This window comes from Protopterus annectens, chromosome 9.part0 (genome assembly GCF_019279795.1).
Source record: "Protopterus annectens isolate FY-2018-M chromosome 9.part0, PAN1.0, whole genome shotgun sequence".
Taxonomy (NCBI): Eukaryota; Metazoa; Chordata; order Ceratodontiformes; family Protopteridae; genus Protopterus; species Protopterus annectens.
The window spans coordinates 47,419,919-47,492,007 of NC_056743.1; the positions used below are offsets into that span (position 1 = coordinate 47,419,919).

The window sequence follows — 72,089 nt, forward strand, 5'->3', positions numbered from 1 at the left end:
CACAGACCACAAGACGTAAAATAAGGCACATTCCTCATAATGCGGTCACTTGAGAAGTACGAGTAACAAAGGGTTTTCTACCTATTATTTTTAGCTTTGCCCCTGTTTATTGAGCAAAGAAGTTGACAGCTGTGGCTGAGATGATATGCAGCAGCTCCTAGATTTTTGCAACTGCCTTAATGTTCTGAGAGCTACGCAAAAACACTGATGTGGTCCAATGTTCTCCATTATCAGCATTATACAAGCAGGGGGATGGTGGTAGGCAGCTAGAGAGAAGGTGGGGGGAAGGGTAGAGTACAGAGCGATGGAAGATTTCACCTATTTGAGGAAACAATAGGGGCATTGTTATAAGGAGCGAAGCATTGACAGGAAGATGAGAATGAATATTGGGTTAGGAGAAGATGGGACTAACAGTGTCATGGCAGTTTGGAGGGAAGGAAGTTTTTACAGCTGTAGACCTAGACTTGCATGCCTTTCTATTTCTGGTTCGCCCCTTTTTCATTCCGCATATCTATATGCAGATGCCATTATGAAATGTGCTGATAGGGAGCTCACCAGCATTCTGTCATCAGTTACTAGGGAAACAGATGCATTCTGTCATGAGTTACTAGGGAAACAGATGCATTCTGTCATGAGTTACTAGGGAAACAGATGGCTCTTCTGTCATGCTCACAGCAATGTTGGCATGGGGGAGTTGGCATAATGGTTAAAGTCCTCACATCACAGATACAGGGTTTGATATTAACCTTCAGTAATTATTTAGACATAAAATGGCCCTTTTGAGGGCAGTTAGCCTGGTATTCAACTATGAACACATGCCCAGTCACCTGGGTCTGTGACTTGAAAAAAATATCCTTTTCATAGGTAGATACTAAGCTATCAGTTTACAGACTATTACAAGCCTAGCCAATAATCAAGAGTCAGAATCAAACCCTGTACTTTGTATCTGTGAGGTTAAACCTTAAGCATTATGCCACCCCTCCTCCCTTTTTTACCTAAAAAATAAAAAAGTTCCATTGTTATGTTGTCTACTGCCCCAGATGCTGAATTACTGTGAACCTTTTATCTTCCCTAGTTGTACTTACATTTAGAGCATCAGCACTGTCATGCTGCTTGTATCATTGACATAACTTTATTCTGCAGACCACCAGCACAATATGATACGACACTTGGAAACACTGGTTACCCCCTTATAACCCACATACAAATCTTCCTGCTCAAGTTACAACTGTGTGGAATAAGTACACATATTATCCTTGCCATTACATCCTAGGGCCCCATGGCATTCTTACACATGTGCGTACACATACACACACACACACACACACACACACACACACACACACACATACACACTCTATGTCCCTGTGTGGTACATGACCCACCTTTATTCCTGTGCAGTATGCAGATCACATTTTGCTCCCATAGTGTATCCATCTCAGAGTAACCCACTTATGGCCACTTGTGCCAACTATTTCCACTTATGGTGTCCATTTCCCCAGGTGTGCAGTTTTCATCCAAAGGCAGCAGAGGCTGAACAAGTTCAGACTTGCTGAGAATGACATCTTGGTACAGCCACTCCAGAAACATGGGCAATGGTTGCTCAGGAGAGGAGCAACCAACTAGCCCCTAAAAAACAGTGTGTTGGAAACAGTTCTACACAATGTTAGTCCTGTGGGTGGGCGAAATCATGGCACACATCAATGTCACACAATATTAGTCCTGTGGGTGGGAGAAATCATGGCACACATCAATGTCATACAATGTTAGTCCTGTGGATGTGAGAAATCATGGCACACATCAATGTCACACAATGTTAGTCCTGTGGGTGGGAGAAATCACGGCACATGTCAATGTCACACAATGTTAGTCCTGTGGGTGGGAGAAATCTCGGCAAACATCAATGTCACACAATGATAGCCCTGTTGTTGTTGTGTCTTTCGGCTTTTCCCGGTTAGGGGTCGCCACAGTGGAACTCCGGTCCGCTAATGATTGGCAGTAGATTTTTCATGAACGCTGAGGTGCCAGCTCGACGTTCAACCTTCAACGAAGGCACGCCCGTTATGCATGTCTTTTGAACACCCACCCAACCATGGGGAGGACATGCAGACTCCACACAGAAGGCACTCCCCGCACCCCAGCCAAGAATCGAACTGGAGAAGCTCTTGCTGTGAGGCAACAATGCTCGGGTAGGAGAAATCACAGCACACATCAATGTCACACAATGGTAGTCCTGTGGGTGGGAGAAATCATGGCACACATCAATGTCACGCAATGTTAGCCCTGTGGGTGGGAGAAATCATGGCACACGATGTCACACAATGTTAGCCCTGTGGGTGGGAGAAATCACAACACACACATCAATGTCACACAGTGTTAGTCCTGTGGGTGGGAGAAATCACGGCACACATCAATGTCACACAATGTTAGTCCTGTGGGTGGGAGAAATCACAGCACAGATCACTGTCACGCACTGTTAGTCCTGTGGGTGGGAGAAATTATGGCACACATCAATGTCACACAATGTTAGTCCTGTGGGTGGGAGAAATCATGGCAGACATCAAAGTCATAAGCATGTAAATAATATCATATGAGGGGCCTCACAAAAGGTAAACCACATAGCAGCAGAAAGCATAGCAACAGGGAGGTGTTCCTCCATTCAGGTCAACACTCAGTGAAGAAGAACTATTTGTGGTATCATTGCATGATGAGGGTGAGGGGACTTGTATCATATCTGAAGGTGTTGAAATAGGTTCTGAGAGCAGCCATTTGCCACATGCTTATCATGGAGGCCAACCAGATAAGCACCTGTACAGTAAAAGGTAACTATGAGTGCAGCAAAGACAAAAAAGTTGCACTGACTACTGCCTTTAAGTTTCACAGGTACATCATGCATACAGACTCAGAGGACTGCCACCATAGATAAATGCTTCATGTTTGGCTGCAGGAATTCAGCTGTCAGCAGCATGTTCATCATGAGATATGAGAGCTTGTCGGCAGAGATGTCATGTATTTGTATCCACAAGGCACACCATTGCTATTGTGACATGTAGAAATGAGCCAGAGCAACAAGCTCTGGATAGCCCAACAACATTGGCACATAACAGGAGTCACAGTGCCAGGATACTAACAATGTATATCGCACTCCTGGGTAGGATGATACCCATTGGCCAAGATGACACTTGCAACCCCTCTGTTAACCACAATATAAGTACACTGCCAACCCAGTCTGGGAAGGGTCTTGCACATAAATGTTGACATAGCCGTAACTAGTGGAGGTCTAGCAGGGGTGAACAAATGCACTGCAACTAACATAGAGATACCAAGAGGATGGCAGGCTTGCAGTGCAACATGGCATCATTTACTGTTATAGTTGGCGCATGTCATATGATCAACTGTCAGCCTCAATCAACAGATGTTTAAATCTGTTATTTGGGCACAATTTGCAGGTAATCATATGGAAATAGAGATGGATGGCATTGTGACCTTTGAGAAACAAGGGCATTCAGGGCAATACCATCATTTCTATTGCTTCCTTCATGGTGGACAACATCCTTCCATGGTCACTTCCACTCAGATGTTAGCCAATACTGCCATCAGTGCCATGTACCCCATGTTTGCCTATGGCCACAGACATGTGTATACCAATAATGGACAGATTGGATGACCATCACAAGGTGCAAAGTTTGCACCTGGTGTGGTTGGGCTTCCACTATACCTTCAACACTGGCAGTGTTAGGCACAATGCATGGCCACTCAGAGAGTGCTGTTTCATGTGTGACCTCCATCCAGACCCTACTCCACCATATCTATTTCTTGGGGAACACCAAGGCCTCCATTGCCTTCACAATGCCATGGCCTTACTGCACAGTCCCTTAGTACCTCTCCCACATGTTTACACAACAGAGTCCCATAGTAGCACCCTTCTCAGTGTCACTCTTAATTGTCAGGCATCCTAGAGGTCTGTTTGATATTGCTACAAAGACCTGAGAAGAAGAGAAGACACTCTTAAAGGTTAATAGAATATTACATTAGTTTACAGGATAAACATGCGTCTCTGTACAAATAATAATGGTTGTGATATCCTCATCACCCCTCCTTTCTGGGTGGTGCATATGGGGGAATCTGATACACAGTGTGACTTGACCTTGTAGTAGCCAGCAGAACCATGAGACAATATTTATTTATTTATTATTTATTTAAATTTGTTGACCGGGAGTGTCCGACTGGACGTAGGTCCATTTTCAGGGGAGGCCCGGGGAGAAAATCTCCACAGTTAAAATAAACAGACAGTATATACATTGGATTACATAGTGAATAACAATTTACATAGCAATTACTTACAACATATTTACAGATGAAGAACATAGTACATCAGTAGACAACTAGAATCTTTATCTGTGAAGTGCATACCAGACATTAACAAATGTTACAAGAAGAAGAAGTTTGTGCTGTATAATAAATATTGGCTTATGAGCATCTGAGCTTGCTATAATCAAGGTAGTTAGTGGAGTGGAAAGAAAGGTAGTGGTTGGATGGGGTGGGTAATATTAGAGTGGGAGTTGCAAGGTCATAGCCAGCATGTTTTTAGATGCGCTTTTAGTAAAGTTTTGAAGTGGGTGCATGATGGTATGGAGGTAATTGTGGGTGGGAGTGAGTTCCATAATTTGGCTATGGTGCAAGAGAATAGTGCTTCACCAGCAGAGTTGTTGGCTTTAGTGATCTGCAAGTGATTTTTGCTGCTGGATCTTAGTGGTCTGGTGGTGCGATAGGGTTGGGGTAGATTCTGGAGGGATGGGACATTTAGTGGATGATTTACTAGTTTGTGGGCGAGTGAGAGTTGATACCACTGAAGGAGGTGAGGGAGTTCAAGCCAGCCCAGTTCAGCAAGTGAGAGACAGTGGTGACTACGGTAGGATGCTCCCGTGGTGAATTTGGCGATTTTGTTGTAGCAGGTCTCTAGCTTGTTTAGATCACATTGCCTTAGGTTGGTATATATTGGAGAGGCATAAAGTAGGGTGGAGATAAGGTGGGAATTTCCTAATAAAATCTTTGCTGCTTTGGTGAGAAATTGCTTATTTCTGTATAACGCTCCTAGTTTTTTGTGGACTTTTTTATAGTCATGGATATGTGAATGTCAAATTTTAGTTTATTGTCTATTTCCACTCCTAGCAATTTGGTGTGTTCAGTTGGGTATATAGTGTTGTTGTCTTTTGCCGTGATGTTAAAGTGAGAGTTGTTTTGAGTATGTTTGGTGGGTTGGAGGATGAGTAGTTTAGTTTTGTTTGGGTTGAGTATTAATCGGGCATCGAATAACCATGTTTCAACAGAGGAAAAGGCTTCCTGTGTGACTTTTTGCAGTTTTGGTAGGGACTGGGCTGAGCAGATGATGGTCGAGTCATCTGCATATTGTATGAGTGTGCCATGTTTGGTGGCAGATGCTAGATTATTGGTGTAAACAGAGAAGAGTAGGGGTCCAAGGATGGATCCTTGGGGAATCCCTATGGAGACAGGTAGTTGGGGAGATATGTCATTCTGCCATACAATGGATTGTTGGTGGTCAGACAGGTAACTCTGAAACCAGTTGGTGACCGATTGTGAGAAGGATAGGTTATTGAGGACAGAGATAAGTTGTTTGTGTGGGACCATGTCAAATGCTTTAGATAGGTCTAGGAAAGTAGCAGAGGAGAGATAGCCATTGTTTTTATGTTGAAGGATAGTGTTAGTAAAGGAGAGTAAGGCAGTGGTGGTGCCATGGTTTGGTCGGAAACCATGCTGAGTACTGGAAAGGAGGTTGTTAGTAAGGAGGTAGTCTGAGACCTGAGAGTGTATGCATCTCTCTAGTATTTTGGAGAGTGGAGAGAGAATAGCTATGGGGCGGTAATACTGCAGGCATCATCTACATCATGTGATACCACACTGTCACCCTGTTCATTTCAGGCCTGCAGAAGGGAGCTACATGCTGCTGTTTTGCCTGTGCTGCAGAATAATGAGTAGAACACCATGTACACAGGTATGATTGATGCAGCTGTGGCTGGTTGTCCACTGCCATATGTGTTGCTGTTGGGGGATGCAGTAGTTGTAGTCACCTTGGGTCCCTGCTGAAGGGTTCCAATGAAGTGATCTGCACTGCATGTGTCACTATATCATATCACATAGTATGCAACATTCACTCTATCATATCATTCAGCATGTGACAACCACTGTATCATATCATGCAGCATGCAACAGCCACTGTATCATATCACACAGCATGCAACAGCCACTGTATCATATCATGCAGCATGTGACAACCACTGTATCATATCATGCAGCATGTGACAACCACTGTATCATATCACACAGCATGTGGCAGCCACTGTATCATATCACACAGCATGCGACAGCCACTGTACCAAATCATGCAACATGCAACAAATATCTAAAAGGCTATTGTGATAGCACATCACATCCCCCTCAGTTTCCAAAACAGGTCAAGGCAGTAGAACATGCACTTGCAGCATGGAATTCACTGCCTCAAGATATCTGAAAACAATAGAAATTAAGTAAATTCAAAATGGAGCTATTTTAGTTTCTTCATAAATTAGTACCAGGGGAATGTTTTGACAATGGCTAATTTAGGCCTACAGCGATTGTCTCGTTATTTCTATTTTTTTTCAAAAATCTTTATTGTATTTTATGAATAAAGCACAAATAACATCAATATAGACATTTGTCTTCAGTGAAAATGGCAGAATGAACCAGTGATTGCTAATACCCACGACACTATGTTATTTTAAACTGCACTAGTACAGTTGTTTGATACAGGTTGTATGTGTGTAAATATTGCTTTCAATTCCCTTTCTTAATCTCTTCTACCTCTATACTGCTATGTGTTGCTCTCTCTAAGCTGTAGACTGTGTCTGTCATCGGCATTTAACTGCATCTCACTGTCACTGCATTGTTGTTCCACAAATAAAATGTCACACTTGTAATTGTACAAATAACAGTCATACCGCATCACTGTCTCTGATATTTATCTTCACAAAGTCACACCGTTGGACTTCTGCAAATGAACTGTCATGCTCTGGGAATTGTACAAATAACAAGGACAATGATCTGTGGGTCAACCCACCCACTTGGTCAAAAAAGGTAATAAATACATGCATAAATATAGCAGGACTTCAGAAGGCCAAACATGGACTCCACCACATACCTGGTTTTAGTATAGGAAATGTTACTACTGTTTGGCCATATCTTGTGGGTTACATATAGGCATTATCAGCCAGGACTGCAGATGATACCCTCCATTACCTGTAACAAATTACCACCTAAGGAAACACTGGGGGTTAATGTTGTGTATTGAAGTTAGCTCAGTCATGTGTTGTGACATAACCTGAGGATGGATAGAATAAAACAAAAGTAGCCATTTTATTGACCAGATATAATGAAAGAAATAACAAGTTTGTGTGTTTCTACTTCAGAATGTCAGTGAGCTGTCCCCCATCTGGATTCAATAGTGCATTCATTTATTCCATCTCCTCTTGTGGAAGTACCAAGCACAGGGTATGATATCAGTTGTATCAATGCTTTACAGTTAAATAGTTCACAACATCAGTGTACCAGCCACAGGCTGGTAGTTTAGTAAAGAGGTTCAATGAAACACTGAAATCAGTGTTAATAAAAGTAACTGTTGCAGATGGTAAGAAATGGAACCAGTTGTTGTAGTACTCACTGTCTGCCACAGGAGAGGTGCCATGAGCTTCCTCTCTGTTTACCCCCATTTAAACTCTTAATTGTCAGGCAGCTCCGAGGCCTGCTTTCTATTGCTACGGAAAAAGAGAAGACACCACTTAAAGTTTAATAGAATATTACATTAGTTTACAGGATAAACTAAAGGTGGTCATTCTCACAGTAAAGGTGCATGAACTTCCAGATTCTTCCATCTTTTCTGGTATTTAAAGCCTATGTTCGCAGGGGGTTGTGCATGTTTTTACCAGGCTGAGGAGTGGTGATTCATCACTCTGATGTAGCAAAAATTCCCTGAGGCTCCAACAGCAGAATACGTTTTTTCTTACATTTATTTCATTGAATTCCACTCCCTAACGGCAGATCGCTCACCTGTCCCTGATTTTCACAGACATCCCTGATTTTGACTCAAATTTTAGCTCTGTCCCTCTTAATCCCTCTTAAAACTAGTGACTTTTGGAGGAAAGGTGTTGAATTACACAATGAATAATGACAATAATTAAGAGTTATAGACTTCTTTTACTTAGAAAATGTGTATTAATTCATATGCTCTGATTCTGTCAATGTTTCAAGTTAATAGCACTAATATTTTGTGTCCCTGATTTTTCTGAATTTGCCCCTGATTCTGTTGAAATTTGTCCCTGATTGGTTGAGAGCTATGCCTAACACTTAGAGTTGTGCTATACTGCTAATCTACAACATTTTGCATTTTTATAAAGCTTTTTTTTACTGTTTCACTGCATTATTGTAGTTTTATACTGTTTTAACTGCATTTTCATTGCTAAGTACTGGTTCATTACTGTAACAGAATTTTTACTGAATTACTTAACTGTAAACTACGTTTTTCATACTAAAAGTTGTATTTCTGTTTGTGAGTGCTCTATCAGTGCTTTTCTGTGCATTTTCTGGGAGTTTTCTCAGTTCTAGTGAAGTAGCATAGTTTGGATACAGGTTTGCTGCATCCAGGCTTGGTTGTTTTGCTTGTGGAGTTTCCTGGCAGCCATCTTGTGCTGGTAGGGGCCTGCCTTCTCTGTTAGTGAGAGTAATAGGACTGCCTGACCTTCTCTAGCATGAGTGATTGGTTGAAAGTGCAGGGGCTAGCAGGATTGGGTAATAATCTGAGCTTCTAGATTCTTCCATCTTTTCTGGTCTTTAAACCCTGTGTTTGCATGGGGCTGTGCTTGTTTGCACGTCATGCGCCGCCTCTGTTCTGATTTAACCCATTGCAGGGTATTCCAGCTTCAAATTTTCCCTTACTGGCACTCACTCGATCCTGAGGTAGTGAAGCTTCTTTACAGCCTCTGTACAAATACAAGCTACTAGTACCCATCTGAGATCTTTCCACCTTATCCCCCCTTAGCTCATTCTCCTCACCAATTTTGACAAATATGGACGAACAGTTTCCTATAGCTTCTCCTGCTAATCTGGTTGATATGGGCATCCTGAGACAGTGTAGCAACTGTCTCATGTAAACGGACAACCCTCTTTTACTACCAGCTATGAAATCAATTTGTGAGAGATGCAATTACATTAAAAACCTGGAGTCTATGCTCTCTCCCTCACAAGCCAGTATACCAGGCACTGAGAAGGTTGTCTGCACAAACATCACACTTCAAACATCACCCACACCAACATAACACACACCCACATACGCAGAGGTTCTTAATAAAAACATACCCAAACAAAAGAGACCTCCAAGACAAAAACACATGGAAACTCCACAGTCAACCACACACAGTCCACATGCCTGTGACTCACAGACATTAAGACTTAACCACAAATCCAATATAGTAATCATAGGAGACTCCATTTTGAGACACACAGATGTGTCCCTCACCAGGCTGGATAAGGAGAAAGTCACGGTAAGTTGTTTGTCAGGTGCCAGAATCTGCCACATCACCCATGCAGTCAAGTTCCTCAACAAGTACTGCTATGACTCTGTCATAGTACATGTTAGGGTGAATGACTTCAGATGTACCTCTCTGGACTATATGAAGAGAGACATGATCGAGCTCACCAAACATGTGTTCCAGGCAGGTATGTCCCTAGCCTTAAGCAGCATTCTACTGTCACCCAGAATGATGTTTCAATACAAACAGAAAATGATCGATTTTAACAACTGGCTTAATTTCTGGTGTCACTCTAAGGGAATTCAGTACCTGACAGCCTGGGAAGACATGATTGACAGACCACAATGCTTTGTCAGAGATCACCTGCATCTGTCTCCCTTGGGCTTCAGGCTCCTGGCAAAGGCTCTTGCCTCCCCCATAGTGCCTTTTTTTAGGCAATGTCTTGAGGTCAAATATACCAACATTAGAATGTCATTAAAGGCAATTTAAAGGTCATGCTGCTGAACACCAGGAGTCTCAACATAAAACTGCACTCATTGCAAGCATTCTTAACCCTGGAAGATGCTGACATTTGTGCAGTCACAGAAACCTGGTTTAAGGCTGCTGAGAGTACCCCAGCCTTACATGGTTACTCATCCTATCATACACACAGACCCCAAACTGAGGGCAGCAAAGCCAAAGGAGGTGGTGTTTCAATATATATTAAAGACATACACACCTTCAGACTGGTCAAACAGTATGATGCATTGGAGGTGCTCCAGGTGCAGTTAATGGTTGACAAGACCCCTACTCAAGTAATAGTTAGCTACAGGCCCCCAACATTGACTCAGGATGCTCACACCTCATATCTGGACCTCCTCGGATCTATTAAGACTCAACCCTGAACACTGATCATGGGCAATTTTAACTACCCAACCATTGATAGGAAGAACTACTTGAGCCAGAACACAAATGCTCAAAGATTTCATGACTTCATCAATGCCAGTGCCTTAGACCAGCTGGTTGACACCCTCACAAGAAGTGACATCATCTTGGACTGGTACTAACATAGGAAACCACTGCAGCATTCCTGCAGTGTCATGATCCCTGATAAGATCAGACCACAAAGCGGTCACCTTCGATATCACCATCTTCCCTGACCCCCCCCCCCCACCTCAGCTTGGGTTAAATAAAAAAAAAACTTCTCCAAAGCTGATTACAACCTCCTGAGGGAAGGTCTAAACAGCTTCACAGCCCCATCCCCAACAGTAGGAACTGGCACTAATGTCCAAACCTACACCAAAGTACTATACAACCATTTATTTAAATGCATGGATTCAGCAATACCTGACAGGACAAAATCCTCCTCCTCCTCAAGGAAGAATAACCCTGTCTGGTGAACATCGGCTATAAATAAACTCTATAACAAAAGGAAAAAACTGCTGTCCAGGACCAAGAAGGAAAAGGTGCCAAATTGGAAGCAATCTCTCCTTGGCCTAAACAGGCATATAAGGGTATTAGTGAAGTCCTTCAAAGCTAATTTCCTGTCCAAATTGGCCACATCTACTAAAGACAATCATAAGGCCTTCTTCACATACATCCACAATCTAAGAAGAAACACCCAAATCTGCTCAGAATTGATGGTCAAGGACAACACATGACAAATGCGTGGATATAGCCAATCTGCTGGAAAACAGGTTCAGTGCAAATGTCAGTTTTCTGCCCCCCATCACTAATCCAGGATATCCCCAGCACCTGCCCCCCACCCCTTCTCTCTAGGGAACAAGTCATTACCAACTCACAAAGGCTAAAAACACAGCTTTCATGGGACCCGATAACATCCCAGGCTGCATCCTGCATCAACTCAGGTAGGAACTCGCAGCACCATTAGGCACCCTATTCAACCTATACCTGTGTACTGGCTTCATCTCTGCCGAGTGGATAGAACTCACTGAGTCAAAATAGGGGAAGCTATCTGAAGTAGTAGGCCTGTAATGACTGGTGTACCCCAGGGATCAGTCTTGGGGCCCTTGCTGTTTGGGATATACTTTTCTGAGGTGCAAGCCAAAACCAGGGGTCTATGGCTGACCAAGGTTGCAGATGACTGGAAGCTCGGCACTGTTATCAACTCCCCTAGTGATGTAGACATACTACAATAGAGTCTGACCCAGAAAAATGACTGGTGCCAGAAACAAGGTCTCTCCCTTTGGGAGAGTGATGTCTCCACAAATTATCACATTAATAACAATGTCCTAAGCATGTAAGCAGTTGTGAGGGACCTGGGCATCCAAGTTGACAGCAATCTAACTTTTGACCATCATGTTGCCTCCATTGCTTTCTACATGGCTCACCTCATTAGTAAGAGTATTTCTTCTAGAAACAAGGAAGTCATAACTTCTGTATTCCTCCCTTATCAGGTCCATCATTGAGTATAACGCCTCTTTCGGCATGTACCTCCCAAAGCACATGCAGCAGCTGAAGAGACCACAGAGGTTCCTGACCAGGAGAATCAAGGGCTTCACAAATCTATCCTACAATTATGAGTTAAATGTCTTCTCCCTCTACTCCATCTCATACAGACTCCTCAGAGGTGATCTATGTCTGACATACAGATCAATCTCGCACCCCACCTTAATGAATTGCTGCATATCCGCAAGCCAAACTCCACTTGTGTGACCTGCATGCAAAACCTCAACTTGGTCTGCGACATTAATAGGACTTGCTGTTGGGACAGATTTGTGTCCCACAGACTCCCCCATCCGTGGAACAGACTCCCTCTCCATGTCAAGCCGAGTACCTCGTTATCCCTCTTTAAGAGGAACCCGGAGACTGGATGGGAAACAGAAAATACACCCCTGGGATTCCACCTGTGTCCCTGCTGGACAGGGGCATTGGGTGCTGACTTGTGGGAACATGAGATAATTTATTGGCTAGACTTATAATGACCTCAGGGCCAGTAGCCTAGTAACTTGCTATGATCCTATACAGGAAACCCAAGGGATACAACAATGAGTCTATAATGTGAATGACTAGCTTAGGTAATTTACACCAGGGGATCGGTTAATAGGTATTATTACCCTTCACAAAGAAGAAATTTCTAGCTGAATGGGAAAATCCCTTCATCACTACTGTCTGCATATATCCTTCCACCTTGGCTTCTTTCGCCATGACCTTTTTTTGGCTGCATCTCCCACTTTCACACCTCACCTTTCTCAGTGTCACCCCAATTACCTATAGCCTTTGGACAATCTCTATCAATGTCCTCCCACTCTCTCTCCCCCCCCTATTTCCTACCCCACATCTTGCCTGCTGATCTCTTGTTGTCTTTTCCAATCCCACTCTGTCCCGTGCAGCCTGACTAGCCAGTCCACCATCAAATGTACTGTTCCATTTTTTACCATAAAGCTCCCCCATTTTCCTGTAGGCACCACATCCTCTGCTACCCCAAAGCTCCCTGAGCTGAACAACTTTTTCTGTATCATGAGCACCTCACAAATCCCATTCTCATGTGTGTCCTTATTGGATTCCCCACATTTTCTGTGAATATATACTTGCGAACCTGTCTTGATCGGTCTGTCTTATGTTTTATCATAGACCTGCTAAACAAATGCCAGCTTTACCAGGATGGGGTGCATTTTTTGATACCTGTACTATGACTATGTGCTTAGATGTGGGGGTGGAAACTGCATTCTTAAAGCAGGTGTGCAAGTTGGTGTATAATTCCAAAACTCCGTGAGAACATGCAATCTGTGAGTCCATCCAATGCTAAATCACTGCAATCTTTTCCTTCTGTTTAAACTAAGCTGTTATTTACTTCACTGAAATCAATGCCATGCTTTGGTCTAAAGCCAAAACATTTCATCCAGTTTCATGTAGAATGAATTTTAAGTGTTTGCCTTTTCAAGACAAAAGCAGAATTATTGTGTCTAAAATGGGAATCATAACAATTTTTAACCCTAGCATCCTGTGCTGTTCAAATGCCTAGCTGTAATTTCAGAATTTAGAAACTCATTGCAACCTCAGTACTGAACAACATACTAATATTTGAATTAAGCACACATGTATGTGTTTAAATAATTTAGGATTTTATAACTTTGAAACCAGATATCCTTGGTAATGAAATTCTTCCCACTGGCTATAGCATTCTCAGGCAAGATAGGAAGACCAAAAGGGGTGGCGGTATAGCTCTGCTCTTCAAAAAACATCTTACATTAGAGAGGGTTAACCTTAACCCCCCCCCCCCTAATATCTCCAACTTAGACTTAGAAATACTCTTGGCTAAAATAAAACTCAACCAAAATAAAAATATCAACATCATAGGTACCTATATTCCTCCTGGCAACAACACAGACACATTTGAACCATCCTACAATGGTTCTCTAATATCCTCCCACAAGAGACCATTATACTAGGGGACTTTAATATTAACTGGTACTCCTGCACCTCTGACTACCCTAACCTCTACGGCTTTACCCAATTAATTCAAACCACAACGAGGTTTGATAAAACTACTAAAAAGGAAACTCTCCTCGACTGGATTCTCACCAACTACTTCACACTTTCCTATAGTTCTGGTACCCTCCCCGATTCACTCAGTGACCACCTCCCAACATCTACCTACCAACTTCGCAACACCAAAAATATCAGGCCTCAAGAATTCATAACATCCCTTAAGCTCTGCAACTGGAAACCCCTCAAAATGTTATCCCTGGAGAGTGCAGTCGACTACTTTAACACCACATTTTTAAATATCTTAAATAACATGGCCCCTATCAGGACAATATGAGCAAAATCTAATTACTCTTCTTTGCTCACTAAACAGACAAAATCACTCCTAAAAGAAAAGGATAAAGCATGACATGAATGCACCCACAAAAAATCAATAGTTGCTCACCAGAAGTATCTCCAGCTAAGAAACAAAGCCAAAACCCAAATAAGACTTGATAAGAACTACTATACTAGTTTACAAGCTAAATACTAAAATAATCCTCAAAAATTCTGGACCACTTTAAATAAAATACCACGAACAGGTCAAATTAAGACCCCTCAACTCTAGCCACCCTTATACAGTATGCAGACGACTCCACTGTCATATGTTCTGCCCCAACTCAACCTGAACTACAAAACTTAACGCAAACATCCTTCAGTGTTATTGAATCATGATTGGAAGATGCCCAATTAATCTTGAACCCAAATAAAACTAAACTCATGCTCTTCCACTCTACTAAATTCAAAACCCAATCCACTTACGTCAACATCACATCCAGTAATAAGACTTTGATTGAACCAGTACCATCCACCCAACTTCTCTGTGTTGTTATAGATCAAAATCTGAAGTTCAACTTACACATTGTCCAGACTGTAAAAAAAAGTACACAAGAAAATAAGTACCTTATACAGATGCAAAAACTACCTAACCACAAACTCCAGAATAACCACAGCCAGAACTCATCTTCTGTCAACTTTACTATACGCCTCATCCAGCCTTACCAACCTCTCCAAATCAGACCTAAGCAAGCTATATGCCTGCTATAATAAGACAGCTAAATTTGCCACTAGCTGTCCTCCTAGAACCCATCATTGTAAGGCCCCAAGACAACTATCCTGGTTAGAACTACCCCACCAACTCCTTCTCAAACAACTCTCTACTGCCCACCAAACGTACTATAAACCCGATAAAACACCAGCTCTACAAGGCCTCCTCAATCCCCATATAAGTACCTTTCCACTAAGATCCACTAATAAAGCTCTAATTGAAGTAATCAGGAGTAAAAATAGCTCAGATGACTCCCTATACTCATACTACATTGTTAAACTGTAGAATGCCTTACCACTTGAAATTAGAAGTATAACTAGCTTAAAAAACTTCAACCATCACATTAACGCCCACCTCACCAATTCCTGGACTTGTACATGTACTGGGCATGGGTAGCCCAAACCATGGAACTAGCTTATTTTAAAATTTTAATTGCATATGTAATGAGCATTGAATTTAAGCCATATGACTTCCTTATGTTGTTATTTTTCTTTCTCACTGTTAATATCTGCCAGATTTAAGTCTTCAGTTTGCTATGCTACCTGTATATATGACTAAGTATCATAATTGCACTCTCATTGTATACAATGCCACTACCTGCTACTACTGTAAGAACTGTCTTCTAGAAGCATTGTTCTACAGGATTATTGGTCTCCCATTGACCAATTTATTCTGTTCTCTTTTTACTGTTATGAATCTCTGTATTGTATTATACAATTTTCTTTCTATTAACAAAATAGTTTACTAATAATGGAGCTTTTCTCCCTGGGCCACCTCTGAAAAAGGGTTTTATGCCCAGTCAGACTCTCCCGGTAAACAAATGTAAAATAAAAAAAAAAAAATTGAAACAATTTAGTCTACTTCACTCTTTAATGCCTACTGGCAGTCAGATAATTAAGTGTGGCATTCCTAACTACTGACAGGCTGAATCACAATTGCCTGGAGAGCTGAAACTTAACATTAAACATGAGAAAATCTTTTCAGATGAAAAAGAAAAGCAGGTTTTTGAATTTCTAATTCAGGGGAAGTGATTTTTCTCATATTGAATGTGTTTAACCATGACACTGAATACCACAAATTCGGTGCCTCAGTTAAGCTACAGTAAGTCAAAAGTATGTCTATGTCATATATTCAAACGTCCAAAATGTCGAATACCATATGTTCAAGACCATATGGTCAACATTTGGAAGTTCGAATATAGAATAAAAAAAAAAAAAAACACACCTTAACAGTATGAGCAGGGGGGCAAGCCCCTCACCCCCCTACTTAAATATACCAACTCCGAGACTGCACTTCAGTGGAGAAAAGGGAAATTCTCTCATTCTGCACCATACAGCGCTACACTTGAAATGTCGATCATATGGTCTCGACCATATGACGATAGACATTTCCAGCGTTTGAAAATTTAACATAGACCCTCATCTGGTACTCAGTGCCAGAAAAACGCAATGTATTCTATTTTGGTAGTAATTGTCATTCTACATACTATCTGTTCTTATCGATCAACACAAGCAGTGGGACCCTGAGTGAAAGCAAAGGTACTGTATACTATTTGGACATTACTCTGGGTGGTGACTTAACATTAGATGAGCAGGTAAATGTCACACTAAAAAATAGCCCAACATTGGATAGCTTTTTTTTTTCAAGATTAAAGACCATTTCACACCCTGCTCCAGGTACAAGATTATCTTTTTTTTTTGCAGATTGTGCCCTTTACATTAGACTTCCAGGTGGGAACTCATGTAAATATGCAGAAATGTTAAGAAACATTTCCAGTCTGAAAGCAAGCTGCATTCGGGCCATATTCAAACACTGTAACTTAACAACTCTTCATGGTTATCATTCTGGAATCGGCCTGACTTCCTGCTGCTTACTTATGTTTTAAGTTTCTTCACCCATTCAATTCCTTATCACTTAAACACATTTCTGGAATAGTACTGCCCTGATAGAAGTCTTAAATCCTTAAACAGTAATATGATAAAACAAAGAGGAACCTGCAGTCTGTTAGAGTGTGTGCTCTTCTCAGCTATTATGGCTCCCTTGGTATTAGAGATATCATGCAGAAAGTGAATTCAAAAAGCATGTTTTTCTCTACTCTTATTATCTTGAGCATGGGTATAGCCAGGCATCTGCTCAACTGAGTGAATTTATTTCTAAGCATCTCATAGAAAAGAAACAAAAATGACTCGGGACACTGACAATTGTCTGCTTGCGTGACTTGTGCAAAAACATGAATATAGCAGAAATAGTCCTCTAAAACAGCTTTTTTATCATTTAAGAAAGCCGCAGCTAAAAAGGAGTAATCACATTTCTTAACTTTATAATGCAGTACGTGGACGGATGTGGGCTTTTTTAAATGTTAATGTTTGGAGTGGGTAGCAATATGAGGCCTGACTACAAACCAGAGAGTTCTGGCTGGACAACATAACCTTGGGAATTTGTCATTCTAAAAGTGCGATTACTAAGTCACTAAAAATTTGCTTCAGCTTGCATATATTACCAAAAGTAAATATCACTATAACATACTAATTATTTTATAATGAAATTACACACGGCATAGTATGGTGTCTTTCCATATATCTGTCTGTCTCCCTGTCTATGTCTATCTATCCATCTATCTTTCTGTCTATCTAAACATATCTCAGTCTGTCTAGTGATCTCTCTATCTATTTTTCTTGTTTTGTAAAACAGGTAAGGGAATTAGACCGATGACCCTTCTCAGCCATGATGCATGTCAGTTAGGCAAACACAATGAATAAAACAGACATTGTGGCAAGTAGAAGAATTCAACAAATAGCAGACTATAAGCATTACTAACAGACATGAGAATGTGTCCATTATCACAAGTATATTTTATTTTATTTTATTTATTTTACATTTGACGACCTGGGGAGTCTGGCTGGGCACAAAGGCCAGGGTAGAAAAACTCTAGTACATGCAGTACAAAAAATCTTTCAAGTTATCAACAATTTCAGGCAGAATACAATTAAAATAAATTTTACAGTGTCAAAATAGATAATAGTAGCTATACGTATAGAAGCAAGACTTTTTATACTAGTTGTAATCTATACAAATATAGTTAAATAACTATGTAATAGGATAGCTGTCACAATACAGAATACTGAGTTATTTGCAAATGGTAGAAAGCAAAAGTTTGATTTAATTTTGATATATGAATGAAATTACTGGCAAAAGAGTTGACAGAGGCATAGAGAGAGAGAGACAGTTGATAGCAGAATAGAACAGCACAGAGGTATAGTAGACCAGGAAGAAGAAAGCAGAGATGTTATATTTATCTTGGAGATGTGCAGCTACAAAACCAGGGTGTTGTGAGGTGTTTTCTTAGATGCCTTTTGAGTGTTTGTTGGTTTTCAAAAAGCCTGAAAGCATGTGGGAGGACATAAGGAAGATGCATATGTTTTGGTCTGTAATGACGGAGAGGAGGAGTTTGTCTTTAGAATGAAAAGCCTTAGTAGGGCTGTAGTGTTGAAGCACGCCTTTTAGTGCCGGCTACTTATCAGGGTAGCATATTAGAGTATACGTTAGTAGTAGATGACTATAGTGGAGATGAGGTGGGAGTTCAGTCCATGGTAGGGTGGTGGTGTTGAAGCATGCCTTTTAGTGCCGGCTACTTATCAGGGTATGCGTTAGCAGTAGCTGACTATAGTGGCGGTGACATGGGAGTGGGAGTTCAATCCATGGTAGGGTGGTAGTGCTGAAGCATGTCTTTTAGTGATGGATGCTTATCAAGGTAGTATTGTGAGCCAGTAGTAACTGACTATAGTGGAGATGATGTGGGAATTCAGTCCATGGTAGGGTGGTAGTGTTGAAGCATATGTCTTTTAGTGTGGCATACTTAACAGGGTATACGTTAGCAGTAGCTGACTATAGTGGAGGTGAGGTGTGAGTTCAGTCCATGGTAGGGTGGCAGTGTTGAAGTATGTCCTTTAGTGACAGATACTTATCAAGGTAGTATATTATAGTGTGAGCCAGTAGTAGCTGACTACAGTGGGGTGATGTGGGAGTTCAGTCCATGGTAGGGTGGTAGTGCTGAAGCATGGCTTTTAGTGCCAGATACTTATCAGGGTATACATTAGCAGTAGCTGACTATTGTGAAGGCGATGTTGGAGTACAGTCCAATGTAGTTGTTTAAGGGCAGAACAGTGATGAGTTCTAAAGGGGTGATTTGCAGCAAAGTGTGCTATTTTGTTGTAGCATTGTTTCATCTTTGTTTGTGTGGATGTTTGTAGGTTAGTAAAGAGTAGGGAGGTATAGAGTAGGGTAGGTAGGAAGCAGGCATTAGCTATGGTATCTCTAGTTCTGTCTGTTAGGTAAGGTTTTGTTATGTACATCATATTTTTTAACAGCAGTTTAGAAGTGTAGATCAAATTTCAAGTTGTCATCAATTGTGACTCCTAAGAGTTTGATGTTAGGGACCTATTCAAACAGGGTGTCATTTAAAGACATGATTTTAACAAGAGTTTTGTTTTGGGAGACCGTTCTTTAGAGTGAACTGTAGTAATTTCATTTTTTGGGTCTTAAGTAGGAGTTGTGAGTTGTCTAGCCAGAATTCTATGATCGTAAAGGATTCTTGAGTAATTTTTTTAAATTTTTGCAGGTTACAGGCTGTGTAGATGAGTGTAGACTCATTTGCATATTGTACAAGAGTGCCGTGCTTCAAAGCAGAGCGTAGATCATTTATAAATTTGTTAAAGATGCACAACAAGCCGCTGGGCTACATACTGATATACTGTGGGGACAGATGCGCAGCAAGCTGCTGGGCTACATACTGATATACTGTAATGACAGATGTGCAGCAAGCCACTGGGCTACATACTGATATACTGTGGGGACAGATGTGCAGCAAGCCGCTGGGCTCCATACTGATATACTGTGGGGACAGATGTGCAGCAAGCCGCTGGGCTACATACTGATATACTGTGGGGACAGATGAGCAGCAAGCCGCTGGGCTACATACTGATATACTGTGGGGACAGATGCACAGCAAGCCGCTGGGCTACATACTGATATACTGTGGGGACAGATGTGCAGCAAGCCGCTGGGCTACATACTGATATACAGTGGGGACAGATGCGCAGCAAGCCGCTGGGCTCCATACTAATATACTGTGAGGACAACTGTGCAGCAAGCTGCTGGGCTACATAGTAATATACTGTGAGGACAGATGTGCAGCAAGCCGCTGGGCTACATAGTAATATACTGTGAGGATAGATGTGCAGCAAGCCGCTTGGGCTACATACTAATATACTGTGAGGACAGATGTGCAGCAAGCCGCTGGGCTACATACTAATGTACTGTGGGGACAGATGTGCAGCAAGCCACTGGGCTACATACTAATATACTGTGAGGACAGATGTGCAGCAAGCCACTGGGCTACATACTAATATACTGTGAGGACAGATGTGCAGCAAGCCGCTGGGCTACATACTAATATACTGTGAGGACAGATGTGCAGCAAGCCACTGGGCTACATACTGATATACTGTGGGGACAGATGCGCAGCAAGCCGCTGGGCTACATACTGATATACTGTGGGGACAGATGTGCAGAAAGCCGCTGGGCTACATACTGATATACTGTGGGGACAGATGTGCAGAAAGCCGCTGGGCTACATACTGATATACTGTGGGGACAGATGTGCAGCAAGCCACTGGGCTACATACTAATATACTGTGAGGACAGATGTGCAGCAAGCCTCTGGGTTACATACTAATAGCAAGCCACTGGGCTACATACTAATATACTGTGAGGACAGATGTGCAGCAAGCCTCTGGGTTACATACTAATAGCAAGCCACTGGGCTACATACTAATATACTGAGGGGACAGATGAGCAGCAAGCTGCTGGGCTAAATACTAATATGCTGTGGGGACAGATGTGCAGCAAGCCACTGGGCTACATGCTAATATGGTTCCCTAACCATAAGGTTCTCCAGTTCGATTCTCGGCTGGGGTGCCTTCTGTGTGGAGTCTGCATGTCCTTCCTGCGTTCGTGTGGGTTTCCTCTGGGTGCTCCTGTTTCCTCCCATGTTACAAAGACATGTATCTGGAGCATTTCTCCCCGGGCCTAATCTGAAAAATTGTCTTCGTTCCAAATCAGACTTTCCCAGTTAACAAATGTTAAATAAATAAAATAAATGTACTGTGGGTAGGCAGAGAAACAGAGGTGTGCAACTAAGCTGTCCCCCAACTCCTTTCTTAACAGTGGAACTTAATGGTTAGCTTACCAAACACCTCCCTTAATCACTTCTCTCTCCCAGAGTATCTGTTACATGGCACACATACATAATTAAAAAGTCCATGCATGTGTTATTAGCAGTCAGTGGAGGACATTCCCAAGAATAAATAATGTCCTGTAAAACAGTCTTAGAATAAAAGAGGACAGCTGGAAAGAAAATAAATTTTCTCACTGACTTGAAAAATTAACTAATTAAAATTAACAGCTTTGCAGACTAATTACAACATCTGAGAGGGACATTATACAATGTAAATAATGAACACATAACTTTATGCATAAAGATATGTGCTTCAAAGCATTTAGTTAGGTCCCCATGTATTTTATTTTGCTGCATACATTTTATTTTGTTGACTAGGTGGATGCCTTTAAATCTCTGGCCATTTTCAGGGTAGCCCAGAAGTGGTATATATTCATAATAACATCTGCCAAACTTCCCCTCTCTGACAGAGGCCACTGGGTGCAGAATTAAGTGTTCAATGCTATATTGTCTTTCACTGTCTTACAAAGAAACCTGCAGCAGATATGTGACAGTAGTGCATAAAAGCCAAACCAGAACATAAATTATTCACATGATAAATTAACTTTTTCAAAAGTTAAGACACTCTAATAAATGCTAGAGTTCAGAAAAGAAGCAGCTTGTTGTTTAAACAGATCTTTAAAATAGGGTTAGATAGCCCTGTCTTACAAATGACTGATATTGTACAGTTTGAATGCATTGCACAGCTAAACCTTTTAATGAAGCATGGCTGTATAAGCTCAGTGAAAAAGTTGTGACCTGGATTGACATGACGTTTTACAAAGATGTGTGTTAATTTTGCATCTATTTATAAAAATAAAAGTTAGATGGTTTCATGAAAGAGATACGATTGATCATAAAAAAACCTCGCTGTGTCAGCATATCTCTCAGCTCCGCTGACCCTGATTTTGCCTCATATTTTGACCTATCCATTGTAATTTGTTTTGATTTTTCTGGTAAATCACTGAGAATTACAGTCTGTGAATAACTCCAGTCATTAGAGTTGTGTAGTTCTTATTGCTCAGAAAACACATGTTCTTTCCAACCTTTTGAATTAATTAAGTAATATTTAAAATCTGTCCCTCATTTTGTCTTTTGCCCTTGCATTATTTTTGGCTTTGTCCAGAATTCTTGAGCAAAAAGGTGAGAGGTTTGTATGCTTACCACTTCTTGGTGTTCAAAGAGAAATGGATTTAATTTTGGGTATGCTGGCAAGATGCCATACCATGCACATCTTATACAACCCCCCCACCCAGAAAGATGAGTCAGTTAAGGTGGGTAAATATGTGCCTGGAAGATTGTCATAACTAATGTAAATCATGTTGGGTGTTTACTAGGTTTAGCAACACAGTGGCCCACTTCTCAGTTCATTACTGCTATTACAAAATAAGCTCCCTGGTGAAGTTTCAGTAATGTCATCTCCTGAAATATCCACTCTCCAATAATTGTTTGCGTGGAAACATGTATGGAAGTTTAGTGTCGCCTATCTTCGAAGTCCTCCATCTCTGCCGTGCCTTGATCATATGAAGTTGCACTCCAACAAGACCAGTGCACTCAGCACATTGCTCTGTTTACAGTACATTTTACGTTACTTGATGTTTCACATACACATGCACATACAACTGTATCACTCTGATCTTTTTTCTTTAGAATAAAGACAAAAAATTCACAGCTACTGCCTGATTCAGTCTTGTATATCCATCTGCTTGGTCAGCCATCAATTAAATTTACAAACCAGCATGTGAACAAACCCAGAGATGCTCAGTCAGACTATCATAACCAATCTGTGAAGGATGGTGTCATTCACAGTTCGTAGCTATACTTCAAGGCGTGGGACCAGATGAGGACAGGCAAGCAGTATATTCAATAAAAATAAGAATGTGTGATGCATTCACATTACATACCGGGCTCTGAGGAAGTACATTACTCACTTCTGTTAGCAGATCCTTGACTTCAGACATGCGTAGCATAAAGTGCCACAAGACTCAGCTGAAGTACAGCTGCCACAGTTTTGAGGAGGTGGATGTAGGCAGTGAAGAGTGATTTTGTATAAATATGCAGTTACTGTGGACCAGGGTTTTCTGGAAGACACAGTGTGACTAAGGAAACTTATTAATACACGTTTACATATGAGAAGGAAGCATTTACACTGTATACACTCCTCAGGTCTATTTACATCTGTAAATTTTTGTACTGAATAACAGAAACCAGCACACTCATTAATGCAGCACCCCTTTTCCTTCTGCAAATACTGATCATGTCCCTTAAATGTGCCGCATTGTCCAGGGCAGCTGCCTGTTGGTGCAGTCCTTCCTGGGTTACAGCAGTCAATCAGCAGGTATGACTACATGCTGTTTGAAAACCGATTCAAAAAAAGATAAGATGCTGCAGCTCATAGAACAGTATCCCCTGACATTTCCATATGGTTCTTGGAAATTTATTATTAGTGGCTTGGTCTGGAAAAAGTGTAAGCAGAACAAGCAAAAACAATTAATGCATGGTTCATCTATCATCCGGTTCTCTTACATCTTAACATAATCAGAAAAGACGGCATGCAACTAGGCTGGAGGGAATATTTCTGCAAAGATGAGTAACTTATAATTTTACAAGCAATAGTGCTACTCCAGTCCAATGTTCCAAATTAAACCACCAAAGGTGTCACAATAAAAAACAGTTTTATTATTCCACAGGAATGAGCGCTTTTGTCTGTCTATATCCAAAGACTTATTCAGATTCAAATACAAACTGCAAACACACACTTAGGATTCTTTTCCACAATTTCTAAGCCAGCAAACACAAACTTGTGACCAGCATGTTGACTCACATGTTTTGCCAGAGCATTACTATCTTATAAATGCTTAATGTTCAGCTGGTGCTCGTATATATGCTCCCTAAATCGCCTTTGGGTTTTACCCACATAGAATCCCGGGCAACAAGTGCATAGGGCCACATACACTAAGCCCTTCGTATCGCAATTGCAATAAAGCTTAGGTTTCAAAGCTTTTTCATTAATATTGAAAGTGTCGCCCTCTCTAATATATATATATTGTGTTCATGAGCCACATTTAAATGTGCCTTGTCATCGAGTGTAGTTGGTAGGATTCCACTCGAGACAATCTTTAATAGTTCTACCCCTCCTACAAACCACCTTGGGAGCTACACCTAACTGTTCCAATATTCCTTCGAAACAGGAGAAGATGCCCCAACTCTTCCTTAAGATATGAATTATATCATAATATTCGGTACTGTAGGTAGTAACAAAAACACGGGAGAACTCATTATTGTTGCTGCATAAATTCTCGCTAGCATGTGGTTCATCCTCCCCAGCCTCAATGTCTCTCAAAATGGGTTTAATTACACTTGTGGCCCTCTTCTCTTTTATTTCCAAAATTATACCCAGAATCAATGGTACGGGGTACCCTCGCCTAGTAAATATACCTATTAACTTTTCACATTCAAAATTAAAATCATATTCTTCAGAAATCATGCAGGCCAAACGTATATATTGGCCTTTAATGATACCTCTCTTGTTACGCAATGGGTGACAACTGTTAAAATGTAACAAGGTTTTCGAATGGGTGGGTTTCCAGTATATGTTGCTCACAAATCTCTTATTGACCTGGTCCCTACCAATTTCAACATCTAAATAATTAATTTTTTCAGCATTAACAGTGTAGGTAAATCTAAGAAAGGTTGTACTACTATTACGATAGTCAATAAACTTTTCAATTTCATCATAGGGTCCCTGCCATGCCAAAAACACATCATCCAAAAATTTACAATACATGGCCCAGTGTTGTACAAATTCAGACCCCAGGAGAAATCTCCGCTCCCATTCAATCATAACAATATTAGAGAAAATGGGAGCACAAGCCACCCCCATTGCCCCCCCCCCCACAAGTCTGGTGGTAATATTGTCATTCAAAATAGACATAGTTACATTTCAAAACAGTTTCCATTAGGGTACATAAAACATAAACTTCAGTGTTAGAGAATTCTCCAGAACAATAAAGAAAATCCTGAAACCATTCTAGGCCAAGCTCATGTGGGATGACATTAAATAAGTTGACCACGTCAATGGTAAGAAATACTATACCTTCCTTAAAGGTTAAATCTTTCACCTTTTTCAGGAAGTCCCAGGAATCTAGGAAGTGTATATACGAGCACCAGCTGGACATTAAACATTTAAAAGATAGTAATGCTCTGACAAAACATGTGAGTCAACATGCTGGTCAAAAGTTTGTGTCTGCTGGCTTAGAAATTGTGGAAAAGAATCCTGGGGGGACCATGGAAGGATATACTTGAGGCACATGAATTAAAATGGCAAATTAGGCTGGCAGCCTTTAATCCACCTGGATTAAATGACTATGCAAGCATTACTTGCATTCTTAAATTGAAATCTTACAATTTATAACTTTTTATGACTTTTTAGCTATTATTCTTAAAATTTAAATATGCCGCGGTGGTATGGCGGTAGCATTGTTACCTGACAGCAAAAGGTTCTCCCGTTCGATTCTCGGCTTGGCTTGGGAGTGCCTTCTGTGTAGAGTCTGCATGTTGGGTAGTGTTCGAAAGACATGCGTGCGTAAATGGGCGTGCCTTCGTTGAAGGTTGGGCGTCGAGCTGGAACCTCAGCGTTTCGTAAAAATCTTCTGCAATCATTAGCAGACTGGAGTTCCGCTGTGGCGACTCTTTACTGGGAAAAAGCCGAAAGACAAACAACAACATTCTTAAAATTTAAATGTTGGTTAGATGTATATATGCAAGTTATTGTTTGTTCTTATACATTGTGATGTGTATACCTTTAATGAATATGAGGGGAAGCATTTATTAAGTGGGTCAGGTGATTAATTACATGGATATAAGGTATGTGTTTGTAGCTTGTATTTGAATCTGAAAAAGTCTTTGGATATAGACAGACGAAAGCGCTCATTCCTGTCGAATAATAAAACTGTTTTTTATCGTGGTTTCATTTGGAACATTGGACTGGAGTAGCACTATTGTTACCTAGAACATTGGACTGGAGTAGCGCTATTGTTACCTAACGCAATCGCTGTTAGTTTCTCAGTATCATCCTCTAGTGATGAGTAGAGAAAAGTTTCTTCTAGAAGCTAAACAGTGGCTAACCAAACGTATCTAAGAAGAAACGTCTTTGAAGCCTGTGCCAGTAACCCACAGAAGTGCTGTAAATCCCTGTTTCTAATTTGAAATACACTGCACAGAGAACACAAAACACTGACTGTTCTCTTAAAAAGTGAACACTTTTATTACAAAAAATAACTTTTATTATACAAACTGATACAATATAAAAAGAAATCACAAAATATTTTCTACATTGTGGCCCTCCCGCGTAAATAGCTGAAAGCTTGAAATGCATATATAACAAATTAATATACAAATTAAATAACATAAAGTCTTTACTTCAAGACAGCTCTTCACACGAGCCTGAAGCATGAGGCATTTTAAAAATACTGATTTTGTTCTTACGTATGATATAAAACTGTTCTTACGTATGATATAAAACTGTTCTTACGTATGATATAAAACTGGTTCTCTTTTGTTCCTTTTAAACAGTATTGCTATGCAATCTTCCTTAGATAAAGCTTCACTTCCACATGCTAAGAAGTCATTTGAGAAACACATCACTAACCCTCCCTTGCACATCATCTGGATTCCTTTTGTAGCTTTAGTATTAATATGAACACGTAAAACAGCATGGAAGGCATGGTTTCACATTTACAGTGCAGTTTTTTGGACTATATGCAAAAGAAAACTCTTAGATTATCCCATTTCTTACTGGCTAACATGTAACCTTGTGTGCAGGCACTGTGACCATAGTTTAGGGATAAAAAGTACAAATACTGACAGCAAAGCTGTTACCCACCCAATCATATTATACTTGGACAAAGGTTTGCTATATGTTTATGTTTTTCTACAGGTGACCACTTTCTGGGTTGTCTGCTTGGGCAAATTCTGGAATACTCTTCACAGACAGTCTTCATCAGGTTCTACTGCCCAGCTCACTGTATGCCAGGCTCTTCTTCTACATTCACAGTCAGCACTGGGGGGTGGCAGATGAATACTGGGCTGTGCTACACACTGGCATTCACAGACTGTGCATGCACTGAGCAAGAATGCAGTGAGACAGCGAATGCCAGCGTGTGGGATTTATCTCTGTGATACTCCACACTGTGTTAGTTACTGTATATACCAGGCTCCACTTCCACGTTCACAGTCAGCAGTGGGGAGGACGGATGAGCACCGGGCTGTGCTACACACTGACATTCATAGATGATGCATGCACTGAGCAAGAAGGCACTGAGATAGCGAATGTCAGCGTGTGGGATTTATCTCTGTGATACTGCACACTGTGTTAGTCAATGGCATGCATGACTCCATCACTACTACCTTAACATTTTAAAGGAATGTGTACTATTAGCAGCACTCACTGTTTTCACAGACAATGGTGGAGCAGAAAAGGAAGCTTTTTTGAGATTAATTATCATGGGACATTATTTTTCTTATTCTTGCTTTGCTGACCCAGTTAGTCTTAATAGGCCAGTAACCTCTTTCCAGGGGAGTCCTCAGGAGGTATTCATACTGATTACTACAAATCTGGTCAGAGTATCAAGGAAATTCCCTTACACTTTTATATAAGGACCATGGAATGCTTTGTGTACATTCCCCTGCCTACCCCTGACTCAGGCACATTTTGGAATGTTTTGTTCACATTCCCCCTGCCTACCCCTGACTCAAGACACATTTTGGAATGTTTTGTTCACATTCCCCCTGCCCACCCCTGACTCAGACACATTTTGTAATGTTTTGTTTACATTCCCTCTGCCCACCCCTGACTCAGACACATTTTGGAATGTTTTGTTCACATTCCCTCTGCCCACCCCTGACTCAGACACATTTTGGAATGTTTTGTTTACATTCCCCTGCCTAACCCCTGAGTCAGACACATTGGATCTCTCTGGGATTGCTCAATGACTAGTTTAGTATCCTGTTACTTCGTGTACTGCCAAAGACAAGGTGAAACAGGCACCAGGGGGACACGGTGCAGTCACACCAGTCACTCTTCCATCATTCCTTTGGCAATGGTTTCTGTTCAGAGGTTTGAACTATAATGACCCTATACACATGCATTGAATGCATTCTCATTTGCCCCCCCCCCCAAATATAATAAATTAGTGCCTGCCTTCTATTAAAAAGCTGCTCCAACATGTTTCTTCCCTGCCCTCTCAAAGGCTGTGTTCCTCTCACAGGTAGGATATTCACTTCATGTCACAGGCCAGCACTCCACTACACAGGTGCCTTTACAAATCCATCTGTGATTGTCTGAAATGCACACCAGGGAGTTTCTTAGTCTTGGTTTAAAAAATGGTGGTAATAGTAGGGGTGGGATTCAAATGTCTCCCATGTCTGGTACCCACTGGGGTGGGAGTCAAATGTCTCCTACATCTAGTACCCACTGGACTGGAAGTCAAATGTCTCCCATGTCTGGTACCCACTGGGGTGAGAGTCAAATGTCTCCCATGTCTAGACCCACTGGGGTGGGAGTCAAATGTCATAAACAACAAGTGGTAGCATGGAAAATGCAGTGTCATTGACCATTTCACGGCCTCTGTGTGCAGAGTTCTACAGGCTACCGAGCTGTGATCTCACACCCTGCACTGGTCATTACCAAGGGTGCTTGTGCACTTTAGCAGCCTGTACAGCCTCATAAAATACAGTGGTAGTTGTGTTTTGTGCTGAAACAGCGGCCTGTGCACCATCATAGTTCACAATGTCTGTTGTGAGATGTGCTGAAACAGCAGCCTGTGCACCCTCATAGTACACAGTGACTGTTGTGAGTTGTGCAGCCTGTTAGTGCACAATGACTGTTGTGAGTTGTGCAGCCTGTTAGTGCACAATGACTGTTGTGAGTTGTGCAGCCTGTTAGTGCACAATGACTGTTGTGAGTTGTGCAGCCTGTTAGTGCACAATGACTGTTGTGAGTTGTGCAGCCTGTTAGTGCACAATGACTGTTGTGCAGCCTTTTAGTGCACAATGACTGTTGTGCAGCCTTTTAGTGCACAATGACTGTTGTGAGTTGTGCAGCCTGTTAATACATAATGACTGTTGTGAGTTGTGCAGCTTCTTAGTACACAATGACTGAGTTGTGCAGCCTGTTAGTGCACAATGACTGTTGTGAGTTGAAGTGCAGACCACAGCTCCACACATCCAGGAGTATTAATGGAGCAATTTCTAAAATGATCTTGCTAATTGTTAATACAGTAATTTTTTTAGATTCACGATTACTAATTAACACTAAGAGGTGTTCCCGTAATGGGAACAACGGGCATCCAGGGCATAAATTAGCAAATGCAATAGTTTAGAACTCAGCTGCACACTAGTATCAAACCCCTGACTTATAACTCATTTTCATTATTTATTAATAAGGAAATAACATGCAAGTCGTGATTTTTCATCATCTGTGTTTTTCATTCAACTGAGCTCCATGACAGAGCCTGTAATGCAACCTACTGCTTGCAATCTGTCATTCTGATGGTGACTACATGGTTGTGGTCACGTGCTCAGGGTTCATCTCATAAACATGTCAGCTCAATTTTATCATAAAAGCAGCAAAGTATGAGGTTCAAAGTATAGTAAAATTGACAGCTGATGACTTTAGATTGGTGTGTGACAGATTTTTTCGCACCTCTGGCATTTTGCTCTCCTGCTTTGGTCCAGATTAGACTGAAAGAAACCACTGAGTGAAAACACATGTATGTATCTCTCTGCATAGACATGCTGCTTAATTCATAAATAAAGGGAGAGCAAGAGCGGGCCAAGCAAGTGTGGTAACTGAAACCAAGTATTCTTAACCAGACTTTACAAAAGAAACATGCTCTCCCTGAAACATAATGAAACCAAGAAACATGCTCTCCCTGAAACATAATGAAACCAAGAAACATGCTCTCCCTGAAACATAATGAAACCAAGAAACATGCTCTCCCTGAAACATAATGAAACCAAGAAAGATGGTCTCGGTGAAACATAATGAAACCAAGAAACATGCTCTCCTGAAACATAATGAAACCAAGAAACATGCTCTCCCTGAAACATAATGAAACCAAGAAACATGCTCTCCTGAAACATAATGAAACCAAGAAACATGCTCTCCCTGAAACATAATGAAACCAAGAAACATGCTCTCCCTGAAACATAATGAAACCAAGAAACATGCTCTCCCTGAAACATAATGAAACCAAGAAACATGCTCTCCCTGAAACATAATGAAACCAAGAAACATGCTCTCCCTGAAACATAATGAAACCAAGAAACATGCTCTCCCTGAAACATAATGAAAGCAGAAGAGCAGATCCCCAGAGTTAATTAACAAGTAGACCCATAAGCCTCTGTTCTGCAATGCTTTCAAATCATTACAGCTGACCATATGGTACTTAGTGGTCATACCCAGATTTATATATTATAACATATATGTATGTACATACAAAATATTACGCATAAATATGCATAAATAAGACTCTGAAACATGTAGTCCTTGTAAAAACAAAGCAGACTCCTTGACGGTCCCATTTTGTACTCCTGTTCCTCCATGTGCATGTCACATGCAAGCAGCGTTCACACCAGAGGGTACCCCTGGGGTGTAGTCCTGTCTGATTCAGTAATTGTCTTTTTCACTCAGGCCAAGACCCCCCCGTCAGCAGCATCGTCTTGTATTTTCCTTAACTAATAATAGTTAAGTTTTCGGTAAATTAAATTAAAACACCTAAGGGAAAAAAATAACAATTGTTAAATGGTGTGGAAAAATCTTAACTACAAACATTGTGCAAAAATACTTCATTGCATTCAGAGCAGTAAATTCTGTCAAGCATTTCAGTTCAGTTCAGTTGGCTGTACAGATTTTTGTTGCAAATCGTGTAAACCCGCAAGTGTCTCTCTCCTGAGTTGACTTACATGATTGTTGCGTAACAGAGTATGCATATATTAAATTGAAAAAAAAAATCAAACCTAGAACTGAAAAATGAGGAAAACATTACCAACATACTTTGTAACTGTCCAGAATTTCACGGAATATCAAGATCTTTGCCTCATATTTGTAGTCTGTTCCGCATAAAAAGTTGTGGTTTTCTGGCATATGATTTGAGAATTACACTCACTAAACTATGACAGACATTTGAGTTTCAGACTTTATATTCTCAGAGAATGCATGCCAATGCAAAATCTGTCATTCTATCAATTTTCTACGTTTGTAAGAGCAATAGTTAAAATCTGTCTCCGGTTTTGGGATTTATCCCCTTATTATTTAAGATTTATAGAATTATTGTGCTAAGAGGCTGAAAAGTATAAGTTTAATCTTGTGTGAGACAATACCAGTCTCCTCTTCTAAGGGTATATGGCAACATGGACTCTTGCACTGTCCTTGACAGAGTGTTAACTAGTAGCCATTTTATTCATTCCTTGCGTTATATTCTCACTAGGTGCAACCAAAACACATAACTCACTCACAAAATCAAGATTTCCCCATAGCCTTCATCCTATTACATCTAGAGACACTGTACGTCACACCTGAATATAATGGCTGCTCAATCACTTCAAACTGCCTTTCCCAGCTGCGGATTACTGAAGGATTTAACCAGTCACTGCAAGTGTTTGACTAGCCAGATTAAAACCTCTAATAACCCCACTGCATCACATTTTTATTGGCTGTAAGTAAATTAAACACAGTTGACCTCTGCAACCTAGTCGAACCACATTGGCTTAACAACTTGTCAAATGCAATACCTGAAAGGGAAGCGTGAGAATCAATGCACAATATAAGAACAGAAGGTATGATGTCCTGCTCCGACAGGTAGGCAACACCACAGAACCAGGACCTTTATCATTTACATGCAGATACACTGCCTCTTCTAAAGTGGTGTCATTTTCTCTCAGACTCTATGCTGTGTGACCCGCTGGGTAACAGCTTCTCCATAATCCACAAATAGCATTTGGAAAGAGTTCAAGAATAATTTAACCAAGAACAAGGCAATGTTTTTTTTTTTTTTTTAACAAAAGAACATTAGACTGTACCAGAGTTATACCAATTTTTTCCATTGCTGAGACCACACTCAGAAGAACCTCAGCCTATTGTTTATATCTCTTGCCTACTGACCCTGAAGCCAGATCTACTATTATTCAGGAAGTTTCCTTCCTTACTAGTGAATGTGCCTTTCCCTTGCAAACCCTGTCTACCCCCAGCAACACCCTCTCACCACAAGCACTTAGAAACTACGTATGCACTGAATCATGATTTGGACACTACAGTGAAGTCAGTCATTTGGCCTTATCGGAGCAGTGCTTTACACCAGTTAACAAATTTTAAATGCGTAAATAAATGACTGCCCATAAACTAAATGTCTCACTTGTAAATACATGACTGCCCATAAAATAACTGCCTCACTTGTAAAAAATGACTGCCCACAAAATAACTGCCTCACTTGTAAATAAATGACTGGCATAAAATAATTGCCTCAATTGCAAATAAATTACTGCCCACAAAATAACTGCCTCACTTGTAAATAAATGACTGCCCAGAAAATAAATGCCTCACTTGTAAATAAATGACTGCCTATAAAATAACTGCCTCACTTGTAAATAAATGACTGCCCATAAAATAACTGCCTCACTTGCAAATAAATGACTGCCCATAAAATAAATGCCTCACTTGTAAATAAATGACTGCCCATAAAATAACTGCCTCACTTGTAAATAAATGACTGCCCATAAAATAACTGCCTCACTTGTAAATAAATGATGACCCATAAAATAACTGCCTCACTTGTAAATAAATGGTGACCCATAAAATAACTGCCTCACTTGTAAATCAATGACTACCCATAAAAAAAAACTGCCTCACTTGTAAATAAATGACTGCCCATAAAAAACTGCCTCACTTGTAAATAAATGACTGCCCATAAAATATCTGCTCACTTGTAAATAAATGACAGCCCATAAAATAACTGCCTCACTTGTAAATAAATGACGTCCCGTAAAATTACTGCCTCACTTGTAAATAAATGACTGCCCATAAAATAACTGCCTCACTTGTAAATAAATGATGGCCCATAAAATAACTGCCTCACTTGTAAACAAATGACTGCCCACAAAATAACTGCCTCACTTGTAAATGACTGGCCATAAAATAACTGCCTCACTTGTAAATAAATGACTGCCTATAAAATAACTGCCTCACTTGTAAATAAATGACTGCCCATAAAATAACTGCCTCATTTGTAAATAAATGACTGCCCATAAAATAACTGCCTCACTTGTAAATAAATGACTGCCCATAAAATAAATGCCTCACTTGTAAATAAATGGCTGCCCATAAAACAACTGCCTCACTTGTAAATAAATGACTGCCCATAAAATAACTGCCTCACTTGTAAATAAATTATGACCCATAAAATAACTGCCTCACTTGTAAATAAATGACTACCCATAAAAAAACTGCCTCACTTGTAAATAAATGACTGCCCATAAAAAACTGCCTCACTTGTAAATAAATGACTTCCCATAAAATAACTGCTCACTTGTAAATAAATGACAGCCCATAAAGTAACTGCCTCACTTGTAAATAAATGACGGCCCGTAAAATTACTGCCTCACTTGTAAATAAATGACTGCCCATAAAATAACTGCCTCACTTGTAAATAAATGATGGCCCATAAAATAACTGTCTTACTTGTAAATAAATGACTGCCCACAAAATAACTGCCTCACTTGTAAATGACTGGCCATAAAATAACTGCCTCACTTGTAAATAAATGATGGCCCATAAAATAACTGCCTCACTTGTAAATAAATGACTGCCCATAAAAAAACTGCCTCACTTGTAAATAAATGACTGCCCATAAAATAACTGCCTCACTTGTAAATAAATGATGGCCCATAAAATAACGGCCTCACTTGTAAATAAATGACTGCCCACAAAATAACTGCCTCACTTGTAAATGACTGGCCATAAAATAAATGCCTCACTTGTAAATAAATGACTGCCCATAAAATAACTGCCTCAGTTGTAAATATATGACTGCCCATAAAATAACTGCCTCACTTGTAAATAAATGACTGCCCATAACATAACTGCCTCAGTTGTAAATATATGACTGCCCATAAAATAACTGCCTCACTTGTAAATAAATGACTGCCCATAACATAACTGCCTCAGTTGTAAATATATGACTGCCCATAAAATAACTGCCTCGCTTGTAAATAAATGACTGCCCATAACATAACTGCCTCAGTTGTAAATATATGACTGCCCATAAAATAACTGCCTCACTTGTAAATAAATGACTGCCCATAACATAACTGCCTCAGTTGTAAATATATGACTGCCTCACTTGTAAATAAATGACTGCCCATAAAATAACTGCCTCACTTGTAAATAAATGACTGCCCATAACATAACTGCCTCCGTTGTAAATATATGACTGCCCATAAAATAACTGCCTCACTTGTAAATAAATGACTGCCCATAAAATAAATGCCTCACTTGTAAACAAATGACTGCCTATAAAATAACTGCCTCACTTGTAAATAAATGACTGCCCATAAAATAACTGCCTCACTTGTAAATAAATGACTGCCCATAAAATAACTGCCTCACTTGTAAATAAATGACTGCCCATAAAATAAATGCCTCACTTGTAAATAAGTGACTGTCCATAAAATAACTGCCTCACTTGTAAATAAATGACTGCCCATAAAATAACTGCCTCACTTGTAAATAAATGATGACCCATAAAATAACTGCCTCACTTGTAAATAAATGACTACCCATAAAAAAACTGCCTCACTTGTAAATAAATGACTGCCCATAAAAAACTGCCTCACTTGTAAATAAATGACTGCCCATAAAATAACTGCTCACTTGTAAATAAATGACGGCCCGTAAAATAACTGCCTCACTTGTAAATAAATGACGCCTGTAAAATTACTGCCTCACTTGTAAATAAATGACTGCCCATAAAATAACTGCCTCACTTGTAAATAAATGATGGCCCATAAAATAACTGCCTCACTTGTAAATAAATGACTGCCCACAAAATAACTGCTTCACTTGTAAATGACTGGCCATAAAATAAATGCCTCAGTTGTAAATATATGACTGCCCATAAAATAACTGCCTCACTTGTAAATAAATGACTGCCCATAACATAACTGCCTCAGTTGTAAATATATGACTGCCTCACTTGTAAATAAATGACTGCCCATAAAATAACCGCCTCACTTGTAAATAAATGACTGCCCATAACATAACTGCCTCAGTTGTAAATATATGACTGCCCATAAAATAACTGCCTCACTTGTAAATAAATGACTGCCCATAAAATAACTGCCTCACTTGTAAATAAATGACTGCCCATAAAATAACTGCCTCACTTGTAAATAAATGACTGCCCATAACATAACTGCCTCAGTTGTAAATATATGACTGCCCATAAAATAACTGCCTCACTTGTAAATAAATGACTGCCCATAACATAACTGCCTCACTTGTAAATATATGACTGCCTCACTTGTAAATAAATGACTGCCCATAATATAACTGCCTCACTTGTAAATAAATGACTGCCCATAAAATAACTTCCTCACTTTGTTCATTAATCTTGATAGTGCTGAGCATAAGTTACTGCACTGGGTGTTCACAGGCCCCCCCCCACACACACACACACACACACACACACACACTGCCATTTACCTTAGTTTCTTCCCTTGGTACACACATTGCTACGTGGTTTGGTTTCTGTCCCTCAGTACGAAGACAGGCTGCCATGTATTTTGGTTTCTGTCCCTTGGTACACACACTGCCACATACCTCAGTTTCTATTCCTTGGTACAAGCACTGCCACATACCTTGATTTCTATTGCTTGGTACCCTCAGTTTCTATTCCTTGGTACAAGCACTGCCACATACCTTGATTTCTATCGCTTGGTACATGCACTACCACATACCTTGACTTCTATCGCTTGGTACATGTACTGCCACATCACTTGGTACACGCACTGCCACATACCTCGACTTCTATTCCTTGGTACACGCACTGCCATGTACCTGTTTCTACCCCTCAGTACACAGATTCTTGCAGCATCCCTCACAACCACAAAAGTGCTACAGCCTCCCTGATTCAGTCACATCTCGGGCATTTAATGGCAACGTAACACAAACTCTGAGATCTTACCAAACTGCTGCTTCCAGAGTAACTACACAGGGTGCTTTAGGGAAGTTACTTCAACTCACTGCATCACTTAACCATGCTGTGAGCATGATCACACTATTGTGAAGACTCAACTCATGCTTTTTGACCATTTTTGCCAGTTAGCCTAACTATATTATTATTTTTCACTTTAGTCGTCTAGTTTACTTATACTTTTTTGGGACACTGAGGTCATGCCTGGAAATGGTACATTAAAGTATCCTTCCGTCTACTGGTTAATGAATGAACAAGCACTCCCTGCAATAGTCTGCACAAGCTGTCTGCCACAGTGGTAGCTATTCATAGTTCCATAACTAGTTCATAGGTTGGTACTAGGCTATTGGCCCTAGGGCCTATACAAGCCTAGCCATAACAATTCCCTGGCTATTACTTCCCTGGTCCCCTGTCTTACTGTTTAACCCCACGATGACTTCCTTTATCATACTTGAAAGAAAACTGCTGCCTGCCCACAAAAATTAAACCAAAAGTTATATTTATTTATTTATTTACTTATTTTATTTTTTACTTATTTATTTTTTGTGAACCCAATTCCCCGTCCAAGCAGAAAATTATCAGCTTCGGGAACATTTTGCTTTACCAAAAGCATTTGTCCCTCAATGACAAAAATGTGCCTTTACAAAGTAAACAAAACACTGTAAATAGTAACAAGATGCTCTACATCTCCAGAGCTGCACAGCTGCATTTATGTAAACGGATGTTGAGTTTTACTTCCCCTTCACAGAATGCTCAATGCGCATTGTCCTAAAACAATGTGGAACATTCAACTTCAAACATTTTAACTGATTTACACTAACCGGGAAAAGCCGAAAGACACAAACAACACTGCTCTGTACTTATTTTGTGGCAAAACAATGTTTTACGGGGAGACACAAAAGGCTGAAGCACACAAGGCAGGAGAATATAATTATGGTAACTCCATTTTGTTAGTGCATGCTACCTGTGGTGAAATGCCGACAGGTAGAGGAAAACACTGAGCCATCCTGTGCACGTGGATGACTCTGGGAGTGACATTAGTGGTCTGTATTGCTGCATTCACTGTTACAGTGTGCATTCAGTTACAAATCTACAGTGTGACTTATTCATATGGGCTTTATCATAGACTCTCAAATGGCAGAAGGGTGTCTTAGGACTCCGCTCACCTATCTGGATATTGGGTCAGTCGGTGCCACTAGGCCAGTGGCATCTTTTCAGGGGAGACCTGAGATGGCATTTATATGAACTAGGTGAAATCTGGCCAGAGCACTGGGAAGATTCCCCATCTCCTTTCAATAAGTGCCATGGAATCTTTTAGAGCCACCTGACCTACCACCTGTTCAGGTAGATAAGGCTTCAGTTTTAAGTCTCATCTGAAAGAAGGTTGGTTGCGATAGGTCTGTATTTTATAAAATGTATTAGACTATCCTGCTTGGAGCACCAAACATTTAAAAAATAATAAATGAATCTAAAAAAGGATCACAAAACTGTCTGCCACAGTTATTCTCATGGGTTTAGGGATAGGACCTAAGCATGGATCAGGAAGCGTGATTTCATTTTTCATTCTTTTGCTTAGTTTCTTGCTAGTAGTTATAACTGTTATCAGTGAACATGAAATTTATAGCACAGTACATCTCTTTGTACTTGTCCGTAACAGGCTGCACAGGGCAGAAAAGGTGTTTCTGCATGTGCTGACCATACTTTCTGGACCAGCAATTAACAGTGGAGGCAGGGTCTGCTGCCTTACTGTATTACAGTCTTTATGTCAGTCAAGCCCCAGTTGTGCAAACTGACTAAAAATCCTGGAATAAGAACAAGAAATACCTGATTCTCTTAATTTTTACACCTATTTGTTGACCAGGTAAACCCACTGCATAAATTTCTCCTTTTCAGGAGCAAAGAAGGTGTGTTATTTGCTAAGCGACTTGTGATTTCCTTAAAGTGCCATAGTACAGAAATGAAGGTGGAGGGCATCAAACCCTGTACCCTGGGCACAAGAAGCAACTCGTTAACAGCTCAGACCTTTAATCCTCTGTGTGATCTACCAGGCAGATTGTTAATAATTATTTAAGAAATGGGTATTTCTCACTGATTTATTTATTTTAGTTATCTGACATTTGTTAACCAGGCTAGTCTGACTGGGCAAGAAGCCCTTTTTCAGCAGAGACCCGACGATAATATATACAAGTATAGATCATAATTACAAATAATAACAAGGACAATAAATGGTATACCAACAGTAAAACAGAATTCTAAACACAATCTTCAGATAGTTACATACAAACAGAGAGTACAAGCGTAGCTGAACACTTGGCAGTTAAAAAAGCAAGTTAAAATATGAAAAGTAATTAACATCTGACAATATACATTTTTTTTTTTTTTTAGGCATACTGTCTGCAGGAAGAAAGAAATGAGGTAGGGACCATGCCAGCGTATTAGCAGACAGAGACAAAGGAGGAAAGAGAGGATGAAGAGTAAATAGGTCAGGCTGCAGTGGGGCAGGGGCAAGACCACGTTTTAAGCATGTCATCTTTTAGCATTTTTTTGAAACAGAAATAGTTCATGGTAGCTCTTAGGTCTGCGGGAGTTTGTTGATAAAAACAATGTGCAAACTAAGGCTTCCTGTATCTTCCAGAGGAGCATTTCAGCATTTTAGCAGTAGGGGCAATCAGTAGGTACCTTAACTTCGATGCTTTTTGACCTACCGTGCTTGAAACGCCTTACTTGCAGCCACCAGAGTAGAAATGTATTTATTGCTTCCATACTTTGTATTGACTAAATAAAAAATAATGTGACAAAGGATTTCTGATTTCTTTGGTTTTCTTCTAGAAAAGGCTACAGATTCCAATAGACTGCAACTGTTGATATTAATGAGAATAAGGTAGTAAAAGGTTTAGCCAAGACACTGAAAAATTCATTACTCCAAAACCATTACGGCATCAAGATGCTTCAATTTCTTATAAACAGACAAAGCATAAAGGATTTAATTTATCACTTCTTCTGACTAATAACTTAGCATTGAGGGAGGAATTTGAGAATCGAAATCTTGTGTTCTAGACAGTGCAAAGTAGAAACAGCAAATCTGATGTTAAAAAAGGAAATAAAATCATGTATCATTTAAATTAAAAGGACTTATTTGTTTAATTTTAATGCAGAGTATTCAGAATATTCAGCTTCTGCAACAATATCAATTTACATCAGATACATACATACAAGACCCATAGCCTGCGGAATCTAGCATTCTTTTACTGAAGCCTTCTGTTCCATATAAACAAAATATACTTGACTGAGGTGTACTATTGCTCATTTGAAACAGGTAAACTCTCTATTACATACACCTCTTTTAAGGAGTGTTCTGGGAGCATTAGTCTGGTTAATTAACTTAGAGTCATAAGCATGCAGAGTCTGAGGGATTCAAACCCACAGTTAGAGGTCGGAGTTAATTAGTATTTTGCACTATTTGCCTCCTGTGCCATACTGCCAGACATTAACATTTTGCTACTGACCACGCTGACAAGAACAGTTGCAAAAGATAAAAGAATGCTGCAATAGTTTTGCTAGACACTGGAACATTCTAGTAAAAACAATAAAATAAGTATTCTTTGCCACAGTCGTGTATTAATCAGCTCATCCAACATATTCACCACATTCATCTTACATTCCTTAATCCAGTTCCCTCAGTGTCTATATGCATACTGTGGAACTCAGGGCAATCACTTAACCACACAGATGGTCCTAGCATTGAAAAAGGCATCCAAATGTCTGAACAAACAGGAAGACGTCCAGTGCTACTGCCTCAACCTTTACAAAAAGGCAGCAACAGAAGAATGTGCACTTGTATGCAATGCCTAACAAGGGTTGTGCAGGTGGCCACAGATTAAAAATAGGGCACCTACCAAAACTATAACTTTTTCCATTGTAATAAGCAACATCAAATTGCAACAGACAAGACAGGTTTGCTAATTTTTTTGCTTGAATCTGAAATTTTGCTAATAAGCAGAGCCTTGAGTTCTGCCACATTTAACAAAGACAAAAATACAGAGGAGATGTACAATCTGTTAAAAGACTAATGCAATACAGACAGACAGACAGTGCAGAAAAACATTTTTCTCTGCTGCTTTGCCAATCTTTCACTGCAGCCCTGCAGAACGACAGAGGCACTCTGGGTATTAAACGGATATTCCCCTTGCATTATAGAATATGCTGACCCTCCCTCTCTGTCACTAAAAGATTATGAAAGATTTTCACAAAAAAATATCAGAAATCCTCTCTGTGTAAATATAGTGCTGTATTGGAAAGCTGTATTTTTGGAAAATGCAAAATGGAAACAACCCATTTTATATTTTAAAAAAAGAAGAACTTTTTGCCTTTCCTCTTTGGATCAATAAAGCCACCAGCATTAATGTGAAAAATGTAATTAATTTGTGATTAAAAGAAAACATTCACTAACTGTTACACCAAAGTAATGCTTACAAATGCCTAGAGAAAAATGGTGTAAAAACACTGTTTTAACATTCGATTAAGCACTACTTTTTGTAGACATCGGATTAATAAGAACCACATCAACGAGCTTGGTAATGCTACAACTATATTAAGAGAGATTATGGAAAGTGAAATATGTACAAAACCAAGCTCTCTTTTTCTATGAAATAAATGCATTGCATGTTTACAATACTTAATAAGGGGAATTCTTCTAAGAAGACCATCCTTTGTTGTTCTTAGGTGGATGACAACATTACATCTGACTTTCACCCCACAGCATGTTGCTACAGATAAGGAAGAGGAAATATTCCAGTAAGCATCCAACCAGTACTTCAGAGGGACACAAGTCAAGAAGAAATAAAGCATGAACTACAATTACAATGATTTCATGTGAAATCTCAGCAAGCTAGAAGAAAACATAAATCTTACGAATTTTAATATGGAATGTCTACAGTTTTTTACTTCAGAGTTTTCTTTGAAAATGAAAAACTAAAGCCATATTTTTCAACAGTTTAAACGATATCTACCTCTGCTATAGTGCCTAGAACTCTTGCCATTACAGTGAGCCTTCAGAAAATAAAGAATTGTTTCACCCATTCAAGCTTATTTGAGCAACATACCTCAGCCAGTAGGAGGTAAACAAATGCACAGGACTTACCAAGTGTCTCAATGGATCCCAAGCCATGCTGAATATGGAAGCAGCTCGTGATCTGAATTACTGGAATCTGGTGATCCTTCTTCTGATGAGTAAGAACATGCTGATCCAGGAGACATTGATGCTGACCCAGAGTCTTCTAAAGAAGACAAGCTGCTGGGAGGTGTTATTTGACTGTCATCCAGACTTTCTAACAAACTCTGCAGAGCCCTGATATACTCCACTGCTGACCGCAGAGTTTCCACTTTACTCATCTTCTTGTTTGATCCAATCTGTGGCACATGCTGACGCAGTTTGGCAAACCCCATGTTCACAAGCTTCACCCTGTTCCTTTCCCGTTCATTTCTTCGCTCTGAAGTAGAGTTTGGTGGTTTGCTGGTGGAGGCCCTGCGTTTCTGGCACCTGTAGCGCTGAGGGGATTTGAACCCCCTCCTTCTAGATTTAGGAGCAACTTCAGAATCTGTGTGTTCCATTTTCAGATGCAAGCTTGGTGTAATGTTCTGCTCATCTGAAAGGTCCATGTTCACCAAGTTATCCTACAAGAAAAATTACTGAAGGAAAAAAAAAAATAAAACAATGGATCTTCAATTGATATCCTGGCACTTGCAAATCTTGAACAAGCTTAAACTTCTTGAAGTGAACTCAGTTTTCCCCATTCAGTAAAATGTGATGCATAGGAATTAACTAAAGATCTTTTAAAGATTACGTCTCCACCCCCTGCCAGTTCAGACCTGCCTTCCATGACCATCCCCCACTAGCACTATCGTCAGTTTAGCCACCATTCAGTTTCTGTTATTCCTACATATGTCAGTCTCTATGAATTACCATACCTTCCCCTCCAGTCAGTAAGGTTCTGCTGTTAACCCTTTTGAACTGTTTTCCCCTTTTGTTTTTCTTTTTTCTTGTTTTCTTTAGAATGGGAGGGTAGCGTGGCTCAAAAGACATGTATGTTAACTTTATAAGGACACCTGTTGTGATATTACCAACAGCCTTAGAAAAGTGACTCTAAAAGCAAAACAAGAAAAAACTATTTAAACTGCAGTCTGTAAAACGGATGGTGTTCCAAGTGCAGAGCAGTGACATTAGCTCTTGGTTCGTTCAGAGCCTACCTCTGAGTGATAACTTGAAAGAGGTGGGGAGGGGAACTGTTACACATTATCCGAAGGATATCAGCCTGCCTTGCAGCTTCTTCTAGCCTTGAATGATTTCACCTTCTATTGTAATCCTGTATATAAATGAATTAAGAAATCTGCTTACATCAAAACAATGAAACTGCAAGGCTATGCGAGTATAAACCATGCCTTTCTTATGGTATTAATGTGTGTGTGTGTGTGTGTGGGGTATTAATGTGTGTGTGTATTTTTACTTATTCACTGTATTTTTAGGATGACCACAGTGCGCATGTGCATTTGTGTATGTGTGTGTGTGTGTGTGGGGGGGGGGGGGGGGGTATGTATAAGTCTTCAGATGCAAAGTGTATGATATTTTGGTAGCCCTCTAGACAGGTAATGGCTCTGTTCACTACTCAGACTGTTACTGAATGCCTGCCACAGAAGGTGAAAAGAAGCTGTATTTATGCAGTCAGCCTTCCATGATACTGGGAGGTGACAGTACAAGTAGAACATCAGCAGGTAATAAGTCCACCTCTTCTGCGGAAGTGGGCCTGGCATTTAGAGTTGCTGCAAAACATTAGACTGAGTCATTTCACACAGCAATAAATGGGAAGAGTAAACTGTACAGACATACTAACCAAACTTCTTTTTAACAATCCTGTAGTTATGTTGGCCTGTCTTCATTTTCTCTTCAACACTATGAATTCTTCTATAAATTATTTGTTTCAAAGTGTTTGATTTCATCTTCTCATTTTATCTGCGTCTTAGTTCAATGAAATGGTATTATAGTCCTATGTTTTCATCTCAAAATTTCTCTGTAGTTCTCCAGGCTGAGACTGATATTGGTCCATTGTAATCACTGCTTTACCCTAGTTAGCAAATTCAGGTAAATAAATAAAAAGCTAAGCTACAAACTGCCAGGAGACAATATAACTTTACAAAATACCTCTTACATTTTGGCTATTTGTCTAATCTTCCCACTCATAATGACAGCAGGCAGGATAAAATACAATGAGCCTGTAAAGGTCATCCAGTATGGAGTGTTGTTCCTATGTGCTTATGGAAAGACAGGTAGTTGCATTTGATGCTATTCTGACCCCTAGTGGCAGCTACTAGTAGTGAGTAAGAAACTGCATAAGCAGGGAACAGGTCAAATATTACTTGTGAAAACTAAATGTATCTCTTCTGGAAAGCAAAAGGAAAAATGAGAATTATTCCTCAGGAATGAGCCAGTCTAAAGTCACCTCACCAAATAACAGTAGTTAGTGCCATGAGAAAAAGCAGGCCCATGCATTAATTGCATTGCCCCCCCCCTCCATTCTCATCCTTTTATGCAGATCCTACTTTAAATCGTAGAACTATATGTATACATGAGATCAAAAGTTGTGGTTACAGTCAGATTAAACAACAGTATGACCTGAAAATGGAAGAAATGCATGTAGAGAAAGTACAGTTGTATAAAATCTTACCATAACAGTACATGTCCTTCTCTTCAGTGTTGCAGTATTCTACATAGAAAGGATGTCCCTCCCAGGGTAACCTGATCCTCGGCCAGTATGAAAAAGATCTTGTATGCTCTGTACATCACATTTATGCTCCCGGCACAAAACATACTGCACAAAAGCGACATATCGACACAACTACCTAGAACTGAATTGCCCCAGAAAAGAACAGTTGCCATAGGCCAAAGGAGACCATGCAAATCCAGAAGGAAAAAATGCAGAACAAACAAGAGGGAGTTGTTGGGAGGTAGTAAATACTACAACACTGAAAAGAAGTACATCTACTATTGTGGTAAGATTTTACACAACTGTACTCTGTCCTTCTATATCACTGTTGCAGTATTCTACAGAGAAGGGAGAGTAAAAAAGCTCAAGAAACAGAATGGTTTTAGCAGAACCTGCTCTCACCCTAGAAACCAAATCCGACTTACTATGCTTAGTAAAGGTATGCACTGAAGACCAAGTAGCAGCTTCAAGGATGAAATTGGTGTCTAACCCCTTGAAGAAGGCACCAGAAGAGGCAACAGCCTTAGTGGAATGAGCTCTAAAAGAATTATACAGAGATTTGCCATGAAAAGAACAACAAAAGGAAATGGCCTTAGATATCCAGGAGGAGATGGTTTGCTTAGACACAGCCAAACCCAAAGACCTGGGATGAAAGGAAACAAAAAGCTGATCAGACATACGACTAGTCCTAGTTTTATCCAAATAGTACCTGAGCTGTCTGTGCAAATCTAGGAAATGCAGGACCCTCTCAGCAGACTGAGGAGAAGGGAAAAAGGAAGTGGGGAGTTCCAACTGATTCAAGGACAATTCATTTACTACCTTAGTCATAAAAGAAGGTTTAGTATGAAGGGACACCCGGTCCCCGTGAAAACCCCAAAAAAGTAGGAATGGCCATAAGGGCCTGGAGCTCAGAAACCCTCTGAGCAGGAGTAAGACCAGCAACAAAATAATCTTCCAGATACAATGTTGCAAAGAAGGAGAATCTGCAGGCTCAAAAGGAGCCTGAGCTAATTTTTCCAAAACAAAACGAAGGTCCCTTGGTTACGAGCATGGCACCAGACCAATTTTTTTTCCATTTGGACATCTAAGATTTTCTGTTTGAGGGTTTCTTTGCCTCCTGTAAAATCCTGAGCACATCTTCAGAAAAGAGGTACCTGAAGGGATCAAAAGCCTATCACCCACAATGTCAGTTGCAGAGTGGACAAGTGGGGATGGATGAGAGATTCCTTGTCCTATGTGAGTGGATTCAACCGGTGAGGTAACTTGTGATGTTTGCCCCTGGCCGGATGCATTAAGACAAAGAACCAGTGCTGTCTTGGCCAAAAGGGAGTCACTAGCAAGATTTGTGGGGAGTCCAGCTAAATCTTCTGCAGGACTCTTGGAAGTAGAGGATGGGAAAGCATAAAAAAATCCCCTTCCATGGAAAGGAAAGGGTGTTTGTCTTCCACACCAGATAGCATGGCACTCTGGAACAGAAGAGAGGAAGCTGCTTATCAAGACAGGAGGCAGAAAGATCTACCTGAGGAATACTCCACTGATGGATAATGTCCAAAAACACTTCTCTGTGAAGCATTAATTTGTGAGCCTGTGTTTTGGACCTGCTCAGAGAGTCTACCACTAGATTGTACTCTGAAGGAATGTATACGGCCTGAAGAGTTAACTGATAACTGAGAGCCATTTCCAAGGCCTGAAGCTCCATCTTGCATAGGAGATAAGATTTTGTGTCTCCCTGCTTGTTGCCAAAGACCTTGAACACTTTCAGGATTTCAAAGAACAGCCCCCCACCCCATGTCTGAGGCATTGGTGAACAGCTCTTGAGAAGGGACTAGAGGCTGAAAGGCCCTGGGTTGAAAGCGAAATGTTAAATCCACCACTTAAATTCCTTCTTAAGATAAGGAAGGTGAGGTACATTGAAATTAAGAAGGTGACAATGCTGCAGCCAAACTGACTTGAGGTACCACTGAAGCTTCCACATATGCAGCCTGGCAAGAAGAAGCATTGAAATAGAGGAGGCCATGAATCCCAGGGTCTGAAGTCACTCCCTGGCTGGCATGGCAGTCAGAGGAAGAAGAGACTGAAATGAGGCTGTCAATAGCAATACCTTTGGAGGCAGAAGAGAGGCCAACAGTGGCACCGTCTGAATCTTGCATCCCAGATACACATAATCCTAAGAGGGAGTCAGGGCAGACTTTTGGAAGTTGATAGTGAACCCCAGAGTTTGAAGAAGAGGGATAGTGAGCTGCAGACGTGCCTTGGAGCCAGCAGAAGGCACTTACAGAAGCCAGCCATTTTGTGAATACCCTTGGGGCAGTCAAGAGGCCAAGGACAAAGTAGAGAACTGAAAATAAGAGGAAGAGACAGAGAAATGTAAAAACATCCTGAATGGATGGTGAATAAGAATATGAAGATATGCATCTTTCAGATCCAAGGACACCAGAAAAGTCTAGGATAATAAAAGAGGAAACAGAGTTTAAAGAGTAAGCATCCAAAAAGAAGGATCTCAAGAAAAGTGCTGAAACAGGAGAGATCTAAAATAGTTCTCCAAGTGCCCTCCTTTTGAAGAATCAGGAACATTCTGGAAAAAAAAAACCTTCCCACTTGGGAAGGGGAGACGGGTTGGATGGTTCCTTGGATCAACAGAGGCCCTAGAACCTCCAGGAAATGAGTAAGTTGCTCTAGAGGAGGTTAAGGAATCCCTGAAAAAGGAGGGAGAGATTTTCATATCATTAAGTAACTCTGACGGGTGATAGAAAGAACTTAAGAGTCTGAAGTGATGAGGCACCAAGTTGGAAGGCAAAGAGAGAGCTGAAGGGACAAAGAAATTTGGTCTAAAAGAAGGAAGGACTGAACAGTCAAAGCAAAGCAGAATTATCATATAAAGGAGGCTTCTGGGCCACAGAAATTTGAGAAGCCTTAGCAGTGGGAGCCCATACCCCACTCATCCTGCTCTTAGAGGCTGGGCAGGGTTGCCTGCAAACAAAAGGAGATTTAGAAGGATAAGTTCTCTGGAACTTAGAGATAGGAGAGACAAAAATATGTTTAAGATCTTGCAAGGCTTTGCCTTTCTCTTGAAGAGACTTAAATATGTCAGCAGCTGCAGCAGTCCTAAAACAATGTGCATTATCCAAAGGAGCATCCAACAACTTGGCCTTAATTTACTCAAGCAGAGACTGGAGACAAAGCCAAGAATAACGCCTCATGACAGACCCAAAAGCCGCAGCCCTGGAAGAGGCATCAGCAGCTTCATAGTTACACATAATAGAGTGGTGAGCCATTTGAGAAGCAGGACCTCAAATAGATACAGCAGAAGATTTGCCATCAGAATCAGGGAGGGCAGAGATAACCTGAAAAGCCTGAGCAATAAAAGCCAGAGTATACCTGGTCATGTGGGTCTGGTAATAAACAGCCCTAAAGGCCAAAGTAGAAGCAGTGTAAACTTTCATTTCAATCCTCTCCATTGTCCTGCTATTCTTATCCAAAGGAAAAGTTTGTAAGAAGGCAAACGTTTAGAAGGTTTGTCAGACGAGGCTGACAGCACAGCAGGATCAGCAGAAGGACATTTAAATAAAAACTGACAATCCTCAGGAACCTTATAGAACCTATCGGGTTTCTTAGGAGCAGGAGGCTGAGAATCAGGAGACCTGAAAGCAGTAAGAAAAGTATCTAACAAGGCAGCCAACACACGAGGAACTGACGATGGTGTAGGAGTGCCCACCTGAAGCAACTCATAATATCTCCTCTAAATGTCAGACACTTGAGAAGAATCCCACTTAAATAATTCCATCATCCTAGCAAATGTGTCCCCAAAAGACGATTCCTCAAAAGGAGACTCAAGGCTAACAGACTCCTCTTCATCAGAACCATAAACCACAGCTGAAGGGATCTGTGAAGAATAGGACAAAGGCCCCTCACCTGACAGGGAATCCTCATCCAAGGAATCTGGTTCCCTAATCCATTTAGAAGGGATACAGTTCCAAAGAGGAGCAGGTACTGAAACTCCTTGAGGAGGCTTTAGGGCCATTAAGGCAGAAAACAAGCCCTATGTAAACTCTTGCCATTCCCTTTGGGGATCCATAGGATGGATCATAATATGCTTCAGTTTTTGTCTTTTCTTAGAAGGGACATCAACCGTAACAAATACCGGAGGTTCTGACCCTTGGCAAGATTCGATGAGAGAATCCAGAACTTCCACCTTGACCAATATCTGCAGAATACTGCTAAGACCTTCTGGATCAGATGTCTACAAAGCCTCAGAGGACATGCAAAAAGATGGATCCATGCCAACCTCTGGCAGGGTCATGACTTCTTGGCCTTCTTTTTACCTAGTGGGAGTATCTCAGGGTTAAAGTATTCTGCCGTGGTACCCTGAGCTAATTGTTTAAGCCATTGGCTTTCATGATAAATGGCCAGGGAAGACAAATGGCTTCTGAGTGTCTTAGGTGCAAATGCCTTGCAGATAGTGCAAGAGGTATGGTTGTGGGAAGTGGAAAGCACCCAGACAAAAAAAGGCACTGTTTGTGATGATCCTTATGGGGAATCTGCCTCCCACACTGATATTTTCACTTCTTGGATGACATCAGCTCTAGCTAGTAAAATAAAATGCAAGTGAAAAAAAAAAAACAAGGCACTTATCTGGTGTTGCTAAATATTCAGTACAGCAACAAAGCGTTCAGATCAACTGGCAAAAACATTGTTCAAACTGATGACAAAAGACATTCTAGGTAGTTGAGACCATACATTCTTTTTGTACCCTATGTGATGCCCCAGCACTGGCCCAGTAATCAAGGAGCATCAACCCTCACCACTGACAACAGGGGTGGACATACACTCTGGCAGGATGACAAGTACACAGACAGTAAAGTGCAATTTCCCTTAAGAGCACACCAGAGACCACAGTCAGTCTGGAACTGGTTTCTCCCTTGTTCTCCAGATCCCCAGTAAGACTCCCGGCAGGCACAGCTATAGAGCTGAGTCCTTAGCCAGGGTTCCAAGCCAAGTCCTCCAACACTCTTTCTGTCCAGCCAGTACTCCGTGTCCCTTCCCAAGTAGCTGACACACACACACCTGGAGATTTGTTTTACACACACACACACACACACACACACACACACACACACACACACACACACACACACACACACACACACACACACACACACACACACACACACACACACACACACACACACACACACACATACACCCCTGGGAAATGCTGCCACAGGTTTATTACCTATGCCCCCTCCTGCCCAGACTATAAGGTAGTTACCACGCCCACCAGAATCCCTTATCAGCTACTTTAAGGCCCTTAACAAAGGATGGCCAATCCTACTGTGTAATGTTACTATTAATTCAAACGGTAGTTTGACCAAGGGCCAGGCTATTAAGAGTGGCATGTACAGTGTCACTAAATAGATATGAAGGTACCCTAAGAGCTTATAAATCTGTAAACAGACCAGCCACAATTGAAAGGTTTAAATATATTTAATAATAAATAATAAAATAACAAGACAATACTCAGTAAGTAATCAGTTACATCAGAGTTCAAAATCACAGGAAATACTTAAAACAACATTGCAGGACAGTCTCAAATAAATAAAGACAACATCTAATCTATACTTTACTATATTCCTATCTGAATCTAAAAGAGTTGATATGCCCTAAAAACTTACTTACAGAACAACAAGCAGGCAGAAGTTGTTAGTGGATGTTCTTGTTTGGTCAAAGACAAAATACAAAATAACCTCTCTGTCTCTCAGAAAGTTCTTAAATTAATATCAAATATTACTGCTGGGTTAGCTTGGATGACATCACTTTTTGTCAGCTGACTTTAGTTCCCAAGCTAAACCCCGATTGTCAGAAACTGCCAACATTTAGCATCTCCCTGTGAAAAATACATAAAGGTGTTTGCTCAGAGCTGTGCAGCTGTTGGAAGTCATAAAGCAATAAAACACGTCCACATCTCAATCCTAGTAATTACTTCTCTTTCAAGACAATACAAAAAACTTCTAGCTGTAGACATTGTGTCTGCTACTGCACTGAAACTGAGAGATAACACCTTTTGTTTATGGCCCAGTATAAAGTAACTTAACCTCAACTATTCTTAAGTTTTGCATGTTAATCTCCTGTTAAAATATATATATATCTAAGCTGTTACAATAGTGCATATATATTTCTGCTCAGTACTTTATAAATATCTCTCCTGGTCCAGCAGTTTGATACACACATAACATAACATAACATAAACAAACTAAACCAATATTGCCTATCAAATTCCACTCTTACATGGTTCCAAAGCTACTTAACTGCTAGGCACCCAGCTGTGAAATGGGAAAATTCTCTCTCTCCTCAGCTGCCCATAACTGTAGGAGTCTCACAGGGTTCTATCTTAGGACCACTACTATTCACAGTCTTCACAAATTACCTCCATACCTCCACACAGCATGCATCTATCATTCAGTATGCAGATGACACTACCTTAATCTGTGCTGCACAAAACATTCCCACCCTCCTGCAAACAACTCAACTAGCATTCTCTGACATTGAAAACTACCTTACCAAAGCCCAACTTATCCTCAATCCAAAGAAAACTCAGCTTATGATTATAACCAGTTCTAACAAAAACACTGATAACAGTCAATTCACTATCTACTCCACAAATGCTACTCCAATCACTCCAGTGGCATAGCCTAATCTTTTGGGAATAACCATAGACTCCCACCTAAAATTTGATAGTCATCTCAACTTAACTATTAAAAAAGTACATGCCAAACTGGAATCACTCTACCGTATTAAACCATTTCTTACCAACAACACGAGATCAGCCATTGCTCGATCCCAACTTCTATCCACCCTACTCTACGCATCTCCCATTCTGACTAATCTCAACAAAACTGAGCTAAGCAAAATGGAAGCCTGCTATAACAAAATTGCCTGCTTTGCTGCAAATTGCTCATATAGAACTCATCACTGTACTGCTTTGAGACAGCTCCACTGGCTTGAAATGCCCATCCTCCTAACCTACAATCAGCTCTGCCTCTGTCATTCTATTACCTCCCCAATAAGTGTCCTGCCCTCAAAAACCTAGTACAACATCACTCAGCCAAAAGGCCTCTTAGATCATCAAGCAAACTACTACTAGAAGTCACCAACAGCTACTATAGCTTTGGAGATGTGCTATATAATAGTTCAGTGGCTAAAAAATGGAACTCTGTCCCCACTAGCATTCAAAACACATAATCCAAAGCCTCCTTTAAAGACCTCATCAGGCAACATCTCAAGCAAAGTTGGCAGTGCCATGATTGCTCCCCAGGCTAGTGAAATTGGATAAGGTATACATATTAGAGTCTTGCTAATAGTTTTCAATCTTACTCACAAACACTGGCTAATCTGCAATATATGTACTGTACCTGTGTACTATGTATGTATTCTACCTATGTTCCAAATTTCAGCTGTACACCACAAATCTATTAATTACCTTTATTTTTAAATTAATATTTTTTTTGTTTGTTCTCTCCACTGTAACTGTTGATGTGCCGCATACCACTGTAAAAACATGTCTTTTGTAATTTGTGTGTATACTGATCATGTCTAACTAAATGTATCTGTAATTTTTCTTTGTGGGGCTTTTCTCCCTGGGCCACTGCTGAAAAAGGGCCTTTTTGGCTCAGACACCCCCGGTTAACAAATGTAAAATAAATAAATACTGTAGTGGTAACACAAGCAATTGCATCATGCTGGTATTCACAAATGACATATAACTATTTACAAAATTCCAGATAGCTGAACTTGGCAGTATCTCCTTCTGTTACATTTCTATATAAATCATATTAATATTCACAAATGACATATAATTATTTACAAAATTCCAGATAGCTGGGCTGACAATGTGACACCCTACATGCTGTGCGGGGAGCATAAATGTGGTGTGCAGTGCATACAAGATCTTTTTAAGGCTTTTTCATACTGGCCGGGCTTCAGGCTGCCCTGAGTGGGACATCCCTTCTGTGGCAGAATATTGTAACAGTGATATAGAAGGACATATGTCTGTTCCACTGTTTTCATTCAGTGCTACTTTCCTGAACAACTCTAGTAATTCAGTAACAACAGTAGGCCTATCACTTGATCCTTCTTTTACCTGTTACCTTTGCAGTCTTCCATTTTGTTTAGGACTACCCTTTCTTAGAAGAAAACTGTATGGTGTTAGAATGGTTTTCATTTATTTGAATTTGTTGGCTGTGAAATTTCTGCTGAGCATGGCCCAATTTCAGAGCAGGGCCTGAGAGAAATGTTCCAAAAATAGCACAGAATACAAGATAAATTTAGCTACGGTATTATAGACAATTAGTAGAAAACATAAAGAAGGATATATAGCAGCACCAGTTGAGAAGCAGTTTCAACATTTCCACAGTATTACTATAAATTTATGCTGGTGTAAAGCGTGGCAGCAGAGACCTTCACAAAGCAAGGATGTGATCTATGTGAAGTGATGTTACTAGCATGCAGATAGACATTATGTACAGAATGATCATGTATGCAGCTGTGTGGACAGATAACATAAGGTGCTGAAGAAATGGAAGAGTAAAATGGAGTTATGGCATTCCCATGTGGAAACAGTACAACTGTCACTGCATTAAATGAATGAGAACTGACACTGTATTTTCTGATGTCTAAATAAGCCTTTTTTCGCTTTTAGCTTCCTAGAGTTATTAATGCATAATTTTAAATGCATTATTAAGGAATATATGAGAAGCATCTCCTCACCCATGTCATCACTCACTGCTGATGCCTTGTTTGAATTGGATATCCACATGTCACCAGGAGCTATGTATAGGTGAAGAATGCTGCCTCATTCCTACTCTTTCTTAATAGCAGGATTGGGTCTGCAGCCTTCTACCATACTAAACAATCAGGCTCAGGTTCTGATCAGTCCCCGATACAGGAACTAATCATAGATAGACAACCTCTGTGTCACTGGACCAAGATAAAAAGGTCACAAACATTAGGGTCAGACAGACTGACCCAGCACTAGTACTATGCCCAGGTTTCCTTTACAATCTGATGAAGGAAAAGCCTTCAGGCTTTGGTCATCAGCTGCACATCTTATCTGACTGGTGGTCACCTAGATGGCTGTTGCATCCTCTCTCATGTATGGAAGAAGTTCTTATTGGGAAGGAGAAGTAGTGAATCTGCACCAGTAACGGAACCAAAGGTCGCACACCATACTGGCTAGCAGCTGATCCATGAAGGGAAAAGGTCAGAATCCTCTGTTTGGGCAGTCCTAGAAACGGATACTACAAAAGACTAACAGAAATAGGTGTCACCACAGAAGCAGTGTTGTCTGTGGACAGAGAGGTCATTCTGTCAGAACCTTGTGGAGCAGGCTTTCTCTGTAAAACATGGAATGTGGCTTTTGTGTTGGGGGTTTTGTGTTGTGTTGTGTGGTGATCACTTGCGGATTGTTATGTGCATGTTCCAGCAGAATGCATGGCATTTCCTGACTGTAGCATAATGCTAAACTCCCTCTAAACAAAATGCTAGGAAATAGCTAACTTAAAAGGAGGGACTAATTTATATATATATATATATATATATATATATATATATATATATATATATATATTTTTAGGATAAAAAGTTGTTTTTTTTTCATTAAGGACATGGAGAGGAAAGTGCAATTAATAAGAAGGAATTATGGTCACTAAATGCCATTATTAACAATCACATGGTTGAAGGTGGTGTGCTGTAGACTTAGAAATCCATCTCCAGTCCACTTATCTGTAGAGAGTATGTCTTTGAAACACATGTAATTTAGACATGTTTATTTGTCTGAGGCAACATTATTTTAATTTTCATCAGGTATGAAAAATAGGGCTCACACATGTTAAGTCTGCAGAAAAAAGTACTGCAGTGAGTCATAAATTAACTTTTTTCCCTGTAGTTCTATCTATATTTCTCTTTATATATTTTTTATGTAAAAACTTGCAAATTGTCCCATGTATAATATAAAAATGATTTTGTTATTCTTTGTAACAGAACATATTTTTGTAAATAGTTTGTCTTCTCAGAAAAAAAGTGAATGTTAAGGCTAAAGGCAGGTGTTACTGAAGGTAATCATCTCTGAGACTGTATATTTATTTGTTGCAAACATTAAGATACAAAACATTACCAGTTTTACATTGTACAGTGTGCGTATGAGTTTGTGTGTGGAAAAATGAATTGTGTGCACTTTCGCTTTTATTAAAGTAGTATTTTTATGACTATCTATTTAAAATACAGTGATTTACACACAACATACCCAGTAATGTCATAATTACGATAAACAGACCTTAACAACTGAAGATCACGTGTTTCACTAACAGAACAGCAATAAACAGAGCTGAAGGATTTTTGATATACTAAGAAGCATAAGGTAAGCAATATATATATATATATTCAGGCACCTCTCAAAGGCCCTGAATTGTACGCACCTTTGCAGCCAAACAAAAGTTTAACACTCTCTGATGGTGCATATATATTAATGTAGTGCATGGAGCGAGGTGATTACACTCTTCTATTAAAAAAAAAGGCAAATCATTTAAGTGCTGGAGTGGCGAAAGGCTCAACCTTAATAAATGATAAGCACCCCCTACTTAAGTTATTAAGGTCAGGTCTCGCACTAGACAGTAAAATCTGCATGTACTGATCAGAAAAGTCAGCGGCAGAATAAAAGATTTATTTCTATTGTCCGTACCAATAATACGTCCCTAACTTCCTGTTATAGACTTAGAAAGTTACTAGAATAGCAGCATCCATGTTTGCCAGCATTTTCTGCAGGATACAAAGCCTCCGAGCTACACACTCTAGGGACCTAAACCTTGTCACCACAATAAAAAGGACATGCTGGAGGGATAGATTCCTGTCCCAGAGACTTCCCATACTCTGGAACAGGCTACCCATCTATGTCAAGCAAAGTTCTTCATTAGCACTCTTCAAGAAAACAATTGATGAGTGGATGGGAAATAGGAAATACACCCCGGGGATCACTTCTGTGTCTCTGGTCGACAGTGGCTCAGGAAAATAACTTTCTTGGGTGGCGTAAGCCAGGGAACCTTGTTGGCTAGGCTTACATAGGCCCTTGGGCCAATAGCCTAGCACCTACCTATGAACCTATGAATTATGAATCTGTAAAAATTAAATGTATTTCATTATTTTATGAATTCAGTCCTCAGCTATTTGTCCAAACGCCAAAGACTTTATGAGGAACAGACCAAAGATATAAGGCAAAAATCTGGACATTCTCTGAAAATCGGAACAGTTGAGAGGCATGGCAGGTAAATGTAAATGAGAAGGACTTGCGTTGCCTTTCTGACAGTGCTCTCTAACTTGTTTACAGCTTTGAAAGCTGGCGGAACCCTTCTTGATTTTCTTTATCTTTTACATTGTAACTGGTAGCGCATGGAGCAGAGAAAGCTCCATGCGCTACAGAGACTAACGATCAGGCTGCTGGCGGAACACTTCTTGATTTTCTTTATCTTTTACATTGTAACTGGTAGCGCATGGAGCAGAGAAAGCTCCATGCACTACAGAGACTAACGATCAGGCTGCTGGCGGAACACTTCTTGATTTTCTTTATCTTTTACATTGTAACTGGTAGCGCATGGAGCAGATAAAGCTCCATGCACTACAGAGACTAACGATCAGGCTGCTGGCGGAACACTTCTTGATTTTCTTTATCTTTTACATTGTAACTGGTAGCGCATGGAGCAGATAAAGCTCCATGCACTACAGAGACTAACGATCAGGCTGCTGGTGGAACACTTCTTGATTTTCTTTATCTTTTACATTGTAACTGGTAGCGCATGGAGCAGATAAAGCTCCATGCACTACAGAGACTAACGATCAGGCTGCTGGCGGAACACTTCTTGATTTTCTTTATCTTTTACATTGTAACTGGTAGCGCATGGAGCAGAGAAAGCTCCATGCACTACAGAGACTAACGATCAGGCTGCTGGCGGAACACTTCTTGATTTTCTTTATCTTTTACATTGTAACTGGTAGCACACGAAGCAGATAAAGCTCCATGCACTACAGAGACTAACGATCAGGCTGCTGATCCTAACATTTCTGTTACCAGTTCAAGATGGAAACCAAGATTCACAAGTCTATATTATAAACCCAAAAGCACTTTTGAGCAAATACTACAACAGTGACACATATAGCCCGAACCGCAAATATGCTGAAACCCCTAAACCACGAAATTTTAAATCTCGAATCGTCATAGTCAGCCAACCCCACCGCCCACTACATACTACGTACCCAAACATAATAAATAAACCACATACATACACTAACCAAACCCTACTTCTAACCCTACACTAAACCTTACATACACTACTATCTATGCACTTACCTTAACCCGCACCCTAACCCTAAGGTCCGTAACTATCGCACACTTACCTTACGGAGCTATAGCGCAGATGGGCCAACCATAACAAATCGACATTTCAACTTTTGCAGTTTTGGACGTTTGCCAATTCCATCATTTGTGCAACATGTGTCGCTCTTTATAGATTTGCTCAAATGGATCTTCAGTCTTCTAATATAGACCCAAGATTCACCTCTCAAGCTTCCCTCTTGAAGGAAATTTCTTAGGATCCCTGCCTCGAACACATAATAAGTCAGTTAGGAATGACGACCAACTCATAATCCTGTATATTCCATACCCTTTTGTTTAAAGAAGTATAACATAACAACAACGTGAAATAACACAGATATATCACAGTGGATTTATAGCTATGTACTTAAGTAGCAAATACTTTGCATCAACCATCTTTAGGACTGACGTCATGATGAAAATATCAATATCTGGAGATTAATTACTTGGGCAACAGGTGCATGGCAGGCAGGTGGTTAAGCCAGCAAGCCATAAGTCCAGGTGTTTCTTCAGATTCTTCCTAAAACCCACCTCCAGTATGTAGGATTTAATAGTGGTCAAGAACACCCAGCATTCCATATAAGATATTTTGTCCCTGCACAAACGATTCTTCACCAAATATCGTGTTACTAAAGAGGCGAGGAAAGCATGATATACACTACAAAATGTTAGTGAGACTGGCCAGAGAGATTTATATTAAAGATGCATAAAGGCTAGGACAGGTTCCAGTCCAGGACCCCATGTGTTTACATCAAGACACTTTAACCAGATAACCCTGATAGACCTACAGTCCCAGACAATATGTTTTTTTTTTCCTTTTCTGGGGAAGTTTTCCTAGTTCACCAGGTCTACTGGGCACTTTTGTATACCACCTGACTTACTGTGACCCAAGCTAAGGACCTGTGTGGAGACTGAGGCATCCTGCTGCAGCATCATATGGCTGGCAGGGGTGTTTTCTCTTTTATACCCAAGTTCCCTGCGCGCGCACCCCCCTACCCGTGCATGCCTGCACTTTTATGGTAAAGGTGTAACAGAAATGTGCAGCGTATTGTCCAGCTTATGTGATGACTCAGTAGGTGTCACCCACCTATTCCTATTTAGGGCACACCCTCTTACACATTCCCAGCCTCCACCAGGGCATACCGTCTTACACATTCCCAGCCTCCACCAGGGCATACCGTCTTACACATTCCCAGCCTCCACCAGGGCACACCTTCTTACACATTCCCAGCCTCTACCAGGGCACACCCTCTTACACATTCCCATCCTCCACCAGGGCACACCCTCTTACACATTCCCAGCCTCCACCAGGGCACACCCTCTTACACATTCCCAGCCTCCACCAGGGCACACTCTCTTACACATTCCCAAACTCCACCAGAGATCAAATTAAGTAACCTGCTCTGAGGACAGAATCAAGTGGGGAGTTTGATATGAGCAGTACACCTGTCAAAGAGTAATGCAGGTGTCCTAAGGTGGGTGTAGGGAGGACATAAACCTCCCATGGAGCAAAATTGCTTGATTTTGATTCTTAGTATGAATACAGACCATGAAAGAGTTGCTTCACAATCTTTCTGGCTTTTCATGTTTTAAGCAGGAACTGTCAGAAAAGTTACACCAGGGATAACTGGATTGTGTGGGCAAAGTGTTCATCGGGATGTCACTCTTTGATCCTTTAATGTCACCTCTTCATATTATTACAACGTAGAGCTCCCCAAGTGTCGTATTGTTCAGTCATTAATAGGGAATGGGAGCTCATATTATTACAACGTGGAGCTCCCCAAGTGTCGGATTGTTCAGTCATTAATAGGGAATGGGAGCTCATATTATTACAACATAGAAATCCCCAAGTGTAGGATTGTTCAGTCATTAATAGGGAATTGGAGCTCATATTATTACAACGTAGAGCTCCCCAAGTGTCGGATTGTTCAGTCATTAATAGGGAATGGGAGCTCATATTATTACAACGTAGAGCTCCCCAAGTGTCGGATTGTTCAATCATTAATAGGGAATGGGAGCTCATATTATTACAATGTAGAACTCCCCAAGTGTCAGATTGTTCAGTCATTAATAGGGAATGGGAGCTCATATTATTACAATGTAGAACTCCCCAAGTGTTGGATTGTTCAGTCATTAATAGGGAATGGAAGCTCATATTATTACAACGTAGAGCTCCCCAAGTGTCGGATTATTCAGTCATTAATAGGGAATGGGAGCTCATATTATTACAATGTAGAGCTCCCCAAGTGTCGGATTGTTCAGTCATTAATAGGGAATGGGAGCTCATATTATTACAACGTAGAGCTCCCCAAGTAATGGATTGTTCAGTCATTAATAGGGAATGGGAGCTCATATTATTACAACGTAGAGCTTCCCAAGTGTCGGATTGTTCAATCATTAACACAATGCAGGAAACAGCCCCAATACTAAATAGACACACCGTAAAAAAGAAGAACAAATGAACTGGTAGCAAAATACGGTGGTCTAACCACGGAGTATATCTCGTAGCAAAAAATGTTCAAACAGACACACTGGCAGCTTCTCCAAAGCTCAAGACACAGTTAACCAAAGTTCACTTAAAAAAGGGAACACACTTGCAGAGTCTCCAAAGCTCAAAGTACAGCTGACCAAAGTTCACTTTAAAAAAAATAACACACTTGCAGCTTCTCCAAAGTTTAAAACGTGTTTAATCCATAAAAGATAATAGTAGCGGCTTTCACAGAGGTTCACCCACGCCTTCCTCAGACATAAAACTATGTAAAACTCTCCAACTTTTAAGCACAAATAGGCGGGAAAATTTAACAATTAACTAAACAATCATTCAATCTACCTCATCTGTTAACCAGAATTTAAAGGAAAATGACAACTGCAGCAAAGACTGCCTCCTAAATGTAAACAAAACACTCTCGGGCATTACAACTGATATCAATTCGGCTGCATAGATCTTGCACATAGTCAGCATGCTACTCAAAACATTGTCAGTAGGCAATATGGAAAGAATATTCATACAAAACCACATCTTACACAGTATTAAAATTCTTTATACTGACAAAATAATGACAGAAATCATCGATCATGCTAAACATCAATAGCAGTTCCATTTTCATCTTCTACATAAGTGAATTAATCTAACTATGGATAAATATTTGACAACGCTAAACCACTTTGTTCCTACAAAAAGAAGCCTTCTTGATTAAAGCCGCTGGCTATGTCTTATCAAATAGGCATATTGCCATCAGACAATCTCGTGGTCAAAGATTAAATTAAAAATGTCGGACAGTTATTAAAAGCAAAACTTGCAGTCATCTCTAGCCATGTTCTCACTCACTGTCTCATGCACCTGCAGTCAATCTGTACAATCCAAAACGCTCTGTAAAATACATTCCTCCTAAACGTACAGATACGTATAAATGAAGATACATCATAGCTAATTATGCAAAGGAAAAGGAAACAATACGCTGCCCCAACATATGACGCGATGACCCATCCCATCTAAACACAACCCCCACGATGGTAACATCCCTCCAACCCCTATCTGCATGAACTTCAAAGAGTAAGCTGTCAAGCAAAACAGTCCCAAGCAGTAAAACCTGTACATATCTGATCTCAAATCAAGCAGCTCTCAATACCGAACTGCTTACATCCTAAAATGTAGACCATACTATCACCTCATATATCATACCCAGAAGTACACATATATTCTCTATACATATAAGAGAAGTTTTTTGTATATACAACAAAACATATGAATGCGACGCCTCGTTTTACAAACATATGCTCTACTGCCAATGGCAGATACCCAAAGCATTGACTCCATTAATGGTATGATCTCTTTTCCCAAAGGGAACCATTAAATAAAAAATAAAAAATATTAAATATATATATGGTACCAAAACAACTAAACAGGCATCGCATAAGTACACATTACTAAGTCATATGTCACTTCCGAAGTAAACCGAACACTTTTTCAACCAAAATGGCCAAGCAAAGGCAATTATGTGCAACTCAATAATTCAACTCTAAAACAAATCAAATTTCCCATACCATCAAAAACCAGCTATAGAAAATTTTTTACCTGTGGAGATATCTATGAAAAGTACCCGATACGGACTTCACACAAAACAACTTATGGCATCTAAATGGAATACAAACGTAAACCCACTAACAACAGCTATATGCACACCTACATATCCGTATGCATAAACCAAATGCTGTGCTATTCTAAAACATCCATATATAGGGCTGCATTCCCTTGACAATCATAGGGCAAGATGGAAAGGGTGAGCTGATGTTAACTCAACAACTACAACTTAGAGCTCCCCAAGTGTCGGATTGTTCAGTCATTAATAGGGAATGGGAGCTCATATTATTACAACGTAGAGCTCCCCAAGTGTCGGATTGCTCAGTCATTAATAGGGAATGGGAGCTCATATTATTACAACGTAGAGCACCCCAAGTGTGGGATTGTTCAGTCATTAATAGGGAATGGGAGCTCATATTATTACAATGTAGAGCTCCCTAAGTGTCGGATTCTTCAATCATTAATAGGGAATGGGAGCTCATATTATTACAACGTAGAGCTCCCCAAGTGTCGGATTGTTCGGTCATTAATAGGGAATGGGAGCTCATATTATTACAACGTAGAACTCCCCAAGTGTCGGATTGTTCAATCATTAATAGGGAATGGGAGCTCATATTATTACAATGTAGACCTCCCCAAGTGTCGGATTGTTCAGTCATTAATAGGGAATGGGAGCTCATATTATTACAACGTAGAGCTCCCCAAGTGTCGGATTGTTCAGTCATTAATAGGGAATGGGAGCTCATATTATTACAACGTAGAGTTCCCCAAGTGTCGAATTGTTCAATCATTAATAGGGAATGGGAGCTCATATTATTACAACGTAGAGCTCCACAAGTGTCGGATTGTTCAGTCATTAATAGGGAATGGGAGCTCATATTAATACAACGTAGAGCTCCCCATGTGTCGGATTGTTCAGTCATTAATAGGGAATGGGAGCTCATATTATTACAACGTAGAGCTCCCCAAGTGTCGGATTGTTCAGTCATTAATAGGGAATGGGAGCTCATATTATTACAACTTAGAGCTCCCCAAGTGTCGGATTGTTCAGTCATTAATAGGGAATGGGAGCTCATATTATTACAACGTAGAGCTCCCCAAGTGTCGGATTGTTCAGTCATTAATATGGAATGGGAGCTCATATTATTACAACGTAGAGCTCCCCAAGTGTTGGACTGTTCAATCATTAATAGGGAATGGGAGTTCATATTATTACAACGTAGAACTCCCCAAGTGTCGGATTGTTCAGTCATTAATAGGGAATGGGAGCTCATATTATTACAACGTGAGAACTCCCCAAGTGTCGGATTGTTCAATCATTAATAGGAATGGGAGCTCATATTATTACAATGTAGAGCTTCCCAAGTGTCGGATTGTTCAATCATTAATAGGAATGGGAGCTCATATTATTACAACGAGCTCCCCAAGTGTCGGATTGTTCAGTCATTAATAGTGAATGGGAGCTCATATTATTACAACGTAGAACTCCCCAAGTGTCGGATTGTTCAGTCATTAATAGGGAATGGGAGCTCATATTATTACAATGTAGAGCTCCCCAAGTGTCGGATTGTTCAGTCATTAATATGGAATGGGAGCTCATATTATTACAATGTAGAGCTCCCTAAGTGTCGGATTCCTCAATCATTAATAGGGAATGGGAGCTCATATTATTACAATGTAGGACTCCCCAAGTGTTGGATTGTTCAGTCATTAATAGGGAATGGGAGCTCATATTATTACAATGTAGAGCTTCCCAAGTGTCGGATTGTTCAGTCATTAATAGGGAATGGGAGCTCATATTATTACAACGTAGAGCTCCCCAAGTGTCGGATTGTTCAGTCATTAATAGGGAATGGGAGCTCATATTATTGCAACGTAGAGCTCCCCAAGTGTCGGATTGTTCAGTCATTAATAGGAATGGGAGCTCATATTATTACAACGTAGAGCTCCCCAAGTGTCGGATTGTTCAGTCATTAATAGGGAATGGGAGCTCATATTATTACAACGGAGTGCTCCCCAAGTGTCGGATTGCTCAGTCATTAGTAGGGAATGGGAGCTCATATTATTACAATGTAGAGCTCCCCAAGTGTCGGATTGTTCAATCATTAATAGGGAATGGGAGCTCATATTATTACAACGTAGAGCTCCCCAAGTGTCGGATTGTTCAGTCATTAATAGGGAATGGGAGCTCTTATTATTACAACGAGCTCCCAAGTGTCGGATTGTTCAATCATTAATAGCCAATGGGAGCTCATATTATTACAACATAGAGCTCCCATGTTTTGGATTGTTCAGTCATTAATAGGAAATGGGAGCTCATATTATTACAACGAGAGCTCCCTAAGTGTCGGATTGTTCAATCATTAATAGGGAATGGGAGCTCATATTATTACAACGTAGAGCTCCCCAAGTGTCGGATTGTTCAGTCATTAATAGGGAATGGGAGCTCATATTATTACAACGTAGAACTCCCCAAGTGTCGGATTGTTCAGTGATTAATAGGGAATGGGAGCTCATATTATTACAATGTAGAACTCCCCAAGTGTCAGATTGTTCAATCATTAATAGGGAATGGAAGCTCATATTATTACAATGTAGAGCTCCCCAAGTGTCGGATTGTTCAGTCATTAATAGGGAATGGGAGCTCATATTATTACAACGTAGAACTCCCCAAGTGTCAGATTGTTCAATCATTAATAGGGAATGGGAGCTCATATTATTACAACATAGAACTCCCCAATTGTCGGACTGTTCAGTCATTAATAGGGAATGGGAGCTCATATTATTACAACGTAGAGCTCCCCAAGTGTCGGATTGTTCAGTCATTAATAGGAATGGGAGCTCATATTATTACAACGTAGAGCTCCCCAAGTGTTGGATTGTTCAATCATTAATAGGGAATGGGAGCTCATATTATTACAACGTAGAGCTCCCCAAGTGTCGGATTGTTCAGTCATTAATAGGGAATGGGAGCTCATATTATTACAACGTAGAGTTCCCCAAGTGTCGAATTGTTCAATCATTAATAGGGAATGGGAGCTCTTATTATTGCAACGTAGAGCTCCCCAAGTGTCGGATTGCTCAGCCATTAATAGGGAATGGGAGCACTTATTATTGCAACGTAGAGCTTCCCAAGTGTCGGATTATTCAGTCATTAATAGGAATGGAGCTCATATTATTGCAACGTAGAGCTCCCCAAGTGTCGGATTGTTCAGCCATTAATAGGGAATGGGAGCTCATATTATTACAACGTAGAGCTCCCCAAGTGTCGGATTGTTCAGTCATTAATAGGAATGGGAGCTCATATTATTGCAACGTAGAGCTCCCCAAGTAATGGATTGTTCAGTCATTAATAGGGAATGGGAGCTCATATTATTGCAACGTAGAGCTCCCCAAGTGTCGGATTATTCAGTCATTAATAGGGAATGGGAGCTCATATTATTACAACGGAGAGCTCCCCAAGTGTCAGATTGTTCAGTCATTATTAGGGAATGGGAGCTCATATTATTACAACGAGCTCCCCAAGTGTCAGATTGTTCAGTCATTAATAGGAATGGGAGCTCATATTATTACAATGTAGAGCCCCCAACTGTCGGATTGTTCAGTCATTAATAGGGAATGGGAGCTCATATTATTACAACCTAGAGCTCAACAAGTGTCGGATTGTTCAATCATTAATAGGAATGGGAGCTCATATTATTACAATGTAGAGCTCCCCAAGTGTCGGATTGTTCAGTCATTAATAGGAATGGGAGCTCATATTATTACAACGTAGAGCTCCCCAAGTGTCGGATTGTTCAATCATTAATAGGAATGGGAGCTCATATTATTACAACGTGAGAGCTCCACAAGTGTCGGATTGTTCAGTCATTAATAGGAATGGGTGCTCATATTATTACAACGTAGAACTCCCCAAGTGTCGGATTGTTCAGTCATTAATAGGGAAGGGAAGCTAATATTATTACAACGTAGAGCTCCCAATTGTCGGACTGTTCAGTCATTAATAGGGAATGGGAGTTCATATTATTACAACGTAGAACTCCCCAAGTGTCGGATTGTTCAGTCATTAATATGGAATGGGAGCTCATATTATTACAACATAGAACTCCCCAAGTGTCAGATTGTTCAATCATTAATAGGGAATGGGAGCTCATATTATTACAACGTAGGACTCCCCAAGTGTCAGATTGTTCAGTCATTAATAGGGAATGGGAGCTCATATTATTACAACGTAGAACTCCCCAAGTGTTGGATTGTTCAATCATTAATAGGGAATGGGAGCTTATATTATTACAACGTAGAGCTCCCCAAGTGTCGGATTGTTCAGTCATTAATAGGGAATGGGAGCTCATATTATTACAATGTAGAGCTCCCCAAGTGTCGGATTGTTCAGTCATTAATAGGGAATGGGAGCTCATATTATTGCAACGTAGAGCTCCCCAAGTGTCGGATTGTTCAGCCATTAATAGGAATGGGAGCACTTATTATTGCAACGAGAGCTCCCCAAGTGTCGGATTATTCAGTCATTAATAGGAATGGGAGCTCATATTATTACAACGGAGAGCTCCCCAAGTGTCAGATTGTTCAGTCATTAATAGGGAATGGGAGCTCATATTATTACAACGTAGAGCCCCCCAAGTGTCGGATTGTTCAGTCATTAATAGGGAATGGGAGCTCATATTATTACAATGTAGAGCTCCACAAGTGTCGGATTGTTCAGTCATTAATAGGGAATGGGAGCTCATATTATTACAACAGAGAGCTCCCCAAGTGTCGGATTGTTCAGTCATTAATAGGGAATGGGACCTCATATTATTACAATGGAGAGCTCCCCAAGTGTCAGATTATTCAGTCATTAATAGGGAACGGGAGCTCATATTATTACAACGGAGAACTCCCCAAGTTTCGGATTGTTCAGTCATTAATAGGGAATGGGAGCTCATATTATTACAACGTAGAGCTCCCGAAGTGTCGGATTGTTCAGTCATTAATACGGAATGGGAGCTCATATTATTACAACGTAGAGCTCCCCAAGTGTTGGATTGTTCAGTAATTAATAGGGAATGGGAGCTCATATTATTACAACGTAGAGCTCCCCAAGTGTCGGATTGTTCAGTCATTAATAGGGAATGGGAGCTCATATTACTACAACGTAGGACTCCCCAAGTGTCGGATTGTTCAGTCATTCATAGGGAATGGGAGCTCATATTATTACAACATAGACCTCCTCAAGTGTCGGATTGTTCAATCATTAATAGGGAATGGGAGCTCATATTATTACAACGTAGAGCTCCCCAAGTGTCGGATTGTTCAGTCATTAATAGGAATGGGAGCTCATATTACTACAACGTAGGACTCCCCAAGTGTCGGATTGTTCAGTCATTAATAATGAATGGGATCTCATATTATTACAACATAGACCTCCCCAAGTGTCGGATTGTTCAATCATTAATAGGAATGGGAGCTCATATTATTACAACGTAGAGCTCCCAAGTGTCGGATTGTTCAGTCATTAATAGGAATGGGAGCTCATATTATTACAACGTAGAGCTCCCCAAGTGTCGGATTGTTCAATCATTAATAGGGAATGGGAGCTCATATTATTACAACGTAGAGCTCCCCAAGTGTCGGATTGTTCAGTCATTAATAGGGAATGGGAGCTCATATTATTACAATGTAGAGCTCCCCAAGTGTCGGATTGTTCAATCATTAATAGGGAATGGGAGCTCATATTATTACAACGTAGAGCTTCCCAAGTGTCGGACTGTTCAGTCATTAATAGGGAATGGGAGCTCATATTATTACAACGTAGAGCTCCACAAGTGTCGAATTGTTCAGTCATTAATAGGGAATGGGAGCTCATATTATTACAACTTAGAGCTCCCCAAGTGTCGGATTGTTCAGTCATTAATAGGGAATGGGAGCTCATATTATTACAATGTAGAGCACCCCAAGTGTGGGATTGTTCAGTCATTAATAGGGAATGGGAGCTCATATTATTACAACGTAGAGCTCCCCAAGTGTCGGATTGCTCAGTCATTAATAGGAATGGAGCTCATATTATTACAACTTAGAGCTCCCCAAGTGTCAGATTGTTCAATCATTAATAGGAATGGGAGCTCATATTATTACAACGTAGAGCACCCCAAGTGTCGGATTGTTCAGTCATTAATAGGGAATGGGAGCTCATATTATTACAACGTAGAGCTCCCCAAGTGTTGGATTGTTTAGTAATTAATAGGGAATGGGAGCTCATATTATTACAACGTAGAGCTCCCCAAGTGTCGAATTGTTCAGTCATTAATAGGGAATGGGAGCTCATATTATTACAATGTAGAGCTCCCCAAGTGTCGGATTGTTCAGTCATTAATAGGGAATGGGAGCTCATATTATTACAACGTAGAGCTCCCCAAGTGTCGGATTGTTCAGTCATTAATAGGGAATGGGAGCTCATATTATTACAACTTAGAGCTCCCCAAGTGTCGGATTGTTCAGTCATTAATAGGGAATGGGAGCTCATATTATTACAACGTAGTGCTCACCAAGTGTCGGATTGTTCAGTCATTAATAGGGAATGGGAGCTCATATTATTACAACGTAGAGCTCCCCAAGTGTCGGATTGTTCAGTCATTAATATGGAATGGGAGCTCATATTATTACAATGTAGAGCTCCCCAAGTGTTGGACTGTTCAGTCATTAATATGGAATGGGAGCTCATATTATTACAATGTAGAGCTCCCCAAGTGTTGGACTGTTCAATCATTAATAGGGAATGGGAGTTCATATTATTACAACGTAGAACTCCCCAAGTGTCGGATTGTTCAGTCATTAATATGGAATGGGAGCTCATATTATTACAACGTAGAACTCCCCAAGTGTCGGATTGTTCAGTCATTAATAGGGAATGGGAGCTCATATTATTACAACGTAGAACTCCCAAGTGTCGGATTGTTCAATCATTATTAGGAATGGGAGCTCATATTATTACAATGTAGAGCTTCCCAAGTGTCGGATTGTTCAATCATTAATAGGGAATGGGAGCTCATATTATTACAATGTAGAGCTTCCCAAGTGTCGGATTGTTCAGTCATTAATAGGAATGGGAGCTCATATTATTACAACGTAGAGCTCCCCAAGTGTTGGATTGTTCAGTCATTAATAGGGAATGGGAGCTCATATTATTACAACGTAGAACTCCCCAAGTGTCGGATTGTTCAGCCTTTAATAGGGAATGGGAGCTCATATTATTACAAAGTAGAGCTCCCCAAGTGTCGGATTGTTCAGTCATTAATAGGGAATGGGAGCTCATATTATTGCAACGTAGAACTCCCCAAGTGTCGGATTGTTCAGCCTTTAATAGGGAATGGGAGCTCATATTATTACAACGTAGAGCTCCCCAAGTGTCGGATTGTTCAGTCATTAATAGGGAATGGGAGCTCATATTATTACAACGTAGAGCTCCCCAAGTGTCGGATTGTTCAGTCATTAATAGGGAATGGGAGCTCATATTATTACAACGGAGTGCTCCCCAAGTGTCGGATTGCTCAGTCATTAGTAGGGAATGGGAGCTCATATTATTACAACGTAGTACTCCCCAAGTGTCGGATTGTTCAGTCATTAATAGGAAATGGGAGCTCATATTATTACAATGTAGAGCTCCCCAAGTGTCGGATTGTTCAATCATTAATAGGGAATGGGAGCTCATATTATTACAACGTAGAACTCCCCAAGTGTCGGATTGTTCAATCATTAATAGGGAATGGGAGCTCATATTATTACAACGTAGAGCTCCCCAAGTGTCGGATTGTTCAGTCATTAATAGTGAATGGGAGCTCTTATTATTACAACGTAGAGCTCCCCAAGTGTCGGATTGTTCAATCATTAATAGGGAATGGGAGCTCATATTATTACAACATAGAGCTCCCCATGTTTTGGATTGTTCAGTCATTAATAGGGAATGGGAGCTCATATTATTACAACGTAGAACTCCCCAAGTGTCAGATTGTTCAATCATTAATAGGGAATGGGAGCTCATATTATTACAACATAGAACTCCCCAATTGTCGGACTGTTCAGTCATTAATAGGGAATGGGAGCTCATATTATTACAACGTAGAGCTCCACAAGTGTCGGATTGTTCAGTCATTAATAGGGAATGGGAGCTCATATTATTACAACGTAGAGCTTCCCAAGTGTCGGATTGTTCAGTCATTAATAGGGAATGGGAGCTCATATTATTACAACGTAGAGCTCCCCAAGTGTTGGATCTTTCAATCATTAATAGGGAATGGGAGCTCATATTATTACAACGTAGAGCTCCCCAAGTGTCGGATTGTTCAGTCATTAATAGGGAATGGGAGCTCATATTATTACAACGTAGAGCTCCCCAAGTGTCGGATTGTTCAGTCATTAATAGGGAATGGGAGCTCATATTATTGCAACGTAGAGCTCCCCAAGTGTCGGATTGTTCAATCATTAATAGGGAATGGGAGCTCATATTATTACAACGTAGAGCTCCCCAAGTGTCGGATTGTTCAGTCATTAATAGGGAATGGGAGCTCATATTATTGCAACGTAGAGCTCCCCAAGTGTCGGATTGTTCAGCCTTTAATAGGGAATGGGAGCACTTATTATTGCAACGTAGAGCTCCCCAAGTGTCGGATTGTTCAGTCATTAATAGGGAATGGGAGCTCATATTATTACAACGTAGAGCTCCCCAAGTAATGGATTGTTCAGTCATTAATAGGGAATGGGAGCTCATATTATTACAACGTAGAGCTTCCCAAGTGTCGGATTGTTCAATCATTAACACAATGCAGGAAACAGCCCCAATACTAAATAGACACACCGTAAAAAAGAAGAACAAATGAACTGGTAGCAAAATACGGTGGTCTAACCACGGAGTATATCTCGTAGCAAAAAATGTTCAAACAGACACACTGGCAGCTTCTCCAAAGCTCAAGACACAGTTAACCAAAGTTCACTTAAAAAAGGGAACACACTTGCAGAGTCTCCAAAGCTCAAAGTACAGCTGACCAAAGTTCACTTTAAAAAAAATAACACACTTGCAGCTTCTCCAAAGTTTAAAACGTGTTTAATCCATAAAAGATAGTAAGCGCTTTCGCGTAGGTTCACCTACGCTTCCTCAGACATAAAAACTATGTAAAACTCTCCAACTTTTAAGCACAAATAGGCGGGAAAATTTAACAATTAACTAAACAATCATTCAATCTACCTCATCTGTTAACCAGAATTTAAAGGAAAATGACAACTGCAGCAAAAGACTGCCTCCTAAATGTAAACAAAACACTCTCGGGCATTACAACTGATATCAATTCGCTGCATAGATCTTGCACATAGTCAGCATGCTACTCAAAACATTGTCAGTAGGCAATATGGAAAGAATATTCATACAAAACCACATCTTACACAGTATTAAAATTCTTTATATACTGACAAAATAATGACAGAAATCATCGATCATGCTAAACATCAATAGCAGTTCCATTTTCATCTTCTACATAAGTGAATTAATCTAACTATGGATAAATATTTGACAACGCTAAACCACTTTGTTCCTACAAAAAGAAGCCTTCTTGATTAAAGCCGCTGGCTATGTCTTATCAAATAGGCATATTGCCATCAGACAATCTCGTGGTCAAAGATTAAATTAAAAATGTCGGACAGTTATTAAAAGTGCAAAACTTGCAGTCGCTATCTCTAGCCATGTTCTCACTCACTGTCTCATGCACCTGCAGTCAATCTGTACAATCCAAAACGTTCTGTAAAATACATTCCTCCTAAACGGTACAGATACGTATAAATGAAGATACATCATAGAAGCGAATTATGCAAAGGAAACACTACAATACGCGTCCTAACATATGACGCATGACCCATCCCATCTAAACACAACCCCCACGATGGTAACATCCCTCCAACCCCTATCTGCATGAACTTCAAAGAGTAAGCTGTCACAAAACAGTCCCAAGCAGTAAAACCTGTACATATCTGATCTCAAATCAAGCAGCTCTCAATACCGAACTGCGACATCCTAAAATGTAGACCATACTATCACCTCATATATCATACCCAGAAGTACACATATATTCTCTATACATATAAGAGAAGTTTTTTGTATATACAACAAAACATATGAATGCGACGCCTGTTTTACAAACATATGCTCTACTGCCAATGGCAGATACCCAAAGCATTGACTCCATTAATGGTATGATCTCTTTTCCCAAAGGGAACCATTAAATAAAAAATAAAAAATATTAAATATATATATGGTACCAAAACAACTAAACAGGCATCGCATAAGTACACATTACTAAGTCATATGTCACTTCCGGAAGTAAACCGAACACTTTTTCAACCAAAATGGCCAAGCAAAGGCAATTATGTGCAACTCAATAATTCAACTCTAAAACAAATCAAATTTCCCATACCATCAAAAACCAGCTATAGAAAATTTTTTACCTGTGGAGATATCTATGAAAAGTACCCGATACGGACTTCACACAAAACAACTTATGGCATCTAAATGGAATACAAACGTAAACCCACTAACAACAGCTATATGCACACCTACATATCCGTATGCATAAACCAAATGCTGTGCTATTCTAAAACATCCATATATAGGGCTGCATTCCCTTGACAATCATAGGGCAAGATGGAAAGGGTGAGCTGATGTTAACTCAACAACTACAACTTAGAGCTCCCCAAGTGTCGGATTGTTCAGTCATTAATAGGGAATGGGAGCTCATATTATTACAACGTAGAGCTCCCCAAGTGTCGGATTGCTCAGTCATTAATAGGGAATGGGAGCTCATATTATTACAACGTAGAGCACCCCAAGTGTGGGATTGTTCAGTCATTAATAGGGAATGGGAGCTCATATTATTACAATGTAGAGCTCCCTAAGTGTCGGATTCTTCAATCATTAATAGGGAATGGGAGCTCATATTATTACAACGTAGAGCTCCCCAAGTGTCGGATTGTTCGGTCATTAATAGGGAATGGGAGCTCATATTATTACAACGTAGAACTCCCCAAGTGTCGGATTGTTCAATCATTAATAGGGAATGGGAGCTCATATTATTACAATGTAGACCTCCCCAAGTGTCGGATTGTTCAGTCATTAATAGGGAATGGGAGCTCATATTATTACAACGTAGAGCTCCCCAAGTGTCGGATTGTTCAGTCATTAATA

At 40.3% G+C, this 72,089-nt stretch overlaps 1 protein-coding gene across 1 annotated transcript; it reads right to left on the reverse strand.

The window, feature by feature from the left end:
* Positions 1 to 30,505: 30,505 nt before the first annotated feature.
* LOC122810854 (achaete-scute homolog 1a-like) lies at positions 30,506 to 42,424 on the reverse strand. The gene is made up of 2 exons (XM_044082405.1): positions 41,756 to 42,424; positions 30,506 to 31,145 (listed from the first exon to the last, which is right to left on the reverse strand). The coding sequence occupies exon 1, from the start codon at positions 42,271 to 42,273 to the stop codon at positions 41,764 to 41,766; it is 510 nt and encodes a 169-aa protein (XP_043938340.1). The 5' UTR covers positions 42,274 to 42,424; the 3' UTR covers positions 30,506 to 31,145; positions 41,756 to 41,763.
* Positions 42,425 to 72,089: the final 29,665 nt, after the last annotated feature.

Bases quoted from the DNA above. Each gene is read 5' to 3' on its own strand.
- LOC122810854 (XM_044082405.1), bottom strand. From the start codon at position 42,273: ATGGACCTTTCAGATGAGCAGAACATTACACCAAGCTTGCATCTGAAA.